This window comes from Corvus kubaryi, unplaced genomic scaffold (genome assembly GCF_017639235.1).
Source record: "Corvus kubaryi isolate FWS band 111438036 unplaced genomic scaffold, C.kubaryi_AGA036_p1.0 37397, whole genome shotgun sequence".
Lineage (NCBI taxonomy): Eukaryota > Metazoa > Chordata > Aves > Passeriformes > Corvidae > Corvus > Corvus kubaryi.
In genome coordinates this window covers 4363017-4419429 of record NW_024581136.1, presented here as the reverse complement: position 1 = coordinate 4419429, position 56413 = coordinate 4363017, and the positions used below count along the sequence as shown (strand labels likewise).

General features: G+C 44.9%; 1 protein-coding gene and 1 long non-coding RNA gene across 4 annotated transcripts in view; both read left to right on the top strand.

The window, feature by feature from the left end:
- The first annotated feature begins 9072 nt into the window (after positions 1 to 9072).
- Positions 9073 to 39970, top strand: LOC121671232. Its single transcript, XR_006018441.1, has 3 exons — positions 9073 to 9522; positions 38000 to 38151; positions 39753 to 39970. It is a non-coding gene; the product is annotated as an uncharacterized LOC121671232 (long non-coding RNA).
- A 6703-nt stretch (positions 39971 to 46673) lies between these two features.
- The window catches only part of SERPINE2 (serpin family E member 2), a 23781-nt gene continuing 14041 nt past the window's right edge, over positions 46674 to 56413 (top strand). For 2 of the 3 annotated variants that reach the window (XM_042042325.1, XM_042042324.1), the window contains exon 1: positions 46674 to 46764. The gene's annotated coding sequence lies outside the window, so the exon portion shown is untranslated. The remainder of the gene's footprint in view (positions 46765 to 56413) is intronic. The other variant, XM_042042326.1, reaches the window with a different exon arrangement.

Sequence of the window (56413 nt, the reverse complement as noted above, 5' to 3'; positions counted from 1 at the left end):
ACTATTAACAGAATATTCATGGTACAGGTTTATCCTTCAGAAGGAAATAAATAAATAAATAATATTTATTTTATAATAATAAAATAAATATCTCTGTGTGCTTTATCTGCTGTAGTTTCCCTTTTGGGCTCTGTAACTACTATATGAGATTATAGTATTATATAAAATTCATCTTTTTCGGAGGAAGAGATTAAATAGCTGCCTAAATTCTGAACTGCACTTGTTTCTTTTTCCTGCCTTGTTAAATGGCAACTGTGGGAATGATCTTTTTCGAGGATGAGGCTTTAATTAGGAGTGTTTATTACACCAATGTTTTTCTAAATGCATGAAGTGGAACTTACATTTAAATTATCATTTGATTAAAAGTGGGATTATGTGAGCTCACAGAAATGATCTTTCTGTGAGGATAATTTCTTTCTCAGCTCTCTGAAGGGAAGCTGGGAGGAACCCTCCTGCAGTTAGCAGAGTCACAGTGTTATTGTAAACCTCCTATCATTTTGAAAGGGTCTTGGGGCAATATTTATTGGAAATACAGTGCTGATACGTGCTTGTGAAGTTACAGTGCACCCATTGCCCTTCCTTTGGCTGGGATGCAAAAATACCTTTAGACTTTTTTTTTTTTTTTTTTTTTTTTTTTGGTAAAGGTGAGTCTGAATATTGTGATTTTTAAAGACTTTTTATAGGAGTTTAAAGAATTTTAAACGCCTCCACCAGCACTCTGCTGGGTGGGAGTTCCCTGTAGCCTTCTTCTTGACAAAGTCCCACCACTCCACTGCTTTCCCTGTGCTGTTTTAGGAACCTGCACTCCTTTTGCCCCTTCAGGCATGTGGTTTACCAATGCTGTGCTGCAGTGGGACAGGATGCTGTGGAGCCTGCCGAGCCACTTGAATAAGAAACAGCTGCTCTGCCTTCTTTGGCCTCTCTGGTCTCAGAGGTAAGTTGTTTGTCTCCAGGCTCTGTTTAGATGCCATCTTCAGAGCTTCTTCCCTCCCTGAGAAGACCCTGTAGATAGATGCAGGTCTCTGGCATTTCCCCATCCAGCAATACACAGGTGCCTCATGTGCCCCAGGTTACCGAAGCAGAGCTTCATTGCTTCGTGCTGGGAGTTGTGGGGTCCTTTGCCACTGTGCACACTGTGCCTGAAACCCCATCAGGTACCTGTGTCCTGCACATGGTTAATCATCCAGGGGACCAGCTGGCATTTCACAGGCAGCTGGGAGTGTGTACCCTTGCAGCTTGTCATCCACAGCTTGCTGGCTTGTGCTAGGGATGGAGCTCGTGGCAAGCACAGACAGCTCTCTGGAAAGATATTGGCAGGTTATACCCTTTGAGAACTGTGATTATGCCATGGGCTTTGTAATAAGTCAAATTTGATAAAAATATTATTTTTTATTATGGTTATGATTGGAGAACTAAACAAAATATTTTTGGAGTAGTTATGTCAGTGTTAAGCTGCTTTCCCGTGTTAATACCCCATAAAACCCCCCCCCCAACATATTCTTTGTTCAGAACCATACATAGGCTGTTGCACAACATCCTTGCTTACTACAGATGAGCTGTATTTTCTATGATTTTTTACTCTCTGTGGCTGAAGCATGAGCATGCATGAGCTGGGGCTGAGCAGGAACCAGCCTGGTGACTGCAGGAGGCTGGAACAGCAGCAGGGTGGCTGGGGAGGGGTGTGCTGGCTCTGCCCGTGGTCACTCCTCTGGGCACACGTCAGGAGCTGTGCCTGGCAAAAGGAGCTGGTCTTGGCAAAGGTGCTCCTGCACACCCACAGCAGTTGATGGTTGCAGTGGGAATCACTGGCAAGCACATGATTTCCAATGTCAAAATGACAGCTGGTGGCTTAGGGCATCAGGGAGAGCACAGCAGGGAGGGGATGTCTCTGTGCCCTTGCCAGCTAACCGCCAGTTCTTTGTGATGCCCTTTGGTGTGTCCTGGGGCTCTCAGGGTTAGCTGGCAGGAGCTGCCGTTCTCTCCCTGCTGCAGTGGTTGTTCTGGGGGCTTGCTGTGTCATGCTTTCCCCCTCCTCCTCCCTGTAGGACACAGCCCCCTTCCAGTCCTGAGCAGCAGCACTCAGGGAAATGAGAGACTGGCAAGCTGCCATTCAGTGGGGTTATGATGCTGATGTCAACCTAATTGTCCTGATGCTTCAGGGCCAATGATTTCCAGATTTACACCGGAGTATCCCTTGAATTCAATCATGTGCATGGAGCTGCTTTTGCAGGCAGGCAGCAGGCTGTGCTCAGAGTAAGTCTGTGTGGAGCTCCCTAAGTCTGTTATTGAAATTATTTCCCCATTCAGCATAAAAGCACTGAAGTGCTGTGAGCACACTCGGGCATCAAAGGCAGCCCTAGGACCTCACGCAGGCTGTGACCTTGGATGCCACTGGCAGTTTTGCTCCCCTATAAATGCCATAAAGATTGAGGGGCACGGACAGAGTGCAGGAGGATACCAAAATGACCTGCCGTCCCCTTCATGGTGAAGCCTGACACAGGCAGCAGGGCCTTGCTGTGCTTGCAGGAGAACACAGCCATGACACAGGGCTGGGTCTCTCCCTGGGTCCCTCCCCTTGCTCGCTGCTGGGCTGCTTGCCTGCAGGTTTTGAGCACCCTTCAAGCTGGACAAAGCTGCTCTCCCTGCTCCAGAGCTCCCGGTTTGTCTTTGCCGGCTGCTGCTGGCCATGCCAAGCACGGGCAGAGCCCAGGCAGTGCAGATGGAAAGTCCGACAGGGAGTGAACACGTGCTCTGTGCTTCCCTTCCCATCCCCGAGCCACTGCGGTGCAGCTGCCAGCGCAGGACAGCAGCCAGAGAGAGCCTGTGGCTCGGGAGAGGCTGAGCCGAGTTTCCACGGGAGGGTCCAGCAGGCTCTCCTCCAGCTCCAGGCTCCACAGAGGCTCCTCAGCTCTCACTTCCCTTCCCAGGGTGTTGCTCAGGCACAGTCTCAACCCCACAGCCAGAAATGCAGTTCATGTGCTCTGCATATCTTGTTTCTTCCCACCGACCTTCCGAGGACTGGAATCGGCAGCAGCAGAAGGCTCCCAGTGTTTCTCCTGCACGGTGGGCTGTGTGCTCCTCCCCCGGGTGCCATGGGCAGCTGCAAGACAGCCACTTCCAAAACTATCTCCGGGGAGATTTGCAGTGGTGATGGCTCCTCTCAACCCCCTCATCCAGCTGTCGTCCCTGTGACGTGCTGCTTTCCTTCTCATCTCTGTATACCTAACTTCTCTTCCCAAGCCCCATCTCTCTCCATGCCCCACCAGGGTGGCTCTCTGCAGTGGCACAGGACACGCTGGAACTGAAGCAGATACAGAGACACTGAAGGCTGCTGAGACCACCCTTCCATCATGTCAAAGCATTGCTCCACATCTGGATAAATTTCTGCCAGGTTTTCACTGAGTCAAAATGAGGATTTTCCCTTTTCCTTCCTATTCCTGACACAAATATTTCCACTAAAATCTTCTGGAAAAACTCAGCCTCAGTGAAACACCTAACTTGAGGGGAAAAAAAATCTCAAGATTATTGATTTCAATTGTGCAGCTTCTATAGACACCTGGAAAGGGAAGGTTTGGAGGCAGAAAGCAGGAGGCAGCTGTGGCTGCAGCTACCTGGGAGGCCTGAGAGCAGGGAGGGAGTAGCTGGCCAGGGCCACCAACCAGAGCATGCTGCCTGCATGCCAGCTTGGCTGCAGCTTCATCAGGAATTAACGTAGAACACTATTGAGTTTCCCTTTCCAACTCCTGCTTTTCAGGGGCACGCACAAGTAAGTGTTTCGCATATAGCATAGAGCTTGTAGTGCCTTTTGAACGATTTCTTTAATACCAGGCCTGACTTGAAGTAGGTCAACTGAAAAATGAGTAAACTACACTTGCAAAAATGCATTAGGAGCTGCAGTGTGCATAAATCTAACTGCCAGTTAGCAGAGGTCATAACAAATTAGAACTTAAAGTTTTAGATAGAAAAGTTTTCCGGGCTGTGGTCGGTGAAGCAGCCTCTGCCTATGGGCTCTTTGCCTGCCCCAGAGCTGCTCCTCCACCTCACTTGGACAGCTCTGAGAGCAGCTCACAACAAAGCTTTGTGTGTCAGACCTCCCCATCCTTTCTGCTTTTAAGGTTAGATTATTCCATAAAACCTCATTTCTTGGTGCGCTCCTTATAAAAAGGATTAATGTAGCTACCTCTAGCAAGGGACGGGGAGTGCAGACACTCTTGTGAAAGCCAGAACCTGCAGCTTATGTCAATATGGTATTTGGGCACCACCAGATTTTTGAAGTTGGAAGCCTTTGAAATCCTTCCAGCCTTGGTCACTGAAAAGCCAAACTCTCAAGCTTTCAAATCTTGCTCTTTTTCTTTATAATGGGGGTGGGAAGGTATTCGGAGGAAATACAGTTTCAGCAATGAAAATGTAAGCAATTCCTTACTTTCCTTTTAGAGGAAAAAGACAAAACACCCCAAGACCCCAACCTTTCAAATCTATAATCTGAATATACCCAGCCAGAAATGCCAGCAAATCTGTTTCCTTAAGGGTGTTCTTTAGTCTCCAATTAACATTTTAAATACCAAGTCTCCAAGAAAAGAAAAGTAGTTTAATATAAATATGTTGGGTGAGTTGAAATGACAAATACTTTGAAATATGCATTTAAAAAAATAATTAGTGTTTTCTTGTTCTCAGGCTTGTAGTTTCTGGCCAAGCACCTTTCAGACTGAAGAAAATCAATTCTTTTTCCTCCTCTCCCTCTCCTCCCACTTAATTTGAACATTATTCTCTTTCCCCAGTGTGGTTCTTGTTCTGCTGTCTGCCAGGCATGCCTCCTCCTCCAAACACAGACAAAACCTGCAATGGATTTAAAAATAAATGCTTGTTATGCCCTGGCGCCCATGCTCATCCTGTTCTCAGATTCCTCTGGAGGGCAAGAAGCACTTGATTTTCTTTAAAAGTTATTCAAGAAAATGCCTTTACTAAGTGCCTGCCTCTAAACTCCTTTCCAGGTGCTTCTTTTCCTGACAGTATGCACTCTGGGATTCCTAGGCAGGGAAGGTCCTGCAGCATGTGCTGCTGACACCCGTGAGATAAGCAAGTTTAAAGCACGGCGTGTCAGGGCTTGTCTGTGTTGTGCCTGTGCCACTAAGCACAGTCACTGGGAAGTCCTGAGTGTGGCCAAGGGCAGTTGGGGAGGAAGGTTTTTAATTGCTGCCCAAGTCCATGTTATATTACTTTCACCAGAGGTAAGGGTATGTAAGCCTGGAAAACTTCTGTTTAACTCTGTTGCTGCTGGAGCTTCTTCATGCTTTCACGGTGGCAAAATTCACCCTGGTACCCCAGCCGGGAATGTGAAACACCCACCTTGCTTTGTAACATCCTCTTGTACAGCAGATCCTGCACAATTGCGTGGTACTGACCTGTATCTTTAATTCTCCACAAAATCATTGAAGAGAAAGCTGTAATAATTCTGCTTCAGGTTAAATTTTAAATTCAGGGAGGGAATTACAGTTGTAGAGAGCCAGCAGTGTAATTCTAAATCTTTATAAAAGAATATTTTGATATCTGCTCATGTTCTCATGCCAAAACTTGTATTTTGGGGCATAATTGTATGAACTACTGAGGCAAAGAAGGAAGAGGTAAGACTGTGTCATGAGGCGGAAGTACCTCTGCATCCTCAACAACTCAAGTAGAAGCCAAGGCCTGACTGGCACTCCATTTCTCAAACTCCACAAATTTCCAGTGGGACTGGAGCAGATGCACACAAAGATGGGCATGAGCCTAGGGCTGCATTCCAAATCATGTGCTGCCACTGGGTTTTCATCCTTGCTTGCTTTTGGGGTTTTCAACCTTGTTAATGGAAAGAGTACTGAGGGTTATGGGTGTGTAGGATCCTGGGAAGAAATAATCCCCCTGCCCAGGAGCTCTGCTGAGGCCTGAGCTGCAGGAGGTGGCTTTGGCCAATTTATGGAGAGAGGAAAATGAATGGGAATATTCTCTGACTTGCCAAGGCTTTGCCACAGGAATCCTTCGCGGGTCTGGAGCTGTTTGGCAGAGCACAGAGAGCCTTCAATCCGTGCACATATCGCAGCAGATGGCTGTGTCTGTGCATTCAAGGCATCTTTCAAAATCATTGCTGTGATGTGACTTTAAACTGATGCTTTTCCTGCTCCCGTTTTTTGGCAGGGTGGGTCCTGCCTGTGTAACAGGAGAGGATTGTCCTGGGAAAGAGCAAGTTAATGGGAATGGAAAAGCATCTTTGTTTGAACACAGCAGAATACCTGTCTGGAAAGATAAGAGATTCTGCTGCAATCAGCATGGTCAGGCCTGTGTATAACTAACCTGTCAAGCACAGGACTACAGTCTTCGGGTTTAATTTTGGTTTTAGCATTTCGGAGCCTGTCCCCTGCCTCACTGCCTGGCCCTGCTCCGGGCAGCATGGGCTGGCCTGGATAGCTCGCTTGGGAAAATAATGAATCTTTCCTCTAAACAGGCACAAGGCAGGGTGGTGCAATGCTGATCACAGTTTGGGTAAGTACTAGTCTCTGTTTGCCTATTTTTCTTAGCAACCACCACTTGTAACTCATTCACCACTTCAAAGAGAGAGCAGAGATAGGCATAAAACCCTTGGGAACACCTTTCTTTTTTGCTGTGTGCAAGTTGCTAATTGCTATTATATGTTTAGTCACTTGGACTGTACATAATCAGTAATCAGAGCCATGCAAAATCAGGTTGATAAATACATTATTAGAAGCAAAATACATCCAATATTTGAGTACGTGTTCTTTGGGTATGTGTTCTTTATTTGCACAGGTTATTTCAACAGCAATTTATCCTCTTCTGTTACTCAGCATAACCATAGCAGCAGAGGATGAAGTAATGATTGTTAATGATGGGTATATTACTGTCGAAGCTGGTGAATCCCACAGTTTTTGTTGCCTATTAAAATTTATCTGTTGAATATTCCTCCACAGGGGACTGACAGAGAACTGGCCCTTCAAATCCAGGTTACCAACAATCTTGTGCCTGAGCAGAGAGTAAGCTCTACTTAAGATCTAACTTCTTCCATATGTCACTTCCAGATGATCTAAAGAGAAGTGCTTATAGATGCCTGAGCTGAGGAGAACAGCAAGGGAAAGGGCATTACATGCGTCCCTCTCGTCAGGAAGTTTTGTCACACTGCCAAACCCCCAGAACACTGGAGTTTTGAAGCCCAGTTTCTTTTGCCCTCTAAATCAGCCCAGTGTGCCGTGCAGAAAAGCAGTCTGAGGGGCAGTGTCCTTGACAGAGCGACTACAGCTCACTTATTTTTAATTGAAAATAATGAACCAAATGTTCTGCATATGAGAGGAAACCCAAAACGCTGCTGCTGCTGCAGGGCCAGACCTGCCACTGGTGGAGTGGGACCCCATGTTGCTTGGGACACTGTTCTCCCCTGGAGCTGCTTGCTGTCCCCCTCCCTCCCGGCACATTTTCCTTGGGCTGCAGTAGGGCTGGGCATTTGTGTTCCAAACCTTTGCCAACCCCATCCTGCACTGCTTCACTGCTGACCCTAATCCCAGCAGCGGGTGACTCAGCCCTTCTGTGGGGCTGCTCCTTCTGCCCCCTTCCCTCTTCCTGCCTGACCTCCTGGGCACTCACATGTGCTTCACTGGTGCATTTTGGTTTGTGTGCTTCTTTGGAGTCAGAAGTAGAGTAAGCAGAAAAATAGCTGCTGTAAGAAGTTACCTGACTTGTTCTTTTCTGTGTGGCTTGGCTGCTGTCCCAGCTCGCCAGAGCAGGCTCAGCAGTGCCCCAGCCTCCCAAGCTCTGGCATCTGGTTGGAGAGAGGTTTGCCTGTGGTAATGTGCTCAATGGCTCTCAGTCTAAGGGCTGAAAAATGCAAAACACCCTGGAAAAACTGCAGGCCTTGGGTACTTAACTCTTTGGTGGTCATGTAACAAGCAGCTAATAACTGTGGAAACTTGAATGTTTCTTTTTTTATTGCTGATTTGAGAGAGAAGTCAAATCTGACTTCCCAGCCTAGAAAATCAGTGTCGATGACTTTTCTTCTCTGCATAAGATACTACCATTTACTTCCCTCTTTTTGCTCCATTTCAGGTTTAATATCCTAGAATTTATTGATTTACAATTTGATACATTAGAGAGTTACCAGTTTTCAGATCCTAGCAAGGATTAATCTGTGAAGACACTGCCCCACAGACACACTTTCAGGGAGAATTGCTGTGTTAACTTGCAGAGTCACGTGTTGTATATCAGCACCATTTGCAGTGAGACTTACCTCAGGTGACAGCATCTCCTGCCTGCAATATGAAAGACATCCACAGACTTGTGTCACTAAGTAAAGGAGACAGAAAAGCTGAAAAGTGCCCTAACCTCTCTACTGCTAATGTCTGTCCCCCTGGCAACAAGCTAGGGGATGGGCTGGGGGGAACAGGCTGCCCAGGCTTGAGGCAGCATTCCTACCCTGTGCATCCCTGGGCAGAGGTAGAGGGGGCACCTGGTGCAGGGAGGTTGTGCCAGGACTACAAACCTTGGGAGAACTTCCAGGTCCAGTTAGCAATATGAATTCTGGTGCATAATTTTTATGCCCCTGAAGGTATAGGGGGCATAATAACATGTGTTAGAAAAGCACGTTAGAAGTTCCAACAAATGTACAGGGTGTGCATTCCATGAACACCTTAGCTGTTGTCTGTGTGGAAATGCACAAGCTCCTCTGTGAACTTCAGCTGATCTTTGGTCCTTCCTCTAGCAATCCAGTACATTGTTTAATTTTTTTGGACAGTACCCACATCACTGACAGACACTTCATAAATACAACTAAATCCATCCTGGCAGGCTTCATCTCTAATTTTACAATGTGGTTTTCTGTGTCAGATGACTACACTTTATCCTAACTGTTTTAAAAACAGCACCAAGCATGGTTTATTCTCCTATCAGTCATACATTGTGCATTCAAAATAACCAACTCTGCTTCACAGCTGTACAGTGCACCTGAAGCAGCAGGTGAGGTGCTTTAATCCAAGATTCCCATTATGAAGATGGTGCAATCAATCCATCTGACTTCTTAATACCTCTGTGTGGGTTTTTTCCCCTCTGTGACTGGAAGTGACTCATTGCAACTTCCCTGAATGGCTCTGGAGAAGCAGCCTGCTTATCTATGATGCTTGTCCCGCTTCTGTTCCCCTCAGAGGGTGAGTGATGGGCCTGTACCTGCATAGCTTATCCTAAATCTGGCTGTAGGGACAGGCAATGGTGTGGACCTGCTGTGCCCTCCCAGGAGATTGGCCTGGGCCAGCCTTGGCACTGAGGAGCTGTTGGAAGAGATGCTGCATTTGTGGCTGGTCTCTTGGTGCTCAGAGAGTCAAAGGTTTTACTGGGTCTTTTTTACTGTGTTCTCCTTTGCTCCCCAGGAATGCTCTCCTTTGGCAAGCAGAATTGTTCAGAAACAGCTGGAGCTGCTGGGTGAGAAGAAAACCCTATCAGCAATTGATTTGAATGGGAATAACAGACAGTTGTTGATGGGAGGTCAAGGCTATGGTACGTCATGTCTAACAGTTGTTTATCTTCTATAGTTCTTTCAGAATGTTTCCTCACTGTTGTTTTGGGTTTTTTTAATGGAAAATCTGGGGGTGGTTCTTTCCTTTCTGCTTGTAATCTCACAGTTTAGTTAAACCCACAAAAATGCTGAGAGAAATTGCTTAATCCCACAGAAGTCTGTCATCATCTCTCAGCTTGATATAAATTTTTGTTTGATTTTTTGAGGAAACGGTTGTTTAGAGTGTTTCTCAGGCCGTGACAGAAGATGGTATCTGTATGTGTTATGGAAAGTTATTTAATAAGTACAACTGACATATTGCGAAACTGATGCTCTGCACGTTCAGCTTTTAGGCACAGGTTAAGGAAATGTCCTAGAGAGTCTGGCTCAGCAGGCTCCATGTGCTGTCTTGGGCTAGCACAGGTTTCAGCACACATCACTCCTAGGAGTCCATGTCTGTGAGGCTCTTGCTTTCTGCTCTGTTATGCCTTTATATATCAAAGGTCCTGCTCTCAGTGCAAAGATCAGCTTCCAGACTTTATGGCATTGGTGCAGCCTGCTCCACAGGGGATACTCACTCTGTTCTGCCTTTTTACTTCTCCTAAAATCACCTTTTTCAAAGTGCAGATTGTGTTCTGAGTGGTTGCAGGTTTAGCAATTACCTGTCTATGCACTTGGCAGGACAATATCCGTAGCAGAACAAAACAGGTTTATAGGTGTATAAAGGCCCTGACTTACCAGAGGAGTTGTTGGTAAGAATGCTTTTTTTTGGCCAAAATGTCCATGATTCAGCATCCATCACTGATCTCTGGAAGTCATCATCATACCTGTCAAACAAATTTTTTTCCAACTCACAAGCAAAAGTTTTTTCCCAAAGTTTTTTTCCATTCAGGTTTTTTTCCTAAACTGCTGTTGTGTACAGAGCCTTTTAATTAGATCTTTCTTACAAGTATGCTAATTTATTAAAAGGACATTATCCTTTTAATATGGAATAAGCACCATATCCCTTTGCCTGAGCCTTCCATCCTTCCAAAAGACCTGCTTTTAACTGTGGCAGGTATTTGAGTTCAAGTCATCACCTAATCTAGAAAAATGAGGTGATCTTGTCCATAGCACTTACATCCTTATGCTTGTACTTCAGACTCACAGCTGGCACTGAACTGAACTTGCTATTGAGTTCTCTATCTAGCAGCCTGAAAACATCTGGTCTCTTGTGACCAAACTGAATAAGAAGCAAAACTCAGGGTTTCGTGTTTTTGTTTTGGGGCTTTTTGTTGGTTTGTTGGGAGGGTGGGGTTTTTTTGTTTACAAGTTTTAGTAGAAATTCTGAGAAACTTCTGTAACTTTCATGTTCTGAATGTGGTCATGGACCCTCCTTGGTATAGCAAAACACCCCTGTGCTTGTGTAACAGGTTTCCCGTGCTTTTTCCCAGCTGAAGCTCTGATGACAGTAAGGCAGCGTGGTGTGGAGTACTAGGCTGGAAAGCCACCTCCTGACTGGAAAGCCTGTGTGTCTTGGTGGCAGAGGCTGTACAGAACATTGATCTGGCTGGGAGGTTGCCCTCACTATTTCCTGAGATAAATATGTGGTTTTAGTAAAACACAGTGTTTCTTTTTTTTTAAGAAAGAAAGATCCAACACTTGATTTGGAGGAGCAGGGCAATTCAATTCTCTGTCAAGGAAATCAGGAGGAGACACTTCCTCTGGGAAATGTTGATGAAATGCTGATACTTGTCTGCTTTTACAACAGTGGCTGCGGGCCAGCGCTGTGGCTAAACCTCAGTGGCTGAGCAGTGTCCTATGAGGGATTCACTGCCACTGGGGCAGGTGCTCTGCCAGGAGCTCCTCACACACTGCAGGGAGGAGCAGGGGGCCTCTGAACAAATTCTACAGCTGCTCATCTCAGCAGGTACATGTGGCTGATTCCCCACAAAGGGAGGTTTAAGCCAAGAATGTTCTGAGCTCCCACACTTCAAGGGAGGTTGCAAAACCATGACCTTTTATGTTCTGCTTTAGGACAAAGCCAACCAGAGTTTCAAATGGGAAAACCCAGGGATTCTCGAACCATCACCCGTGGCCCACCTTAAGGTGTTGTAAGGCTTAATAGCACAGATACACAGTGGCCCTAGAGACAGCCAAAATATTTTACAAGGATTGCAACAGAAATGGCCAGGGCAGATTGTTCTTCTGTCATCAGCTCTGCCTCAAACAAAGCACTGCGATTTTAAATGAAGAGAAAACACGTGGGTTTGGAAGATAGGACATTTCAATATGTTGGCTAGGGACAGCAGCACAGCTCTGACTCCTCCTCTGCAGAGTGTTCCCACCTTGCAGAGCATTGCAGCAATAAGCTGTATTTAATCACCACCTCTGCCCCCATGAACATGGCCTTGCCTGGGGCTGCCAGCTCGCTGCAGTCCCTGGCCGAGGTGGAAGGGATTTCCCCTGCACTGTGGGGCTACATGGCTGGGCAATAGGGGCATGGGACAAGTGACAAGCCAATGCTAAACCATGGGTTGGAAGAGTGTAAGAACCAGAATATCACTGACTTGCTTGGAAAGGTGTGGGATCAAGCAATGGCATCCCAGCTTGTTCTCTGTGTGACAGGGCTGCTGCTGGACAGTAGGTAAAAACTGAGCTTTTCTGCCCAGTGCTAAAAGCAGAAAATGACTCTTCATTGTTTCCCTGTAGTTGTTCTGAGCTGTTGTTGTGTTGGCTGTGAGTGTTGTGAGGTTTCACTGGGGACTTTGCAGCACTGATGTATTCCAAAACAACCTCAAAGGTGTTTGCTACAGCTCAGAGGAGCTGCATGACAGTATACTGTTGGGTTATTTTGCCTTAGTAGTAATTCTACACCTGGGTCATAAAAGACAAGAAACTTGATCCAGTGGGTGAAAAGAAGACCCCCACCATCACCCCACTCATATTCCACTTGGAGGGATGAATAGAAATGGAGTTTTGCACAGCAAATGAAGTAAGTTCCCACATGGAGGGTTAACATCAAGTTGAAGCCCTACTGATTTCTCTTGAAAATTCCTTAGGAAGACCAGTTGCAGACAGCTCTTAAAATTAACTTCACTTACAGCATCTTATAAAATCATGTGATAGATGAGGAACGTGTCCCTTTTGCCTGTATCATTCTGCCCTACTTCAGCTCCTTTCTCTTGCAAAGTCTGTCTTTTGCAGTATGTCTTAGCTTTATCTAAGGGCTCCTTCTCAAATCTCCATTGTTTCCACCTAGTTATGTGTGGAGAAAATATTATTCAACACAGCCTGAAAAATGAGAATAACAAATGACTCATCTGAATGGTTTCTGACCATTTGGGTTTTGGTTTTGGTTTGGGTTTCTTGAATTGAGTTAAAGTAGTCCCAGCTTGTGCAAACTCTTGTGAAAAAAATGCAGTCAGCATTAAATGTCACAGTCAGCAAACATCACTACAAGGCTGGTGGTGGTGATGGTAAAATCCTGGCAGAAGCCAACCCCGACTTACCATTGGTGTTTGTTCAGCAGGTGCTGCTCCCTGCCCTGTGCAGTTAGAATTAACGCCCCTGTGCCTTCCCAGTGGTGTCTGTCTCATGCCAGGTGTAAAGCCAGGAAGCTGTGGGGCAAAAGCTAAGGCAATAGGTTCTTCTGGGGACTCTGGTGTCAGGGGCTGAGAGGCTGAGAATGAAACACAAGATGAATCCACTGAATCATCTGCCCTGGGAACTCTGTGCACAGTCACTGGCTTCTGGAAATTGTTACAGCTGTTAATTTCCCAGGACAATCCCTTGGCGCATTTCCTGTGCCATGACAGGAAGCATTTGCAGTAAATTTAGGCAGGAGATTAATTGCCTGTACTTCAAATCAGCAGGACCAGAGGTGTGACCAGGATGACCAGTGCATGGGCACCAGGGTCTGGGCACATGGGCAGCACGGCAGGGATGGGGATCATTCCCGATGGACACTGGTCCCTGTGGCACCCTCGCAGCTTCCTGGCAAGCTGCGTTTACCTGGTGTTGAGAAGGCAGCAACTCTACCCCACACTCCCCTCCTGACACTAGATAAAGAACTGAAACTTCTGGCAGCAGTTTTTGATGGGCTCCAGCTGCACCTCTGAGGGTGAGTGTTTGTCTTCAGGGCCCGAGCAATGGACTTCAGACTGGGCTCACCCAAAGCTGTGCTCCTGGTAAGAGAACATGGATAAACTCCAAGGCTTTGTGCACCAAGGAGGTTGTTAGCAGCAAGGAAATGAAGGGAAAACTAAACCTCATGTTTTCAGAACAGATGAAAAATCCCTCTGTGATCCCAGATCCAGGGTTGGCTGTACCCTCACACTGAATAGGAGGAAGGAGGAATAATTTCCTCAGGTCTCTTTTTGTGCCTGTTAAATAATTAATATCACCCTAGCTTAAGTTTGAGCACTGGAAAACCCTGGGTTGCATTTAGGCCAAAGAAAACATACTTTTGCTATTAAAAGCATGCTCTCATTTTATCTCGTCAGCCTATGAATTTCTTGCAGACCACACTAACATTTACAAAAGGGAGTTTCTCTCTTCTCTCTTTTCCATACATGCAACTATTTACTTGGCCAAAGATAAGGGAAAGTTTCTGGAGAACACCTGATCTCACTGGAGAGTGATGTCCCTTTCTGGGTATGGAGTGTAAAAAACTTCTTTTTGCTTATTGCAGCTTGTGACATCCTCTGGAATAGCAACACCCCCGAGACAGCACCAAGGGATCACCTGGGGGGCTGCAGGTTCCTCCACCAGACTGGCTGGGGGTTATCTGGACCTGGTGCTGGGCATCCCCAGCAAAGTGTTTGAGCTGACAATAGGCAAGACAGATGCCACTGTGGGGAGGAGAGAACCACCCTGTTATGAGGGGACAGGAAGGAAATCTACAGCTACCACCAATAACACAAGGGCAGCAATAAGGAAATGACTTGGTGAATCAAGCCTTTCAAACTGAGGTGCTCAGAATTAGATACATAGTGCAGCAACTTGATTTGGAATGAGTGACAGTCCTGGTTCTCATTAGACTTTCTGTGTGGGACTGGCCCTTGCCATCCAAATCTGAAAGCTGGAGACTGGCCAGAGCAGTGGGGTGAGGCAGGTGGAGGCAGCTGAGCCAGCCCGGCAGCCAGGCAGGAGAAGGAGAGGAAGGGCTTTCAGAGTACAGGACAGAAACCTGAAGCCTCTCCACGAGGAGCAGCACCTTAGCCTGTGCACAAGAGTGATGCCGCCTCTCCACAGGGACCTTGGGGGATGGATGTAGTGGGGAGAGAGGGAAGGGGCTGGAGCAAGAGCTAGTAATGCACTACAAAGGGGATTGGGCTGTGGAAACAAACTGTTATGATTAGATTTTACTTGGTTTGAAGAAAATATTCCCATTCCATTCCCATTTCTGGTAACAGCTGGGCCATCTGCAGGTTCTGCAGCAGGTTGTATTTACCAGCATCCTGTCGCCTGTCTACTCTCACCTGTGTTTATGGCAGAAGAAGAGAGCAATGCTAAGGAGAGACACAACTTTTAAAAGACATGTGTCTCCAGGTCTCTTACTCCCAGACCTCTGATGGGAATATTTTCTATGTTTTTCAGGTGAACAGCTGTTGCAGATAGCCCTTGATACCCTAGCTGCTAATTTAGCAAGCAAAATCGAGCTGCTCACTCCCCTTAGCCCCAGGAAAGTTGTCACTGAAGGCTCTCAGCATGTTGCTGGTGCTGGGAAGAAGCTATCCTTCTTTTGATTGTTGTTTTCTCCTGCAGTATTTCAGCTGGGAACATCCTTGACCTGCTATCCTAAACAAAGAGGTCCTGTGGTTTTCCAGCACACTGATGAAAAGCAAAATCTGCATGGCATCCCTAGGGGGACTGGGGAAGCTGCAGCAGCAGCCCGAGCAGGTAAACCCAGATTTTCCCACTTACATAGAACACGGAACTAATTACAGGAAAGGGCAAGGCAGGAGTGAGGAGCCTGCTGTGCTGCTGCACCCCAGCAAGGCTCCCCAGGCAGGAGCCCGGTGTCATCTCGGGTCTGCTCCCCACTGGGGTCCTCACAGCTTACTGGTGACCAGCTGGGACAGGCTCAGGGCCCACTGCTGTGGCATCCTGCCCGTGCTGCCCCGGGACTGAGGGCAGATCCAGTGTGGCACAGGGTTATTGCAGGGCTGAGGAGAGCTCTCCATGGCTCGTGCTGCCTGCTGCACCCGCTGCTGTCAAGGACAAATAAAGAGAGGTGGTTCTTGTCCCTCAAACAGCCAACCTTTATAATTTTAGGGGGTTTTACCTGACTAATGGAGCTTTTCCTACCTTTATTCCCACAAGGTCAAACCATTTGTTTTCACAAGGTAAGCTAATGTAATCTATTTTTTCTTCTTCCTCAGCCATCTCTTAAAAAAAATTCTTAGATGTTTGTTTGGGAAAGTGTTGTTAGATATATTTTTATGTGACATATTTATGCAAACTGTCACTAATCAGAATTCAGATCAGTGATACTGCACTACAGCAATAACTGATAGGTTGTAATGTTTATAAACGTTGCTTTGAGATTTAAATTTACGAGACAAGCATAGGAAATAGATCTTATCACAATACAGTGTAACCAAATAGAGTCCCAATAAAGAGGAATAAAGAAAACAAATTTTATATCTGGGCATTTGCATTCTCCCAGATGCTGGGTACCATCTGCCAGGATGTTTTAGCTCTAAAGTAAGCTGCAGTTTATAACACTTATAAACCCAGTGATTTCTTCCCCGCTTCTCTGCCCACACTTTTGCAAGGGAAGGATACACATGGTAGTAACTTGGGGTGAAAGTTTTCTGGGAAGGACTTTGGTGGGAGAGGAGGTTTGTATCTTCTAGAGCATTCATATTTTGGATACTGCTAACTGTAGTTATTGTTTTGAAGAGATCCAGATATGTGTGACATGTATGCATGTGCAGTTCACATGTACTAATTACTCGATGTTTCCGTTCCAACCTTATTGCTCCATGCTTGTTACATCAAAAGGATATCTAGATTTCCTATAATTCAAGATTTTACTGGAAAAAAGGGATGGTATTTACTGAAATATTGAGAAGCCTTATCTAGCTTTGGTTTTGTTCTGAATCCCAGGGATTCCACACAAAGATGAGATTTATTAGAGGCTTGAATGCTCAGTTGTGTGCACTATTTCCATTGGATTGGGAGCAGATTCAAAACTGGAGAACTGGACATTCACATGGCCCAAGAACTGAAAGGTACAACTAGCACTGGGTTATTTTTTTTCCCTTCTGAATTATGCTGACAGCAGCCGTAACATTAAGGCTGAAAAGTTTATTTACTATATAAAGGCGATATTTTCCCTTCTTATCCCAGCTTTCCTTGGCTTTCATTGCTTGGCAGTATCCCCTTAACCACTAACACCCGGAGGCGTGGTATTAAACTGGGATAAGAAATGAACATGCAGAAGAATATTGGAGATTTAAGTGGGTATGGTTCTAAGAAAACCAGTGGAAAATATGTTTACTCCAAGCATCTGTAGCACCTAATTGAAGCAGTGATATTTTCTGTAAGAGCACAGGGAATGCTTTCTGCTTTCTCTTTGGCTTTGAATTTCACTTTGAATTGATGTGACAAATCTGTGGAATTATTTTCTCACAGCTGCAATGGAAACTTTCTGCCAGTAGACAAGGATGTGTTAATTGGGGTGAAAAAGCTTGCATTCAGTTCATCTTTGGTGCTTTCTGGAGTCTTTGTTTAGGAACTGTTGCTTCCTCCTAATTTATTGAAACCCAGTACACAGTAAACACTATTACTTTTGAACTATTAATGTTGCTGTAAATTTGAATGGTAGAAAAGGGTGGCAGATTGTGATCAAAAGGGAGCTGATCTACAGCTGTGTGTGAAATAATTGCCAATACTAAATGTGACAGAGACTGAAACCCATATTAATGTGCCCATAAAGGATGATGTAGTGCTCCTGAGCCCTCAGTATTGGCACTGCCAAATGAATTCCCATGAATCTAATTTAGGAGAACATAAAAGAACCCATATCACCTTTAGGGCATCTGCAAGTGCTGATAGTTGGGACTTTGCTGTTCATTCATATTGCTTTCCTCAGGCAAAGGCTGAGCCCCCTCCAGTGGGCTTGCCAGGACTGATGAAGGAGGGCAGCCCTGCCAGGATGGGGGACCAGCCACCAATGGTGGTTCCTGGCTGAGAGAAGGCTCCTGGCATGGTGGTCTCGCCCTGGGAGAGGCAGTGGGGTATGGGAAGGCTGTCGGAGCACTGCACACCACTCCCTGAGCACACCTCCATGGCACTGTGCAGGTACTGGAGTTGTAATTAAATACAGCTACGCCCTGATCAGCAGTTTCAGCTCATTATGGTCTGTCAGTGGTCTCATGGTCCTCTAGTGCCATTCCAAAACAAAGAAAAGGCACAGTGTGTTTGATGGGAACACATGGGCAGTCTTTTCTTCCCTGCATCCTGCTTTTTTGAGACAGTGGGGTCCTACAGCAGCCATCTGTTCTAAAAGCTACAGACTTAAGCAGCCAAATCTTTTTGACTGTATCAATCTGTATTTGTACTGGTCGTTACTGTTCCCAGGCACACACCACGAAAGGCAGGCAAGCATTAGGAACAGCAAGCCCCTGATGCACTCACTCTGCCCAGGGAGCCACAGCAGTCCCCAACAGGGCAGGGACTGTTCCAGCCTCGGCCCTTGGGGCAGCTGTGTGGCCAGGAGGGCTCAGCCACTGCTCAGGCATCCCCCAGCATTTCAGCCTTTTGCTCCATTCTCTTGCCCCCTGAGGAAACCTCACCCCTGCCAGGGCTGTCCAGGGCCCTGCTGACAGCCTGGTGCTTCACGTGGACTTGCCGTGGTCACCAGGCAGGCCCAGGCCTGGACAGCTGCCCATGAGCCACTGGTGACTGCCCCAGCCACGTGCCAAAGGAGGGAAAATGCATTCCCACTCCTCACTCATCTGTCCAGCCCTCTGTTTCCTCGCCTTTTATCACATATGCTGAAATAGCAGCTGTTTCAAAAATGTACTTTCAAATTTTTTTCCAAAATATAGATTAACATTTCTCAGAGACCTTTGAAGACATAAATTCAACCAGATATATTTTAAAGTTCTTTTTAATCAGCATCAGAGCCCTCGTCTGAGCCATATCGAGGAGCAGAGGAACAAACTGGAGCTGAGGAAGTGGGATGGGGTGGGTGATGCACCGAACAGCCTCACCAGCAAGTCATACCAGTGGAGGCAAGGCCATACAGGGAGACTCACTGGGCACTGTAGTGCACATGGCCATGGCAAGCACAACAGAGCATGATAGTGCCATCAGGGTGCATGGAAAAAATAGGTTTTCTCATTTAACCAACTGCAGAATTTTGCAGTCATGTTTTGGAGATCAACAATGAACAGAAGAGGCTACTGATGCAACTGATTCAGAGGCAGGGACCTCATCTTGCAAAAGGGTTATTGACAGTGCTGACTGAAAACAACAGGACAGTGTTTGGGCTGCACAGGCAGGGCCAGCAAGGGGCTAGGAGTAGAGGTAGTTTCATGAATGTATCTGTGGGGAAAATGGACAGAGTAGAAACGGCCCTTCTGCTGCAGGCAGAGCAGTGCCAGGCAGTGCCTGGCTTTCACAAGCCTCTGCAGAACAGCAGAAATTTAATACCCCCCTCATTACAGGGACCACTGTCCAAATGTTTCCTTGGGGAACAGTTGAAAGGGAAGCTAATGTCCCTTCCTGGACAAAGCTTTGCTCCTCTTGGCCAGCTGTCAGCCTGACTGGTGGACATGATCTTGGATGTGGAGCTCCATGCCCAGGAGGAGGCTGCTCCACCACAGGCTCACAGCACTTAACACAGCAGGAAGAGCTTTAGGGTTTGCTCAGCCTGGCAGAGCTGCACGTTGTGATGAGAGGGGGTGGGCTGGCTCCCCTCACCCTCCCTCCCTGCCAGTGTCACTCCAAAGCCTTTTGTGGTGGGGTAGCTTTTGGCCAAATGAGAGCAGGGTCTGACCCACACTGAGTGGCCAAGTGGTTGCCACAGGGCTGCTTGTGAGGGTGCAGCCCACAGCAGGGTGGGAGCAGGACTTCCTGCTCATCTGAACACTCATTCTCTCACTTTTCATAAAGAAGAGCAGGGCTTTTTTCCAGGATTAGTCTCTGGGCACTGGCATGGCTCCTTAAGACACCAGGAGCAGAGCAGGCTGGGGGAAGACCTGTGGTACCTGACACAAAGCAAAGCCAGAGGTGACAAGGAAGTTCAGACTTCACCTTCAGCTTCCCATGCATTCAAAACTGAGCTGGATTCCCTTCTCCATCTTAAAGGCTCTTGTAGCCCTGCCTGACTCCAAGAAGAGCCTTGACTGTGCCACTCTTTTCTACCTCTCAACCCTGTTGGTTTTTTTTCTCAGCAAGATTATTCTGAGTGCAAACTGATGGGCTGAAAAGGGCAGAGCTCTTGCCCAGCTCCCACCTACACCTGCAGAGGAGACCTGTGCCTGCCACCTGTGTCACCACACAGCTGGATGCTGGGGAGCTCCTGCTGGGTGACAGCTCTTTTGCGGGACAAGCTGGCCTTTCACAGCTCCACAAATACCCAAACACTGACAGGGATTTCTGAATTTTTACCATTGCAAGTACTGTCAACCTTTGTTGATACCTCTTGCCTGGGCTGTGAGGGAAGTGCACAGTGTTAGGCACTAAAATAGAAAATATTTATTTAAAGAAGTCAAACGTTCTAATTTCTTCTCTCTTCTGGTGAGTGTAAATTAATGGCAGTTCAGCGCTCTGCTGAAATAAGTGGAGTGGGATTGTGGGAGAGCTCTTTTTAGTCAAAAATATAAATATACACCACTTTAATTGTCACCCACTCATTTGCTTCTTAATGTGAACAAGGCTTCAGCAGGCTCCAAACAGCATTGACACCCACTCTCACTCTGCCCTAGAGCAGCCCCAGCCAGGGACCTCCAGCCTGTCCACAGGCAGGTTTTAAAGCAACTACATGATCACTGTTCAAGGAGTCAAACAGCTCCTCCTGTGCCTATGACTGTAGCCTGGAAAAAGGGCTCCACACTTTCAAAAGTGGCAAATTAGCAAAGGAAATGTAGGAGCCCCCTGCTCTGCTCATTTCCCACAAGATATTACTGGGTGCTAACAACCTCCCCAGCTCCTGCACAGCAGCAGCCGTCACACGCTGTAATGGAAGGTGGTCAGGTTTTCAGTTCTTTTTTCCCCAAATCCATGGTTGTTTGTTTTTAGAAGGGGAAGAAGGGCTGCCCTGTATTTGAGAGTATTTCAGAATCCCCTGCAGTGGCCTAATCCTGCTGCCACTGATATGTGACGGGGAAGCCATCATAGCTCTGCTTCTTTACATCACTTCACATTGATACGCCGATTTACCTTGAGTTTTTTGCAGTTTACTGTCAGGGAAATAGAATAATACTCCTTTACTTCACCTTTGTATTGGAGTATAACCATCCTTAGCCATGTGTGAAGAGCTGCATCCTGGAGCTGTAATTGCTGGGACACACCACAATGCAGAATAGTAACTCGAAGCTAATGAGCTCTATGCGTTCAGTCAGGATCAGACCTGCCATCCTCCTTCCCAATGAAATTACTGCTTCCCTGCTCATGCTGCTTTTCCAAGTGTATGCTAAGGTTTGCAATCAATTTGAGCAAGTCTCACTTTTGATTCCAGTTGTCTTCTGAGTTATCCAAGAAAGGCAAATCCAGGACAGCAAAGCAGACATGAATCTGCAGGGCTCTCTTTAATTTGCAGTTTATCTGCAATTTAAGGGAGTAAACACAGCCATTCTGAAGATGCATAAATACAGCTTGGAGAGCCATTGAAATATAGGTCAGGGTTTCAGCTTTGCCTGGGGATTTCAATACATGGCTCGGGGAGACTCTGTGCTGCTCCAGGAGCCGGGTGGAGGACACTTCTGAACCAGTGTAGTGAAACCAGGTAGGCTTCTGCATAATCAACAGCAGCTCCACTGCAGACTGGTAAACAGGTCCCGTAGGCCATCGCTGAGCTGGAATTGCTAAGTGCTGAATCTCACTGGTCAGTCCTGGCAAAGGCCTGTGGCTCTCCAGCAGCTTCAGTCTTCAACTGTGCTCCAAGGAGCACCCCCAGCATCTGCCAGCAGTAACCAAATTGCCTTCCAGGTGCTTCGAGGGAGTGATAGAGCTGTCAACCTGATAGTTGTTAACAAAATACATAATTTGGGGGGGAAAAAAAGGACTTGCATTGATACACATCCATTTGCTTTGCAATCCAAGTATATGACTGCTGCAGAACAGGAATCTATTCCGTATTTGAGACCCAGTCTGTATTTGTGTTTTAAGTTAGCTTTCCAAGCAAAACATGTGAAAAGAGAACATTTAAACAGGAAGGGTTCATGGATTTTTTTTTTCCCCCTCATGAATTTCTGTAAGTCTTGTTGCTGCTAATTACTGGAGATCTCAGCGCAAGAGCTTTTCTTTCTAGCAAACCAGCTTCTCATGTTTCCTGCCCTTCAGTTAATCAGTTATAATCTCCTCTCTGTTTGTTTATTTAACTTCCAAAAAGCTAATTGACTGTTTGTGACATGAGTCTGCCTGAGACTGGGAAAGCAGAGTTTGCCTGTGTGCACCCACAGCGTGGACAGTGGGTGGGCTCTGGCAGTGCCCACCACTTCCACAGCAGCCTCTGGATGTTCCAGGAGCTGGGGACTGGCTCTGTCCTGCTGTGCCTGCCCGTGTGCCTCCCAGGGAGGCTGTTTTCCCGGAGGAGGGTGGCTGGTGGGGCTGGCCAGCAACCTGGCAGCCATGCAGGTCGGGCACGGGCAGCTGCCAGGGCTGGTGCCTTGCAGCCGTGCCCAAGCAAGGCAGAATCCCACCTGGAGAGAGTGCGTTAGCATCAAGTAAGGCATCAAGGAATGTGGATGCGGAGCCACTGCAAGCCTGATCCTCTGGTTCCTCTGGTGGGGCTAGAAAAGCAGATTTGAAAATAAAACGTTGAGAATTTCTGTAGCAACCTTTGTGTCTCTGTTAACTGAAGGAAGATGTTTGTGGTGAGAGAGGTGGGCCTGTGTCCTCTCTAATTCCACTGTCCCTACATCCCCTCCCTGGCACAGACATGCCCTTTGGAAAGGCTAGGCACCCACTGCTCACTGTGAACATGTAGCACAGGAGAGCAGCTGCACCCACAGCTCCTTACTCCCCGTGCCCTGGAGTCAGACTTCACAAGATGCAAACCAGCTCTTCTGGGTGTCAGGGCTTCTCTGCAGTGAGTGTTGTTCTCCTCACCCACCCACTCCTGTGCTTTCCGCCCAAGCACCAGGCGTGTGCCGCCGACAGCAGCTGCCCCTGCACGCAGCCTGTCCCGGGGCTTGGTGTTCCCAGTGCTCTGTTGGATCCTCTGAGCAAGATTAGGAGATGGCTCTTCTCAAAATCTGTTGAAATCAAAATAGTTGATTGTAACTGATGGGTTTTTGACCATGTTTTTTTTGCCTTCACCATGATGCAAGAGTAACTAAGCAGTGCTGATTTTAATGTTTTTTTTTCTTTTCATCCTTTAAAATGGGTCCCTAAATCACATCAGACTCTGGCCCCTTCTAGCTCTCTGTGACTTCACATGGCTACAGGCTCAAAGGATATGGCCAGTGGAGAAATCTTCCTGCCTAAGGGGAAGTTCTGAAAGGATGGGTCTGCTATGAGGTGTATTAGTCATGCTCATGTATGCACATTATCACTACAAAAGAGAATTGGTTTTTTGGCAGCTGTGCTCCTGGGATTGTGTTTCAGCATGGGATGAACAGGCTGTAGTGCAAAGACCCTTCAGAAGGTCCCACATGAGTTCCTGGTGTGACAAAACTACCCTTTAACCTCGAGCCATGAGGTGTTGGCGCTCTGTTTCTAAACTGACTTGAGGCATTACGCACAGTTCTATAAAAATGCAAAATGGGGCTGCTGTATTACCTCCTGTAGCTCAAGAGGTTTGGAGCAATTCGTTCATCATTTCCTACCAAAAAAGCACTCCCCTGAAGCTGTGGCTGCTGCATCTCCTTTTGCAGCAGGCTCTTTATTTTTGTGCTTATAACATTGCAGTTTATTTCCGTGGCAACAACTATAATGTGATAATTTGCATCCATAATAACTTCACTGTTACTAGAAAAGGTAAAACGGTGGCAATCTTTTTGAAAAAAATGATCTGGCTCCAACTGAAATTGCAAACTATAAAAAAATACTAAAAATTAAGTTGATTCCTAGGGCATTAAATCATGGCATATTGAGCTGAGCACATGATTTTTCTCGTCTCGCTGCTGTAGTGAGGGGCGAGCCTGCATAAGCCGGCTGGAGAGCTGAGACTGCAGATGAGGGAACACACAAACACTCTCATTTGTGTTTTACTTAAGCTTTGACAATATTGTTCTCTGTTTTCCCTTCCTCAAGGACTGCACTCACTCCTTTTCCCTACTGTTTTTCTTGGCTCTGCTGAGTGATGTACAAATTGTTTCTACTTTCCAGGTTAGTTTGTGACATCCTTCTCTTGTGTGTGCATGTGGGTAATGACAATGCTGCCCTGCTCATCAGGAAATGAGTAGGCTGCCTGACTCCGGCCTCAGAGGAGGTGCATCGAGGCCAGTGGAATTGCTATGGCTCAGCACCAGCCCTGAACCAGGATTTGCCCCAGCGCTGCCAGTTGTTCAGTGGTTTTGCACATGTTTTATCTTTCACCTGTGTCCAAAATCTCAGTGCTGTCCTCCACTGAGAAGCTTAGAATGTAACATGGACTGTTCTGGGATGAACACATTGAGGAACTAAGGCCAAAATGCATTTCTTTTAGTTCAAAACCAGACACAGGGTGTCTTTCCTAGTTCTGTCTCCTGTGGGTTTTGCTTGCTTTAAATTCGTTTAGAACATAGTAATTTTTTTTTAAATTTTCTTGCACATACACATACACACACTCATGTTTAAATAAAAGAGAATCCTGCTTGTATGATGAGACACACCAACTGTCTTGATTCAAACAATCCTCTGTTTTGATGAGTTGATTAAATCTATTTTAGCTGAACACTGGGGTTGGAACTAGATGGTCTTTAGGTCCCTTCCAACCCAGGCCACTCTGGGTTGGAAGGGGCCATAATTCTAGGCTTTCCTGAAAAGCTTTCCTCCATAAATTAGAAGTAAGATAGCTGGCACTAATAGAGCAGGCTATCAGAGACCTCAGTTTGGCTGGTGTAGAAATGTCAGATAATATGATTTTCCATGAATTGCTGACTGTGTAACCAGGTTGAGAAAGTTAAAATTCTCTGAGAAAGGTAAGGTCCATGTGAGCCATTTGAGCCCACACATGGTCATGAGCACTTTATCCTTGCTTGAAGCAGCTGGGTGAGCAAGTATCACTTTTCTTCATTGTGTGTGATGTGGGTTGAGATAGAATTACAAAACTAACCTCCTTGCCTGCTGCTTTGTCTCATCGCATTTTCATAGGCCAAGAAGAACAAAAACCCCACATCCAATAACGCAAGTGTGGGCTTGCCTCAGCCCTGTGTTCCCTTGCCAAAGGAGGGTGAGAGGGCTCTTCCCAACGCATGAATGGTCCTAGGACATCCATGACCTACGTGTCAGCTGGCCTGGGCCTGCCTTTTCTTCCTGTGTATTGCTCCTGCCCATGGTGCTCACCTACACCAGAACATGGATTTGGCAAGTAAAGCTTGTGGCTATGGATAGATGATCTGCAATCTGATAATGCCTGGTCTTAATTAGAATACAGTTCTGAAGAATTGGCTCTCTTAAATGTCCTGCTTTTCCTGTTGCATGATATTGCAGGTTCTTAACAGCTACTGGAGTCACCACATGCCATGTGCTCCTTGTTGCTGTGTTTATTTTTTTGCTTAACATTCACAGTATTATCAATATTGATTCTCAAGATGGTTGGTTTGTTGTTTCTAGAGAGACATGCAGATTGAGCCACTTTCCATTTAATATTAACTGAAATTCACTGGAACATTATCATCTGCGTGGCAACCAGAAGACCATCTGTGCCTAACATCAATAGCCTACAGTGAAAGAGCCTGCTTTTGACAGGATAAATACATACTGTGAAAATCCTTATCAGGTCTGAATGAGAGCTAGGTGGGACAAGCCACCCTCTCCCTAAAACCAGGTGCAGGTCACATCCAATTTCAGCTGTGAGTAATGAACAGCATGATTCACTCCACAGCCAGTCTCATAAAACTCCACTCCTTATTCCCAGAGATAAATAGGAGTGATATTTTCATAGACAAGTGTTATTGTTGGTAAGCCCTTTCTAGGTCAGTTCAAACCAACACACATAACCCCTCCTGGCTGACTCCCAGCTTCGTGCAAGCTGGCAGATCCACTGCAGTGGTGATTCGGAGGGGACATGCCAGACAAGCCACACTGACAGAATTGAGAACTGGGTACAAAACTTCACCTAAGCCAAATACCAAAATTCAGGAGTGCTGAACTTTACTCTTTGAGGGAAAGAGTGACAAATATCTGCCAGGGAAGAAGCCTGGTCATCTGCTGAAAGATGACATCAGTGCAAGCTCCCTGTTTGTGGTTTTGCTCCCCCTTAAGGTAATGGTGCTCTTCTGCTTACAAGAAATCAGCACAGTATTAATTTCACTGTGTCTTAATTATTCCTTTTCTGATTTCCTACATGTATGGCTGCTTTACTGCTTTAATGCAGTATTTTCCATTAAGCAGTTCTATGCAGCACAACAAAAATAAACACTCAGAGCAATGTGCGTAAGATTAAACTATTAAACTCACTCAAAGTATACAGTTCATAAATTAAAAGTGCTTATGCTCATACTTTATTATTGATTGTTGAGTTGATACAAGTAGAAGAACTTACCCTTAGGAAACAAAACTCATGGTTCTTTAAGCTTTTCTTTGTCAGGAAGCCAAAAAGACAACATTACATGGAAATGTCACCATTTGTTCTTGTCAAATGTAGTTTATTCAATTAGATATTTCATAACTCTACTGAGTTATACAAAGGAGGTTAATATTTTTTATCGTTTTTCTTCATGCTGTGCCTCTAATACACACAGAGATAAGTTAGCCTAGTAAAATACACAGCGTATTTTGGTAATGTGTTTACTGGATTCCAGTAAAAGACTATGAGAAATTATTCAGGATTTTTGCTTCTTCAACTGAAATTTTCTTTCTTCTCTCTCTTTTTTTTTTTTCCTTTTTCTTTTTGTTTATTTTTCATTGTTTGGGGAGGGGGCATAATAATCTTGCACATTTTTGTTTCCTGAAAATGCTTCAAAAAAGAAATTCCTAGAAGCAGATTTGGGGTTTTCCCCCCTGAGTTTAGAAAGAAGGAAGCAGATTTGGGATTTTTTTTTCCCTGAGTTAAGAAAGAAAGACTTTCTGGAGAACAAGGTCTTTAGATACACTCATGTTTTCAAAAATTTATTTGTCTGTGGTTGTGTGTGTATCTGACATCTTGCAGGATGAGCAATACAAGAGGAGTCTAAGTTTACAGTAACTTACCATTTGAGACTGTCTTATAGAGGGTTCAGATCGGTTCTGGTTTTATGGATATGATTTAAACCAGCAAAAATATATTCATTTTTCCTTGTGGAGTTAGTTTTCAGCCCAATTGGTGGCTGGAACTCCACTCAGCTCCAGAGGTCAAATAAATATCACCACTGATGTAAGGAAGAGAGATGGGAGCATGCAGCCAGTGTCAGGGCAAGGAGAGGCCTAGAGTGACATCCATTTTAGGTTCACTTACCCAGTGACAGAACTGCAGCCAAAGCAGTTGGATAAAGCTCTGGGCACAGTCCGAAGTTCTGCTGAAATGGGACAGGGCTACCATGCCTTGCCAGAGATGTAAAGAAAAGGAGAAGCAAGGCTGTTTAGCTGACTTTGGGCTGAGAACTACATGTGTGGCCCATGGCTGCTTCTTAAAAGTACCTGCAAGCACTTTCACTATGTGAATCTACAGGAGATGACTGGATTTCTTGAAAGAACCAACACCCTTCCTGGAAAAATTGCAACAGTTCAGAAAAGGTGAAAGTTGAGTACTGCCACCCTCTTCCTCTTGTGTAATTTGATTAGCTCATCCTCTGAGACAGCAGGAGCTGCCCTCCCCAGTGTGCCAGGTTTAGGCCTTTTTCTAAGTCTTGTGTTGTATTGGGAACTGCTATCGTATTTGAACTCAATTGAGGACATGAAACCAACTGCAATTTGGCAAGCCACACAGACTGGAGCTAATTTTTGTTCTCTGTTAATTTACCTGCCTGTGGCTCTTTGTGCTGCCCAGGATATAATCACAGCTTGCTCTGGAGATGCTAAACATGTTTGTCTGGAGCTGGGCTGATGCTGACTGATGGGCAGCAGCAGTGTCATTGGGCTGGTCACTCCTGCTCACAGCAGGCACAGCTGCTGGGCTGTGACATGGACAAACCCCAGGGCCAAGGCTTGCCTTGGCTGCTGCATCCCTGAGTCTGAGAGGAGCCTTGGAGGAGTCTTCACAGCAGGTACAGCCTTGGCTGCCCTGACTGGTAAGGAGCTAGCAGGGCTGACGTGCAGAAACCCTTCCATCAGCTTCCAGGCCAAACAAGGGAGCAGAAGTGCTGGAAGTGATGGTGTGCTGTGGCACACACTTTGTGGAGCAGCCTCTGGGAGGGACACTGCAAACTGTGATGACTGAGAGTGGCCTGGAAGCTAAATCCCATGTAACTAAGGGTGTCGATTCATGAAACACTTAATCCGATTTAAATGCAAGCTGCTTCTAGCAGAGGTGGCCTCCTCACATCCCACATGTGCATTCCCACCCTCTCCCTTCTCTTGCCTCTGGGCATCCCTGAGCTGTAGGTTGACTCGGACCCTGTTTGTTCACCCAGTAAAAAGCAGATGATGTTCACTGTAGGCTCAGTTTGTGTCAGGCCATAACTATGCATACAAGGATCTGACCTAGGAGGCCCCGTCTGGTAGGGCTGAAGGAGAAATGCTGCTCTGTTTGGTAGCCTTCACTTAGACTGGATTGAGTAAAAAGAAACTGGAGTGCACAGAAGCCAATTTGGATAATACTCAGGGCTGAACTGGATCCAGCAGCTCAGGAGACTAAAAATCAGAAAACCATTCAAAGCTCCTCTTACCTACTTCATGTAGGAAGCACACACAACCTGGAGCCTTGCACCAAGCTCCAGTAAGCAGAACTGCAAACTGAGGAGCCTTCTTTTGGAAATATCACTTGGAAGAAACCAGCCAGCCAAAGGTGCTTGCTGATACATTTATACAGGTGAACAGTCTGGAGGCCAGGAAGGAGCTCTAGTTTCCAGATAAACATCCTCTCTCACATTCACTTTACTACTGATCACAGCTCTCTTCCATTTCTTTTACTATTCCTTGCTCCTGTTTCAGGACAGGGATAGCAACGGTTGGAGAGAGGCTGGGGTTCGGTGCTCGCACAGTGCTGTGAGGGAACACAATCCAAACTAAGCATCCTTTCATCACTGCTCTTCTTATGCCCTCATTTTAAACACAGCTTTTCCATTCCAGGTGTAAACACTTTCCAGGTTTATCACCTCTGGTTTCTGGAAATGGGCATTTGTTTTGGGAAACAAGTGGAAGAGCAGGATTCTGGCAGGGTAAATTCCCAGTTTCCAGCAATCTGTTGCACAGGGCCTCGCTTCCAGAGCACAAGACTGCTTCTCTGTTGTGAGAAGCTTGTGGTGATGGCTTCTTCCAGTCTTGTCTGATGAGTGTGCTTGCAGAGTGGTAACAAAAGGTGTTACAAAACTTCTGGGAGGAGCAGCAGATCAGGGAATTTTGGGAAGACATAGGTGGGAGCTGAAAGTGAGAGACAGGAGAACACATCTCAGTTTAACCTGTGATGCGAAAACCAAAATGAAACAAAAAACCCCAAACCAACCAATGCCCCCTCCCCCCACCAACCCTCAAAGAAATCAGGACATAAAAGTGTGGATAAAAGCAGGAAAAAACATGGTAGTTCTTCCAGCTTCTGCTTCCCTGTCTTGCTCACTGTGTTCTCCCTGTGTTCGGTGTTGGTCTATTGCTGCTCTGTGCTCTCCCCTGCAGTGCTGCCGTGAGTCCCACGTGCTCCTCCTCAGTGGCTCACAGAGTGGTGCTCCAGGGGATGTTCTCTGAGACACAGCTGCAGATCACCCAGGTGGGTGCCCACCTCAGGCAGGTGGGCTGGGAGCCCCTTGCATTTCCAGAAGCGTCCTGCCTACCAGCCCAGCACCAGGCACCCGAAGTGATGTGGACATGGCTTGTGTGTGACATTAGAGGGGCTTCCCCATGCCAGGATGTTGTGGGTGAAAGTCAGATGATGAAGAGAGGTTTGGGACTCTCTCACTGCCCTGATAACACACCTCCCCACAAAAGCCTGTGGGCTCTACAAGAGCTCCTCTGTTGCAGCTCAGGACACGCATCCTGGTTCTGCCCCTGCCCACAGTGGCACAGCTCCATCCCGGGCTGCAAATGAGGCAGTTCCCAGCCTCCCAGGGGGACAGTGAGGGGAACAAGTAACTGGCACAGAGCACAAGTCCTGGCAGACCTGGAGAGAGATGAACAGGTACTGAGCAGTGCTGGACTCCAGACTCGGCAAACTTAACAGTCGAAGCCATTATCACACCAAGTAAATACATAAAAATAGATTACTGTAGGTGGCTTTACACAGTAATGTCCTGCATGTACCATCTCTGAAGTCTTTAGTGAGTTCCTTCTCCAGTAAAATCTGATCTTTTTTATTATTATTTTTAATTCTGTACCATTCCAGAAATGTCATCCTATTTCCCGCTGTCATACAAAGTGCCCGAGGCTGTGATTGAAAAATCTTATGAAAAGACTCATATTCTGTTTCTAATCTGATGTGTTTCTCTCTTTAGAGTGCCTGCTAGTTTCTTTTTGCCTGCATGACATTTCTATTTTGATCTAACCTCTTCTTTCCCTCTGCCTGTTGCAGTGCCTCTGTCTCCATGGCCCATTTCTCCTTCACAAGTTGTTAATGTGAAAAAACTACACTGCCCCATACCTGGGCAGGTCAGCTTCGAGCACTCCTGAATCACAGCTTCAGCTCATGTTTACGGTGGCTAACAATGAAAAGTGTTTTTTACACTGAGGATAATGGTGTATTTGCACTGTAAGATAAACCTTAGATGTAAAAATCATTATTTATTTAACAAGCACATCAAAGAATACCACTGGAGAAGGGAATTTCAAAGTTTCCCAGACTAATCAGATTTCTGCTATTATGTGAGGTATTTTTTTTCTCCTGACTCAATAATAATGAGTAATAAAAGTGTAGTTCTCAGAAGTCATTTAAAGCATTACCAGACTGAGAAGAAAAAAAAAAGGAATCATTTCCTTAGAAGCTAGAAATCTAGTAAACGACAGGACTGCAGAGCTAATGAGAGAAAGAAAGGTCTGACTTGGAGCAGACTGCAGCACTTCTGAAACCTGAGAAAGATTTTCTCCTAGGAAGGAGGAGAAATACCATTGGGAAAGCTCGCTGCTTAATTTCCTACAGTACTTTCCTTAATTAAATGCATATTTAAATAAGCAGGAGCTCAGCAGTGGAAGTATCCTATAGCATCATTGTGCATTGTGCTCCATGGCACAGAAGCACCACTGAGGGCACCCTGTCCCCAGCATTGCATATTCTAGGTAGAGAGTGCCACAGAAAAGACATCCTTTGTGGATCTCCCCTTACAGATTTGTCTGAACAACTTTCTAAAGCCTCTGATGACTGACTGTGAAACAAGGCCCCAGTTGATTAAGAAACCGAATGGCTTGGCGGAAGAATGAGGTCCTCAGTTTAAATTCAGGCTAGTTTCCGTTTTCTTAGTCCTTTCCATGGCTCACAGGGAAATTCCTCACAGATTTTTAACCCTTTGCTCTGCCTGGCTGAGCCCTGGGAAGATGTGGGTCACCATGAGCTTTCTTTGTTGGCAGCACCTCGATGCTGGGCTGACCCTGTGCACCTGGAGCCCCAGAGTGGCAGGAAAAGGGTTACCAGGCAGGGCTCGTGGGAGAGCTGGGTCCCCATGACCAGGAAGGAGGAACTAAGGGGAAAAGGAGGCACCCAGCAGGTGAAGAAAGGCTCACACAAGAGATACTTTTTTCCATTTTTCTCATAGTACTTTAAAGTACTATCAAATGCAAAGGTCTATATTCCTTTGTCCTAAATACTGTATTAAAAAAAAAAAAATCTGTTTCAAGTGGTTCAAAGTATACAACTGAAAGCTTTTCAGAAATAATAATCTGCACGTGTGTTCCAGCCCTGGACAGTGATGGATCTGCTGCAGAGAGTCCTTCCGACAAAGAAAGGGGCTCCTTCTTGTGAAATGTGCAACACAGCAGGAATGAAAAGCTTGAAAGAATATTTATCTATGTATGTGACAGACCGTGTCAGTTTAGTTTTAAAATCAATATAGGCATTGTGATGATTTCTAATAGCAGGAAGCAAGACTCTTACATCCCTTGTCATGAGAGCTGGTGAAGCCAGGACAGGGAACATAAGGGGGAGATTAGTTCAGGACAGGAGAGAAAGGCCAATTTCAGAGTATAGATCCCACTAGATGGATTTTTACTGTGTCAGGAGAAGTAAAAAGGAGGCTTATCCTCAATGAAGTACAGTACTTTTGAGAGAATAATATTAACAACAATAGTATATAGAGCTGATCATAAGGAAATTTTTTCTGGACCAGCTCCAAGAAACAAAGTCTGGACCAAAAAAAAGCCCTGCAATAACATGTGTAATAAATATAATACCTTCTTGAACCTAGAAAGAGAAGTAGGAAGGCTGTAAAGAGCAGTATTGTGCATGACTTTTGTGGTATTTTTGTGGAAAACTGACTAACAAGCACATGATGTGCAGCTTGGTAGAGTGGGGGGAAAGTGCTGGGACAGAAACCTGAGTTTTCAGAGAAATTATTCTCACTGACATTAAAGCAAACTCAGTTCACATATTTGTAGGAGAAAAACTCATCTGCCAAATTTCTAATGAAGAGGTAGCCATGATCAAGCCATGAAAAAAAAGAGGCATGGCAAACGTTTTAAAAAATGGCAACATACTGAGGAAAGTCTATATGGAATATGCTGGCTCCAACTGCAATATTGAAACAGCTGTTGAATTTCAGTCAGAAAAAGCATAAAATATTGAGCACTGGTAACACAAGCTCCAATTCTGAAACACTTGTGTGACAAGCAGAAGAGAAACTCATTAGGCAGCTGAAAATGTCACAGAACTAATTGTTTCGTTTTGCTAGCTCCCCTCTGTTGCATGCACATCAAAAACCACTCGTAAAGATGAGGAATATTCAACTTTTTAGGAGCAGAAGTAGACTTTGTGACATCTGAGCACCTCCATGCTCCAAATTCTTTCGGTCTGGCACCACAGTAAAGAAATGTCACTTTTCCTATTTTACAGACAGGGAGGTAGATGAAAGCAAATGAAGTGATTTTCTAAAGGTTGCCCTGAGAGTTTGTTCACTGGTCAGGGACTGAACCCCAGCCCCCAAAGAAATAGCTAAATCTTTGACCACTGGATTTTTTTTTTTCCTGAGTTGTGAAATGGGTCATTGTTAATAATCCAGAATGGTTTGTTTTCTCCTTTGACAGATTTAAGGGTTTTCAGTGCCACCTCCTTGTTCTCTTGTACTTTATACAGAGCATGCTCTGCATATTTGGTTGAAAGCCAAGTGTGCCTCAGTTCCCCACCTGCTCATTTTATGTTGCAACTTATCTCCCATCCCACCTCTGCATTGTCTCTTATAAGTGTATCTCTAATCTCAAGCAGTGTTTAGCAAACCCAGATACCAGTGTCACAAGGGGTGACTGCAACAGTAGTGCCCCTCATGGTCTCCATAGTGCATCTCTGGAAAACTTGAGCAGCCCTCGGAACAGATCACTGGGTGTTTGAGATTATTTTCAAGAACCTTTGCTAAGTATTCACCAGGAATAGGGAGACAGCTGTTAACACTCCAGAAATACCAAGTGAAGGTTTGAATGCCAATCCAGAAAAGGAGTTGAAAATATAGTAGATGATTTATCAAGAGCATTTTGGAGAAGTGTGAATAGAGATGATGCTGTCATGATGTATCTTAAAGTACCTGATATTCAAATGGCTGCTTAGAGATTTCCAGCTAGACACAGCAGAATTCATGATAATTGCCAGCATTAAGGGGGTCTATGTTAAATGGGCACCAAAAGGAAAAATGTGAAGAGCCTGAGGACAAGGAGATTTGTTGAGGACAATGGAATTTGGCTGATTTGGTTTGTGGAGTTTTTTGGTTTGTATTGTTGTTTTTGTTTTGTTGGAGTTGTTTTGTTTTGTTTTTTTAGTTTTGATTTTGGATTTTTAAAAACATTCTGACAGAGATTATTATAAAATATTAGGAAGAAAATGGCATTTATCACCATCCCACTTGCTAGCAGTGGCAGTTCTCCCACTCTCTAGATCCAGAAAGGATGGAGAGAGGACTGAGGTCTGGGGATGGAGCACTGAGAGCAGGGCAGTGAGTGTGGTGGGGACTGAAGGAAGAGCATCTGCTGCTTTTGTTTCCGCCGCTTCATCTCTGTTGGTGTCAGAGGCAGCTGAGACGTAGCCAGACATACCAAGGGAATGACTTGGTCCAAATAATAGGAATTGGTAATAAAATATAAGGGATACTTGGCAAGAGGGTTGTACAAGAGAAGAAATGTTTTAGCCTGAGGTGTGAGGTATGAATTGCTGAATGCAGCATGTTTAGGAAAGATGGATGCAAAATCAAAGCAGCTGCTGGCACTGCTTGAGTGATCCATGAGCTCGGTTTTGTCTACGTTGCTCAGAATTGGCTTTTGGCTTCTGCTGCTCTATTACTGCACTGTTTTGACAGTAACTTAATATAAGTAGGAGTCAGCTGCTCTGAGAGATGTGTGTGTCCCACCTGGGAGTGCAGTCCAAGTCCAGCTGGTAAGTAGCTGGCCATGTGTGTGCACAGATGCCACTTTTGTGCACACAATTGCCATGCCATTGCCAAGAGACGTGTGTGCGAACAGGAAACTTGAAAATCAAGTCTTGAAGGTATGAGGGTTATTACCGGAGATGTAATGTACCTTGACTCTGTTTAATAATAGCATCTTAGAATGAGGCAATCCTAATGATCACAAAAAGAGACCAGCAAGGTTTCGTGCATCTTGAATACAGTGTATGGATACCTGAGGCTCTGACTCTCTGCCTTTGATGCTTGGTAATTATTTCTTTCTATGCAAACTGGGCTCTAAATGCTGCTGAACTGGAATTCAGTCGTCCTGTGTTGCTCTGCAAGTGTGAACAGACCACTCCCCTGAAAGATGAGGGAGCTCTGTGGTGTTTGGTGGCTGCCTGACACTGGTTCTACACATGTGTGAAAGACTGAGGTCAGACTTGCTGTATTTGACTGGAACACTCAGGTTTAGTAAAAATGTCTTTGTTTTGCTTCTGAAAGGAAATAATATCCAGTAGGCAGTTCTCTGCTCTTGATGACAGTGAACACGCAGTACAAATGATGTAATATTAGATTGCTCAACACTCAACATGGAAAAAAAGCTCATAAAAATTGGGTATGTGAAGATTTATTGAGAGAAACCATGGCAAGCTACCAGGAACTCTTCTGTGACAGAAATAGCCACCCTAAGAAAGCAAAGTCCAGAGCACCTCTGAGGTCAGGGCTGGCCAGACATGACCCTGAGAAACGGTTTCTCCAGAAGCACAGGGAATCTGAAGTGACTTAGAAGAAATGGATGGATGTGAGAGGCTGGTGCTCTGAGCTCTCTCAGAGCTACTTTAGGCCTAATACCCAGCCTTTCTCTTACAAGGGACTAAACCCAGCAGTTTGATAGGTGCCATTTATTTAACACAAATGATTGTTCAGCCTGAACAAACACCAGTCACAAGGGGCAGTCATAAAGGCACCAGGTAAGAACACTACCTTTAGTCCAGTGTATGAAACAAGTGGGAAATTCCTTAGAAAAGCTGAATTTGCTTTATGCAGCTCATTGCCATCTGGATTACCTTCCTGGACCTTCCTGATTGCCAAAAATAGCTTCCTCTGATGCCACAGGGCATGAGAATGATAATGTAAGGCCAGTGCAACATAAGGTGTCTGACTCCTGTTGCTTCTCACACCATGTGCCTCTCACCCCTCCAGGCACAGTTAGAAGAATCCTCTATGAGGGGACTTACCTGCAGTTATTCAAACCTGGGCAGATGTTTTACATGGCCCTCCATGACCTCTGAACCACAGAGTGCACCAAATGAACTGTAGATATTGGCTGCTTCATGGCATTGTTACTCAGAGGAGGCACATCCACATTCTACTGCAAAAATACAGCTCTCAGTGTCAACTATCCAGGAACTCCTGAAGGTAGAAACCCTAATCCATGTATTTATGATCTTTGAGTAAGTGACTCTGGAGATAAGCTGGAACGAGACATCATTTCGGCGGTGACCCTTTCTCCTCGAGCACTGACATCTTTCCTGAGTGCCGTCATCTCAAGGGAGGGCACTGGGGCTACCACATCAATCATTTCTCAAGTGTTGTCAAGCCTGATGGGGCAAGAGCAAGCCTGAGCCAAGGATGCTGCTGCCTGTGTGGGACCTTTCTGACTGAACAGCTTATCCACTGGGCCCAAATGGTGCGACTGGGAAACAAAGCAGCAAAATCCTAGTTGACAAAAGTGGATGGAGGCAAGCCAGGACTAGAACAAAACAAAAGCTGCAAGTAAAATATAGATCATCTCAGCCCAGTTAAAAAAAAAAAAAAAGAATTCTTGTGTGGCTGGGGTAGTCCATGCAGTGATGAGCACAGAGAAGGCTTGAGGACTTGGACCTTGATTTATGCCCCTCTTATGACACTGAAACACAGTGGGGAAGGCAGAGCTATCTATCCAGCACAACAACAAAAATAGAAAAAGTCATGTTTGTTTTTCTTTTAGAAGGAGGTGATATGGGACAGCTTCTGGTTCACCGTGTCCTGTCTTGGTTAAGGGATAGCTTTAATCTCTGGTCTGCTGGGCTATGTGTGTTTGAGGTGAAAAGGTGCTGACCCAGGGAAGACCCTGAGAGAGAGACTTCGGTGCAGAGCTGAGGTTTTCTGAGACTGGTCCATGACCCCACCAACTTACATGTGGTTTCAGAATGCAGACAGCACACACAGCTTGGAGACTGGAACACACCCCAGAACTGTTATGATTGCTGTGGAAATGACAGTTGCTCTCTGTGGAGCCACAGCAAGATGGATCACTGTGGCAACATCCTCTGTTCAGGAAGGGACACTCCTGGTACTTGGGCACCAGCCAGAGGTTCAGACGTGGGAGGGAAATGTGCTCCACCGGAGCTGTTCAGCCCCACACAATGACTTCACGGTGCCTAATTACTTCCAGAGGGAACCACTGGCTGGTGCAACTGTCCGGCCTCCCAATTTCTGGCTTGGTGAAAGGTGACCAGCCTGGGACAGACTGAACATCTTCCCTCGCTTTCCTCATGGTGTTAGGATTCATGGATGGGACCGTCTGCTGAAGCCTCAGAAAGAGAAGAAGATTGTGCTGGTGCAGCCAGGAAGGGGACCAGCAGAATCAACCTTGTGTGTGGCAGGAGCTGGCCTTGGTCATCTGGCCAGAGTTGGACCTGGCACCAAAAGGGACATAAATGAAGTGGGTGGGAAGTTGTGGAGGATAACCACAGGACAAGAGCATGGGCTGCATCTGTCCACAACGCCCACACACCATGGGAATGGCACTGCTGAGGCCTGGGAAACACTTCAGCATCCTGTGTGTCCCCCGCTTCCTTTGTTTTTCCCTTGTGGTATCATTCCCTGCAAGCACTGACCTGAGCAGATGTAATGTATTTAAGCTTCAGTCTAACTGTTTGTACTAAAAAAATGTCTTTTATGATTAAAGGTGCTTGTTCTGTTATTGGTAGTTACAAAAAATTTTCCTGAACCTTACTGTTTCTCTATTTTTTAAGAGTATCTGTCTCCCATAGTGCTGCTGAGTTTTACCTTTTAATTACAAACAAACAAAAAACCCAATCCCCAAACAAAATTGATGTCATATGTTTTTATATATTCACCATGTATTGTAATATATTAAACCTTTCTTATAGACTGACTGATAGTGGATAGTGGTACTTTAGTCCTAAACACAGTCCTAAAGAGTTAGATTTGACCTCATCTTTTTTTTTTGTTACATACATACCATTCTTCCGAAGCAGACTGCTCTTGTTCCTCAGAAAATTGAGACATTAATTCACAAATTAGTGTGGCACTATTAAAATAAACCCCACCCTCTTCTGAAAGAATGAGTTTGAATTGTGAACCATTCAGTCTACTTCTGCCTTCAGAAAATGAAATGTCACTTAAGAAATTATTAGCCTGAACTCCAGCTTGGAGAAGGGGACAGGGGAAAGGACCTTTCCCATCATGTCTCAAATTAATTCTTTAAGCTTCGAACCAGTTAATCCTGTCTTTACTGTTGTTGCAGCACAAACTGACTCAATGGGATGTCTGGACTGAACCATAGGCAAGAATCTCTCCTCCCAAACATCCTCTCGGATTCCTGGAAGAAGCTCATGCTGGAATTCAGAAGGGAGTGGGCAAACCCAAGACACTGAGGCATCAAACACACCAGAGCTGGTGAGTGGAGAAATAAATTGGTGAAAATAGAAAAAGAGTGCTTATCAATATGATGGTAGGTGCTTTATACATATAAAACTTATATACATATATATATCTAAAAATATATTAAAAACCTTGCTTTAACCAGAGTTGAGTTTTTAATTGCCAAGGCCTAGAGAGCTAGAGAGGTCACAAAAAACATGACAGAAGGCACAGAAGATGAAGATCATTAGCATGATCAGAATTTAAGAGCAGGCAGGAAAATAAAGAGACCAGAAATATCTTGCTAATAAATAACAGGGTATTCAAAGCAAGACCTGAAGTATGTTAATTAGTGGAAAGGCAAAACACCTTTACTTTTAGCCAAAGACTGCCTGATCTGCCATTTCACACATTATTTTAGCAAAACTACCAAAGCAAGATTTCCTGTGTGTCATGTCAGCCTGCAAATTCAAGCTGCCTTTGTTTTGGGAAGAAGGCAGGCTGTGAGATGCTGAGGTTTGGCTGAGGTGTCAGGTCTGGCTGCCCTGTGAGGAGGGAGGATTGTGGGAACAGAAAGCTGGAAGTCCTGTGCTTGGGGCAAGCCCTGGTGCACAAAGCGCAGCCCGGTTGGGTCAGGCAGGAGCAAGGGACATTTGCATTGTGCCCCGGCTGCTGCTGGGTTTCCTTCCTGCCTGAGGGGCCAGTGATTACAGGCTGCAGCTGCTAATTATTTCAGAGGGTGGTTTGAACCTTTGGGGAATCAAAGCCATAGCACTTCTCTTCTGGACTCTTTGTCCTTTAGGGGTTTACTGCTGGCTGAGCAGGCCCATAGCTTGCTTTCTCCAACAGGCTCAGCAGCAGCCTGCTTCATCCAAGCAGGTTGAAATCAAAACCCTGAACCTTGTTCATCTCTACAGGCCTCTGAGAGAGAATAGTAATCAAAATTGATTTAATATTCTTGGGCTGAGTACTGAATTTCTCTTCAGAACTAATCCTCAGAGGATCCAATACACTTGCTAGCCCCAAAAGTCACTTGAGTGGGTGGATAAAACACAACAAAACCACCCCAAACCAAAAACCTGAATTCTTAATCTGTAAATCTCTGGAGAGAATTTTAGCTTTTTATTGTTTCCCTATCAATAAAATGCAGGAAATAGTACTAAATGCTTCACCTGTACAACTTCCCATTATTTATCATATCAAATGTCCCTTCTTCCAAGCCTTTTGGTTTACTCTTGCAAATAGATTATGCAAGCGTGTCCTACAGTTCAGCATATGGAACAGAACAGATCCAAACTCTGTTCAATCAAATGCAAAGTGCCTTCATGTGCTGCTGCTTCAGAGTGTGAGCTCTCGGAGAAGGCAATGCTCTGAATTGTATTATGAGCTGAGAGTATGAAAACACCCAGGTAGTCTTGGAAAAATGGATAATCAGTAAGTATTCACTGGAGTTGGCAGGCAAGCACATTTTGCAAATGCTTGTTTCATAAATATTTATTTTAAAAATTGAATTTTGGGAGTTTTCAGACAAAAGAAGCCATAAAGAGTGAATAGAAACTTGAAGATTAAAATTATTGTGCATGTGATTTATTTTTTTTTGCTTTACATTCCTTATAAACTCTTTTATTCTTTTTCAGTTTGAAAGAACTGAAGAAACTAACATCTACAAAAACCTGTCTCAGGCAAAACGTGGAGTCAGCGCCAGGTATGCAGAAGAATGAGTCAGTAATAAAGAAACCTACAGCTTATGACCAAAATGCCTCGAGCTGTTTGCATTAAGTTCTCTTGAATAAACTATGTGCTGCATATTTCCTGAAGAGCATGACCAAAAACGCACTGAGACCGTGGATCTCCAAGTAGGTTATGGCTAAAAGCCTGACTAATGTTTGATGTGTCTTTTTGGTTCATATCCGAAAGGATATTTGTTTGTTTTTACTCATTTCTTACTCATGAAAAAAACCAACAACAACCCATTGAGTTGGTTTTGTAAACCCCATTAAGTGGGGTTTACAATACAGGATTCATTTTTCATTTGTTAGAGAGCATTTCCTCTAGGCTGTAGACAAATTGTTTCCCGGCACAGAAAAATCTGTATTGATGTGGTCAAGATTTAAAATTTAGTAATGTACTTCCTCTACTGGGGATGTTCTGAATTTTTTCAGTGCTGTGATTCATTCTGGTGGTGGAACTAAACTCAACTTACTTATGTTGAATGGCAAAAGAACAACAAAAACTTTCCAAAATTTGAAAATACCACTGAAAAAGAATAAAAGTACAATTGTCTTCAGCCATTATGGGCTGCCCTAATTTGAATCACATGGGAAAATGCTTCGTAATGGCTTTCTTCTTTCACTCTTCATTGGCACCAAACCATACCAAACCAAACCAAACCCTTTTCTTTGTTCTTTTCCTTTATGCATTGCTTTTCCATCTGGTTTTAGAAGAAGCTGGTCCTTTGGGTTAGCAAAGATTTTGAAGTACTAGAGGTCTTGGGTCATTTCCACAGATTTCCTGAACAGCCATGGACTGACCACTTTACCTCCATTACTGTTCTGTAAAATGGGAATATTCCACTTTACCTTAGAAGGTTTTTGCTAGAAAATCTATTTATTGCTGTAAGATGTCCAGCTACCACAGGAGTATTCAAGGCATATATACAGTTTGTATTTTCCCTTACAAGTGTGTGCTGTGTAGAGTTTAAGCTAATAAGTCCCAATGATGATTCATGATGAGGAATTCACTCTTAAGAAGAACAAATTTGAATAGATTTAAATACATACATGTGAAAGAAATATGTGCAGCCTCCCAGCACTCTTTGAAATATAAATGTGAGAATTCCTTTAGGTATAGTGCTGGAAGCCTTCACGTCAGACGATATGGGCAGGTGCCAGGCAGAAGGAGCCAGACTGATATGTGCAGCTTTCTGCTGGAAGACCCCAAAGACTGCAACCCCCTATCACTCCCAGCAGTGGGGCAGGTAGTGGGATGAGCTCCATTAATGCCTCCTTCATTACTTACTTAAATTAGTTACTACTTAAACCCAAGTAGAAGGTTTATTCCTGTGCGTTCTGGACATACAGTCTTTTGTCTGCTTTTCTATACCAGCTTCTTCGTGTTTGATATTCATTTTATTCCCCTCCTTAGAGTATTATTTACAACTGAATAGCAGAATGTTATAGGCTGAGCTGACAGGGCACTAAATATAGCAATAGCAGGGCACTTCCCCACTCTAATCATCTGCTTCTGCTTTTATGTAGATAGTAAATGATGGGCCACAGAGGGAATTGCCATTTGTCTCTAGGAGATACATGTCAAAGGAGTTTAAGCGCTACATCCTGCCCACACGAGGGAAATTAATTTAGGCTTGATGCAGCAGTGCTGGCTTTTCCTAGCACTGAGGAGTTGCAGATGAGATCTTTAGTCCTTCAGCTGAGTGCCATAGAGACCATGTTTTTGAATAGGGTATTTACAATGGCAAATGGCACCATTTCTAGCCTGAAGTAACAGGCAAATTCAGCCAAAAAACGGTGCCATTCATTCAGATCATCCCCCTCGTTGACCCCGTTGCCCACATACGTCTGTCTGGGCCTTGGGAAGCAGCCATTCCTTGGCCGGGGCTCAGCTCTGCCCCACCAGGACCCGGGCCAGCCTCAGGGCTGCCATTTGCTTTGTTTGTGCGTTGGGCTCATTCCTCTGACTTGCCTTCCCTGAGCCAGCTGACTTGCCTGTGCTTTTTCCCCTCTGCCAAGTCTGCTTTGCTGCCTTCTTTCAGGTCTGGAGCTGTTCTGCTGCCTGCTCTTTTAACAGCTGTCCAAGTGCGCAGGAATAGTCAAACCAACGCTAAAGCTTCGCCAGCTCTGCTCACTTGGGTCCTACAACTTAAACGCAGTGTGTGAAAGTTTAAGCAGCAGCTTCGTTGATGGGACTTAGCCCTAAATCCACACAAATCCAAGGTAATCTGGAAGCAGCTCACTGCTGCTTTAATATCAGGCTGAGACGGCTTCAGCTGAGATGGGGGCTGAAAGAGCTGGGAGCTGTGTGCGTGCCTTGACAGAGAAAGTTTGTGATCTAAAGGTTTAAAAATCTGCATAATGAAAACTTCCAGAAAGTTTAGTGCAGCAGTTCTGCTTTTTCCCATGCAGAGCTACAGGGCACAGGTTAAGGCTCAGCTCCAAGAAGAGTGAGGTATTGCAATGCAAAGGAGGAGAGGAGATGCTGAGTACAAGGACATCAGTTAAACTTTCTGCCCAGCCTAAGGGTTCTTCATGTATTTTATCCACTGGCTGACTAATGTAAAATACAAAAGTATTCTGCCTGGCAAGCTAGGAGCAGAACTGCAGTCTCCACCCTCCCAAAGGATGACTTAAATATGAAGCTATGATGCCATGTTCTTCCTTTCCTTCTGCCTGCTCAAATGCATTTTTAATTCTTTAATGCAAAGTAGGAAGGCACCAAAATGGAGATCTCTCTCTTGCTCCAGAAAAGCCTCAGATAGGGTGGACAGAGACTTCTCCTGGGAACACCAGCAACTCTTCTGCCTTCAGTGGAATTAAAATCACTCTTCCTGTGTTCTGAGTGACCACCTAACCCTGAGGTAGGGGAAGAATGGGGTGCTACCTCCTCCTGAGCTGCGTGTTGGAGCACAGCGCCAGCTATGCTGGTGTTTTGTACCTAGGCGGTCTCAGCAGTGACCAGTCATCCAGTGAGCTAAACCACCAGCCTGATTGTACAGGAGTGTGGGCAAGAGCAAAAGCACAGACTTAGTCACCCAAGGGATATGAGCTCTTCATGGTCCACTCCTGGATTTAAACATTCTTTGTGAAGTCACCATTCAGTAAGAATTGTTGTATATACTCATGAATGTACAAAATACAGATGATTATAGTAGTCTATAAAACCCAAAACCACACTGTTTACTTCAGTAATTATTTACTTATTACAGGCCAAGCATTTCAGAGTTGCTCCTCCTGAGGTGCTAAGGTCACCTGCTGTGGTGATTCTGTTCTAAGCCTGCTGTGTCCCAAGTCACCAATACTTCCCAGTGAAAACACTTCAGATGAACACAATAAAAGCCAATAAAAAATGGAAGAATTGTTGATTGGAAATGTTTCCCTATTTCTGCCACCAATGAAGGCAGTCTGCTTGCTTGCAGGGTGAAACAGAGTACAAACTTTTTAATCCTCAGTCCCAAATTCACCTAAAAGATTTAGGGCCAAATATTCCTCTTACTTGCACCAGTGTAAATTTAGGGAAATTTCATCCAATTTAATGCACTGCCAGGTGGTGGATTTTGCCTCAGATCTCATTATTTTTGGGTTTTTATTTATATTCAGCCACTGTGTGTATACACAGACACAAAGCAGTAATTTTTGCCAGCAATAAGAGAGTGGAGTTTGCTATATAAATCGGTATTTCTCAGTCAATATGTTGCAACCCCTGAAGGGGTTATAAAAACCATCTGGGGGCTTGTAAAGAACTGAAAATTTTATAACAATCTAAAGCAAAGAAAATGTCATTTCTTCTACTCTCCATAGCACAGCACCATTCTCTTGGCAACCCGTCAAAACCATACATGAAACAATAAATTCTTTAGGCTTATCACTTTTACCATATTTTTTTTTACTTTAGCTTTATAAAACATGGATGAGAACTGGGAAGTTTCTTTTTTGTTTTTTGTTTTTTGGTTTGTTTTTTGGTTTTTTTCCCCTTTTATATAGGATTTCCTATCTGAACTGCTTGAGATATGTTACTTTCAAATTTTTGGCCTCAAGAGGCAGTACATTTCTTTAAGGGCCTCTGCCTTGGTCTTCTCCTAACCTGCTTGTTAAAACTACAGCCTATTTTGTCAAGCTTAGGCTTGTTTGTGTTGGAGCCAGTTTTTCTATTTCACTGTGACTTTTTGCCTGTCAGCTTCCTCTTTCAGCCTAAATCATACAGGGAAACATCAACATTTCCCTTTGTGGGAAGAGATGTTTTGCATCAAGTGGAAAAAATGGATGAGATTTCCTGTATCCTCACTAGCAATGTGGTGTACGGTTTGAAATCTGCCCTTTCTAAGGTGAGATACCATCTGAAGAACCTCTCTGCTTTTAAATATAGCCTCACAGCACATGCAACTTGTCAGTGAATTTTGCTTTCATGAACGCATCTTTCATCTCTGTGCATAGGTACTTATCTATGAAATTAATTCTAGTAGCAACCGTGTCCCACTAAAGGAATCAGAGAATAAATTCAGAAAAAAAGGCTCATTGCTTTTTTTGTTTTTCCCCTGCCAGGGTGAGATGTCTCACACCAGCACTGGGCAAGCAGCAGAGCTGGTGAGGCTCTGAGACCCTGAGCAGGGTAGGGAGAAAAGGAGAGGATGGTAGTGCTCCCCTTTTGGCAGCTGTTTGGTTGGGCGGGCAAATCTCAGGCAGCTTCACCTCAAACTCCTCTTGACTTCAGCTATTTCTGCCTGATTTCCACAAATTTTTGTTGATGCAAAGTACTTAGTAGGTGTGGTACCTCAATCTTTCCAAAAACCCTGACTAGTTAACTGTTTAGTGGGCACAAATTTGATCACATAAACCATTTGCTAAGGAGAAGGAACAATGACTTCTTGCCTGGGTGGGAGGTGGTTGCCCACAACCAGGAACTGAATGGGCCATGGGCTCTGTGGCAATAAATAAGGGGAGGAACTGCACTTTTGGCTTTTACTCTTTAGCTCCAGTTTCACTGGACTGGAACTGTGCTGTCCAAACTGGGTGGAATCAAAACTTGGACAATTTCGTGTAATTTGCTTGGAGCACAGCTTCTTTATCCCTGTCCCATTTCTACTGGAGACAGACTACAAAGTCTGCACGTGCAGAGGCTGGATTCAGATCCAAGCTGAGGGTGTTTGGGGGCTTGGCTGTTGGCTTAGGTCTTCAGGCTGTCAGACTACAACCAGGATTCCTGCTCCAAGATTTGAGTTCAGCTAGCTACTCAGGGTCTAGCTCTTCTGCTGCCTTTCCATAAGCCAGATTGTACCAAAATGCTCCCTAAAAATCATTCAATGGTATTTTCCTATGTGGTTTTCATGATGCTAAGCAGTTGGGCAGATGTGACATGGTCTACCCAGCTTTCTGCCTTCATCCCTGAGAGAAAATGGATACCCAAGGGTTGTCTCTGCTAATATGAAACATGTAAAAGGTGGCTGTTAGGTTTTTTTGTGGTTTTTTTCGGTTTCTTAATTAATCTCTATTCTCAATTCAGAAATGGATCTGTGTAGAAATGATGTTATGAAGCATTTTGTGAAAAGAAGCTAAATTTTAATTAAAATTTAAAAATCGAACTAGCTAGTAAATAGCCTAAGAAATGTCCACCTCAGCTGGCACTGCCCATGAAGAAACCATTCCTGGACAGCCCAGCCTCCTGGCACCAGCACTTTATCTTGGCATAATTCCCCCTGCCCTGGCTGAGGCTGAGCTCCTTGCCTCCATGCACTGCCTTGCTGTGCCACCTCTCTCATCCTTCTTTCCATCATTTTGGTTTTGTCCAGGCACAGTGCCCCTGTACTGAGAGAGCCATCTTGATGGTGACACAAGGCTCTCCACCCTAAAGACCAACAGCAGCTGCCACCACTGCTGCTCTGGCTCATGCTAGGAGATGGGTTGTTTTGATTTTTTATCCAGAGAAGTCCAAACTCCTGAGGGAAGAAATGTGGTTTATTGCATACTCATCCTGTTTCTTCAAAGCTGAACTGTGCCATGCATGAAAAATTTTTTGGAGACCGGGAGCAGAAATGATGACTTAACAAGGCAGTGCTGTCCACTGCCGCACCAACACACTGCCGGTTTTTCTGAAGTCGTCAGCACTACTGTTTTTGTATGAAGAGTGGAAATTCCTTCTTGTGCTTTGTCAGTCAAAGATTCCAGGGCTGTCAGTCAGTGTTAAGGTTAACGCGTGTTTTCCCAGTCTACACTTCTGTCCTTGCCACACCGCTGTGCCTGTGCTGTTATGCTGCAGCAGCAATAACTTCCCTCCCTCAGATCCCTCCCGTTGTTTGTGCAGATTAAAACTCCAGTCCCATACAAGGGACGGAGGTCCTGGGTTGAGGCATTTCCTCATCCCTTAGTGCGGACATGGGTGCAGTGGGGAGCACACGGGGAGGCCTGGATGCTGCGGGGACGTGTCCCTTAGCCGAAATCCCCCAACCTCCCACCACGCCACTGCCAGGAAGGGACCGCATGGCATTGGCCTCGGGGGTCTCTGTCCCCTCACCACCCCCTGGGTCTCCTGCCGTCCTGCCGGGCCGAGCGTCGCCCCGTGGGCACCTCCACCGCTGCCTCGCCTTCTCCTTCTCCCCGACACGGCTGGTGAGCCTCCCGCTGAGCCAGTGGGGCTGGGGAGGATCCCCGGGGCATCCCCGGGTCTGGGCGATGGGGGTCCGGGGTCACGGCCCGCCCAACACTCGGAGCTCAGGCCGAGCCCGTCCCCGGGGCTCGCCCCCCGCCCCGCTCCCAGCCACGGGCAGCGCTGTCCTGGGCGGGCCCGCGGCGCTCGGCGAGGGGCGGGCGGGCGGGCGGGGCGGCCGCGGGCCCTATAAAGGCCGTGCGGCGCCGCCGCGCTCCGGCCGAGCGGCGCGGGGTGTTGGCGGCCGTGCGGTGCCGGCGGAGAGCGGCGGGGGAGGTGAGCGGGGCCGCGCTGGCGCCCGGCGGGAGGGAGGGGACCGGGGCACCGGGCGGGGGAACCGGGGGCCCCAAAGTTTGGCTGCTGACAAGCCGGAGGCCGCGGGGGTCTCTCGGGCGGCTCCTCGCCGTGCGCTGCCTGTTACCTGCTCTCACAAGTTTCCCGGTGCCGGGTGCGTGGGCGCTGTGCCGGGAGCGGGGCTTCTGGCGCGCTGAGTTCCTTCTGCGTGTTGGCTTTTTGAAAGCAGGGAGGGTTTTTCCCCCAAAAGAAACGGGTTTTAAGGCTGGCAGCCCGCGGGTCGCAGCATCGGCGGTGCGTCCCGGGCGGCGCGGGAGACGCTTCGCTCCCGGGTGCGGAAGAGGTGGCACTTCCCGAGCATCGGCTGCGCCGGGAGAGCTTGGAAACTGGAAGTTGCTCGCTTCATTCGTGTCTCTTGTGTGCTTTAAGAGAGAGCTTGCTGGTCTCGTGCTAAATAAAAGTAATAAATCATGATTCAGTTAGTAACTGAAATTTTCTTGGCATGTTGAATGATAGAGTAACGGGGGAGAAACAATTACAATCATTGCCGGTTGGGGAGGAAGGGGTGATACTCTGATACTGTAACAGCGTTTGGATAGTGCTGGTGGCATCATGTTGTGTGCTGAAGCAGAGAACTGGTTCGCCAAAACTCTGACCTCGGCTCACTTTGGAATGATATGGGAGCTGCTTCATGTATCGAGTTCTGGGAATATTCGGAAATGCAGAGTATGCCTCAGGAGAGAATCTTTTGTCTCTTGGTGAAAATGGTGTTCGATATTTTGGCTCAGTGCCGTGCAGTGTAGGAGGATCTTAACAGAAAAATACCTTTGGAGAAACCATTGTACTAACAAATAGGTGTTAAAATGTCAAATTTCCCATAAAACTAGGGAATATCTATTTGTGGATTAGAGGCCTCAGTGTGATTTATTTCTCTCCCCCTTTCTCATGCCTACATATGATTCTGAACATGGTTTGGCTTTTGTGGTTGTAATCGCATTCTTGGGCAACTTCCTGAAAGAGAAACCTGGTAGACTGATTTTTTTTTTTTCTCACCACACTGAAAAATGACCTCTTCCTTCACTTTCTCTTGTGTGAGCATTTAGTAATGTCTTGTCCCCAGCTTGCCACAGGAATTCATTAGAAACCTGATTTTTTAGGGACTATTCACAAAATAGTATATAGGTGTAAGCAGCTGTGCTGCTGTGTAGCTTCGGAAAACAGGAGAAGCTGCAGACATCCTTGAGGAAAGTGAAAAGCAGCTGCATGCCTGCTGAGTGCTCAGATGAGTCTTTGAAGCGTGAGGTGAAGACCAATGCAAATAAAAAAGCAGAATGATTAAGTAAATTAATTCAACTGCAATGTGAGATGTACTAGGTTGGAGTTCTAGCATTTTGTGGGGTGTGATTAAACTCATGAGAATAGCAGCTGTTTGGCACAGGAGCAAACTTCAAGTGATGAATGCTAGTCCACAGCTTTTTACAATTACAGATAAGTTGTATGTCAGGCAACCTATAAGCAAATTTTGTCAGTGCTCTTGAGATGCTGAAAAGCAGCTTCTCTGGTCATTGCTGTTTTATGTGCTCCCCAGCTATGAGGATGACAGAAGAACTCTGCTTTGATTGGTGAAATGGCCATCACTATAGACACACATATATTTATATCTATATATAGCTCTATGTATCTCATGTGGGAGGCAATAGAAACTCATGTCAGAACAAAAAAGGGAAAACAGAAACCTGCAATGCATTTTGTCTCAAGGTGTATACAGAAGTGTTGAAGCTTCTGTTTGGTGTTGTCATTGACAACCAGGAGAATAGCATGTCTTAGTGGCATGTGGAGACTTTTAGTCTGGGTCTCTAAATCACACAGGCAGAAATGTGTTCCTGTCCTAGAGCTTGCCAGCATACTGTTAGGCAGAAAACTGTCAAGCAGGAGCACCAGGTATTTTTAGACTAGACTGAAGTGTGTGTGTATGTGTGTGTAAAAATATGAAAAATAACCACCTCACCTTACTGCTAGGATTTACAATGGAGGTGCACAGATATTGCATGCATCCACAGCAAGGGATCTGTTCAGAGGGAGCTCTGGCTAGAGATTTGTGTTGCTGCTCTGGTAGTGGGCACAGCATCTACCTGGTTCATGCACCTGGTTGTGGCTTTTAATTCTTGATAGGCAGCCACTGTGCTCATTCTTGAAAAAGCTGAGGCTCGGTGGAAGGTTTTTCTTGGAAGCTGGGGTTAGGGTTGTCTGGGCTGCTTGAATTGCTTAATCACAAGCATGCATGAAAGAGCATGCTTTTGTAATACTAATTAGGGGGGAATTCATTCTAATCATCAAAACATTTCCAGTAACTTGGTATGTTAACTGAATTCTGCAATTCTCTAGGGTCAAAGGTCTTATACATGAGAAGACAGGGAAAAGATGGAGTAATCATCGCTAATCTGTAAAGTGTTGCTAGATACAGTCATCTTTACGTGCCTCTGGGCATCTACCTGTGACATAGCTAACAAATCACGTTTTACAGCAAAGTGCTGGCCTGTAAGAACCATGTAATTCAGTGCACCTATACTAGCCATAAAACTCTTTTGAATAAGCAGAGTGATATAAAGAATTGCCTCTTCTTGGCTTTGAAGAGCAGGTAGTGGGAGCATGGGAGTAGTCAATCACCTACATGTGAATTTAAAGATTTAGTGTAAATTTAAAGATTCAGTGTAAGTTGGGGAACTATGAAAATATAAGAATGTTTTTATTATTATTAAAGTAGATAGCTTCTTTGTGTAAAAATGAGAAGGCTGAATATGTGCAACTATGTACATGTTCAAGTGTGTCTCCTCTGTGATGATTAAAGTGGTGGGAGGAGAGCAAAAAGAGGTCGTAGCATTCTACAGCTGTAGCTACACAAATGTTTAAGGTGGCATGCTATAGGGAAGAAAAGCTGTCCTGTGTTCTGCTTGTTCCTGTCTCCCTTTAGGGATAGGCTCTAGTTCGTACTTATGTGAATACTTCTTCAAGCAGAGCTGAGGTCTCTGCTGAAGTGAGAGCCAGTAATCGTGGACAGGAAAAGGATGGGGCAATTTTAGTGGCAATGCTAGCCATAGGTTCTTGAGCTGTTTGTCATGGCCTTGAGATACACTTAAGTGCTAACTGAAATGCTTTCTAAATCTGTTAGCACCTCTCCTCAAGCAGTGTCTATGGAAAAACATGCATTTTGGCAGCTGCTGTATCTTTTCTGTGGTCTGGTGTTCACCTTTAATGGCCAGAAGGATGTTTTTTCCCTTATTTTTGGGCTGAAATCAGAAGGTGCCTCGTGCTGGGGTCCAATAATTATGCCACAAAGCAGTTTAAGTATGAAAGCATATTCATCTTGTGGAATTATCTCCCTTGGTGAAAATGTCAGTTTTGCTGACCATGCTCAGCCGTGTGACATAAAGTGTGGGCTTCAGGCAGTCTCCTGTTGTCATCCTGGGCTTTAGAAATTTCAGCAGCCTGAAATTCTCTTTAGTATTATGGGACCATGAAAGCAATTATGGAAGGCATCAAGACTGATTGCCAGTGAGTTCTGAATGGAAGAAGCCTGTTTAAGGCCGTGTATATGTAGTGGCCTTGGCATGCAGGTAGGTTGGTTTGTGAGAAACATGAGTTGCCAAGAGACTGTAAGCTACAGTCTTCAATACCACTGGAGTCTCCAGAAGCACTAGTGAGAAATGCTGCTACATTCTAGCTCTTAGTTTGGCTGATGTACAGGCGATACGAATTTATGTTCATCAGCTATGTGGCTTTGACCAAGCCTTGATTTTTACTTAAATGCTTTCTGTATTATTTAACAACTTGCACTTTAAGCTTCTGTTCCTGTAGAAGGGCATGTTGTGGTATTTAGTGATGTTTCTCACTGCTTCTGAGATGGCTCTATCATCTGGTGTGAACTGTAAGCTTCTGCTGGCCAAAGGCTGAGCAGCATTTGAGGTTTTTTGTTTTAATAGGAGAGGGGCAGTTTCCCATTAGCTCTGACAGGTTACAGGTACAAAACCAAGAGGAGAACTGAACATAACTAACTTTTCCTCTTCCATTCTGTTATCCTATAACTTTATATCCCTAAGCAATCTGAGAAATGCTATGTAGAAGTTGGTGTATTATCTGTTAGCTATATGTCTCCATCTTGCTATACACCCTCCTCTTCCAGAAAGAGTAGTTCATGTGGCTGTCTCAGCAGTTAAACAAGCTGAGGCCTCCAGCTGCTCTGGCAGCTCAGTTGAAGAGGCTGCTTTCCCAGCTAATTGCCTACTTCCTCTGCAGAGGTTCGTCATCTGCATTACAGAAATAGTGATGGACTCTGTGGAGGCTTCTCAGCCAACACGGCTCACAACTCAGCCTACAAACTCTCAAGCTGAACTGAATCAGACAGTTTAATATATCAGGTCATGACCTGCTCTTGGAGAATTCTTGTGCGTAGTTCATACTCAGTTGTCCCATTTTTTACTATGGAAATTTAAGTCTTGTCTTCCCAGAAACCTGTAGTAAAGCCAGTGGGATCAGTCGCAGTGAGGTCAGTTTAACAAAAAGTGTGTTTTCTTAAGTACAGGTCTTTAAATAGCTGGTTAATAGCTCTTATTAACTGGTTAATGTAAGGTTCTTGCAGATGACTGAGGAGGTGTCTGCCTGAGCATGTGGACGGGGTTCCCAGCACAAGACTTCATTTCTGCATCCTTACAGAATCTGTGACTTCTGATGCTTTTGTGGTTGGCTACTTCTGCTTCTGGAGCTTTGAGGGGAAAAGATGAATATAAGTGTATGCTTGCTGTATGAGTGTTCTTATCCTTTTTGGGTAACCTTCAAGCTAGGGCTGGAATGGCTGAGAAAAGGCCACTAAAAACTAGTATCTCATGTTCCTATGAGTTTAGGTCTGTTTCAGAAATGCTGTCCTGTATACAGAAAATCAATATACTTTTTTCATCTTAAATGTTAATAACTTGGCTACATTACACTTTAAGGGTTATAGATTTGTTATCTGGTTTTTCGGATAAGAAGGTTTCTAAGCTTGCAAATAGGAAGTGGTTGATTGCTAATGTTGTACAGTGTGATTAATAAATAAATAAATGGCTAGTCACCTAATATTCTGCATATCTCTAACCACAAGTACAGTAAATGGTTAGAACAGTGTTCCTGATCTCTCCAAGTATTTTGTCACTTGGTAGCATTCCCTACTTACAAATGCTTAAAGTATCAGGTCTTGGCTATCAATGAGTTTGTGTAAGTACATGTTTTTTATGAAAGTTCTCGTTACAAACAGAGAATACTGGAATTCCAGTTTATTTTTATGGTGAAATGACTGTATTGACTGTATCCATGTAACTTTAGAAAACTGCCTATACTGTTACTGCCACAGTCTTTCCTCTTGTAGGAGGAGGGTTAAGTAAAAACTTAGTAATATATTGAATTACTTGAATTATTTTAAGTGAGGTTTCTTAAAGTCCTCTTGGGAGACTGTCTCCCCATCTTCTGTTACCAGTTGGGCATCTCTAAACCCAGCATGCATTGGCTTTGGTTAGATGTTGTGTGTCTGATAGATCCTGCCACCTCTCTTAGCTTCCCAGGAGTAATAAAAATGTAAATAATGTAAAAATATTATGGCTCCATAGAAAACCTAATTTTGGGGCTGTAAGCCCCAACTGAACCATAGAGTGTGGAGTGATGGGCATTGGGCTTTGGAGCATTGTTTAGTAGGAAATACAAGTACCCCTTTTGTAGAGTAACCTAAACCTAAAAGGCGTAGAATCTGAAGGCAGTCATCTCTTTTCTACTTTGCAGCAACAGTGGCTGTCAAAGCACTACTGAAATTTTCACTATTGACTTGAGGACTCCATTCTATACCTTTAGTTTTCTTTATTTCTTATACAGATATTTTTTTCTTTGCTTGACAGTTCTTTAAGTCCAAGTGTTACAGATATTGGTCTCTTAACCCTTCTGAAGAAGGATGTATACTGGAAAGTTCTTGGCATTCAATCTTCTGCAAGTACAGCTTTCCACACAGTTCCCAAGTGGCCATGGAGCCACCTCCACAAGTCTGTTTCTACTCTCCCAGCCTAATAGGTGCAAGAAGCAGGGCATGGGTCACTGGCCAGCAGATTAAAATTTACTGGAAAAGGAGAACCAGATTTGTTTGCGCTGCAGGGATGTAGTGGTGTGAGAGTCTTGCTGTCAGATGGCGCCAAGATACCTGCAACAAGTGAAAATGAGTAAGGGTACTGGGTTTCCCTCTAGTATTTTTTAAGGAAGAAAAGATGGTAAAATCCTAAAGCACAGGGGAACTTAGGGTGAAGGTGGTAGTGAGGTGCCTGATAAGACACAAGCCATTGTTAGTCCAGCACCTTTTGGACTATTTACTTCATAAATCTGTACTTACACAGCCCATTCCAAGGAGTTAATACCCTGTACCTTATTAATGGGAGCTTGCAGTGCTGTAGGCTTGCGTTTGGCTCCTAATGAGCCTGTGGTTGCATAGTGAGCATTGTTAATATGCAGTAAATGTGGGAGCTGTGGTTCCGTGAGGCCTTTCTTCCACAAAAAAAACTGTAAGTGGGAGCTTGAGTTTAGGTAAATGCTATGATTGTTGAAGCCCTGTTCCCTCTACTGGGGAATCCAGACAAGGAGCCTCCCCACCATGTTGTGAAACACTGCTGTGCTCCCTCTTTTGGGGGAAACTGGTTCTGCAGCATTAGTCTTGGTGAGCTGATCATCCCATGCGTGTTTCTTCATTATGTTAAAATAACCACATTGCATAAAGAGCTTAAGATCAACCAAAGCACTTCTTTAATAAAGGGATACCAGTAAATTAAAAACATAATTCTCTTTAATCTTCCTGATACTATAAGACTTGATAATAAATCTTGGAGAATTCTGTGGAAACTCTACTTTAAATACAGGAATAAATAATACCTAGAAACTTAAGCAATAGTAGTTGAGCTTACAGTAACAAGAGAACACATAAAATTTGAAAATGGTGATAGAATTGTGCAGTACCAGAATAGTCTCCACAAGCCCCCTGCCCTGTCAGCTCTATTTGCTTCATGAAGCAGAGCTAAAGTTGGCTTTTTAAATCACGTAGAGGGATGGAAGTAAAAGGAAATGATACATAAATGCCTATCTATGTTCTTGAAACTCTGAATAGTGCCTGTGTAGTTGTTGTACGGTCACAGCTCAGTGGTGAAGTAAAAAACTCTGGTCAGCTTTGCATGATGTGAAATTGATCTTTGAACTACCATGAGTCACCACCAATGCTGTAGAAGACAGATACTGGTGAGAAAAATCAGTCTGGTTTGTGAACTGCAGACCCTGGTCATGAGGCTGCAGACAGTTTGAAATGGAGCTTGTCTCTCTGCACTTCATGCTTACCAGAAACTCCCAAAAAGAGGTGGTGGTCAGGACTCTGCTTAAAGAAGCACTAAACTCTAACTTCTGGCTCATGTGGGAGCAGTGCTTGGACAAAGGGATGGTTCCTGTGTGGAACCAGCTGGTTTTACAAGCTGGTGCTCTGCAGGGAAATTCCCACTTGGCAGGGGAGGCTTGTTGGACACAGCTGAACAGGCTTTCCAGAATGCACAAAAAACCTGAGAGAAATATGAATAGCAGAGAAAGGATTAAGGTTGGGAGAGGAAATCTCCAGAACCAGTACCATGCTTTTTGGACTCATGTGCAATGGTGACTGTAGCACCTGAAGCCAGACTGATATCTTAACATACAAAATTATTTCTTTAAAAAACCCATTACTTCCAGCTTATCTCTGTGTACAAGTTATATCTTGTTGACAGTAACTTACTCCTTTTCAGAGCAATGTGAGTACTGAGCTGTTTAAAAGCTAGCAATCATCCTTTCTTGGTAATGCTCTGCATATACTAAACTTTCCAGGTATTGAGTAATAATGGAGTTGTTAGGTTAAAAGGGAGAGCCAACATTCAGGACATACCAGGAAATGTGGAGGAAGATGAAACATTTCACAGATCTGTCATTTCAGAAAACTCAGAACTTCAGCAGGCTGAACTCGCGTTCAGGATGAGGAATGGATACTGACGCTGAAGGCTTTGGTATGGAAGAGGCTTAGGCAAAAGGGGAGTTGGAACACCTGTGAGGTGGGGAGAAGCCTACCAAGAGGCTGGAGTGTTTTACCATGCTTCCAAGTGGGCATCAGCTGAAAAACAAGACCCACCATATGACCTTCCCACTGTAACCAGAGTGGTCTCATGTCTTGGGAGAAACAATTGCTGTGTGTTCATCCAGCTCCTTTAATGACTGTTAACAAGTTTGGTTGAGTATTTATTCAGTCCTGCTGGAGAGAGTTGGTTAAATGCCTGAAGTGAAGCTGCTTTCTTTCAGCTCATATGTCAATTGAAATAAGACTTTTAAATTAGTCCCCCAGATGACAGTGGCTGGAAATGTCAACATCTCAAACTTGGAGATCTCCCTGAATGTTTGTTCCAGGCTGACTTTCTCTGGGCACATGGGCTGCCCAGTGCCTTCCCGTGGGCTCAGGGGATCTGAGGTTTTTGGGCTTAATACAATGACACCAGCAATGCTGTGAGACTGCTCTTCAGTTTTGGTCCCTTTAGCTGTGCTTGCTGCTGGTTATGGCTATTCACAGAAGTGCAGTCTGGTGTCTAAACTTCCTTATGCTTGATATGTCTTTAAAGAAACTACAGAATCAATCTTGCAACTGCAAGAAGGCGCCTTTTGGACTATACATTATTGCTGTTGAAGTCAGGCTTCAAAATAAACATTTGGAGGTGTCTCATAGGGAGTGCTGTCATTACAGATATCTAAAAATCTATGGACAGTTCATTATTTCACCCTCAATCCACTGGAAAGTGTTCTTCAGCCTCTCTGGGAAAGGCCTTTTCTCCAACTTAGATATTAAATATGCGTATTTTTTCAGATCATGTTTTTGCCTCTGATCTTGAACCAAACTAATTTCTCTTCTTCTTCTTGGGAAGACTGCAGCAGCTTCGTGTGGCTCTCTGAAAGTGAGGTCCTTCCTAAGCTGGTTTTTTCCTGTAGGAAGATCTTCATTATTAGCAGTTTTTTGTGCCTGGGGCTGAAGATGTAACTTCTCCCTGCTCTGCAAATGCTTTTCTAGACATAGATTAAACAGTCCATATTAATACAGCTTTGCTTTTGTAATAGGCATTCTATAAATGCAGACTGAAAGCATTCATGTCCTCTTTGTTAATATAACTACTTCCATAATAATTTCATCCAAAAAATTTAAACTAGGTACTATGGGGATGATCTGAATAGCTGAGCCTAGTGAGAGTTGAATATGCTGCCCAGTATGTCTGAGAGTTAGTGTTTGCAACACCAGCTTGAAGCTGAGGTCATCCCAAGATTGGTAGCCTGAAGACTTTTCATCATCTGTCATGAAACAACACAGAACCATTGGTGTAGATAGGACATGCTGCTGTTTTCTTCCTCTGCCTTCCCCAGAGCTCTGTGCCTGACTGGAATAGTTGTCTAAAAATTCTCTTGTGGCTCAGGCTAGGCTCTGCAATTAGATAGAGGTATAACTGGTACTTCAGTGTGATGTACAGGAATTGGTGTGCTGCTGTTCAGTGAGGCAGGGGGAGTTGAGTTCTCGGTGTGCTTG